Genomic DNA, 72,089 nt, shown 5'->3' with positions numbered 1-72,089 from the left:
CCAGTTTTGGCTTGGTGCGGGTTGGACCCGATTCAACCCGCATAAATTCGGGTTGAAAAAAATGGACTTGCATCTGCCCAAACTGTGGGCTGCCATTTGTGTGGGTGGATTAGTCGGTTTTGCGAGTGGGTACAAATTGGTTAGGCGAGTTACATTTTTATATGTAATTTTTTTATTGGGCTTATGTTTTTGGGCCCGTTTTTCTATACTTGTTTACTATTATTTAATAGTTCTCCATTAATTTTATATTCATCCAAAATGTGATAACAATAATAATAACTATAACTAAAATGACTTGTTCATAAACTTCATCCAAAACCGTAAAGAAATCAAATAAAAAAAAAAAGAAGAAAAGTTTGAAACCTCTAGTTTTGCTACTTAGGTTTACAATAAAAAAATATCTAATATAGGGTAATGAATAACATCCAATGGTGAAGATTTAAAAAAAAAAAAATTAACAATTTATGAAGTGCGTGTGATTTGCAAGTGGGTTGTGTAAATCCCGCGATCAACAAACTATACCAAAACTAGATCCACAACCTTAACCTGCGCAACCCTCAAAACTGCCCAAAAACATGCGGGTCATATAGAGTCGAGCGGTTTATTCGGGCCGGCTAACCCTATTTCCACCCCTAGTTCTATATATAGAAGATAAACAAGTACGGTTACAAAAATTCTTCACTAATAAAAATTTAAGATTGGGTATCGAGTAACCAGAAAGTTGTATTTGTATATAATTTCTTTTTTTTACCTATTTGGTCCACTCTATCAACTAATAATTCTAGTTGCTTATAAATGACTCAATGATGATTAAAGAATGCGTTTGATATTAGTTTTGCGTCATTTGAACACTTTGATGTTGTTATGAATTCTTAGCATCATGTAATATATATATACTAGCGTATGTCCGTGCCTGAAGACACGGTGTAAATAATGTTACGATTAAAATATAATTATATTCCCAACACTATTTAATAAATTATAAATTAACCCATAAACAATCTAAAATAACACTAAAAAGATAGATGAAACATGACATTCAAATTAACCTCTAATGAACATAAATCATCAAAACACCGTAATAAATCAACATAAATCAAAGTAATTCACAATAATAATAATAATAAATAAATTATTAAAAGAGCATCATTTGTTTTAATCATACCATTATTTTATGTAATAGAATTTAAATATGCCCTTCTACTAATTATTAAAAACAAATTTAAAAATATAAAAGGGAATATTTGATAATGTGTGTGTAGCATGGAGGAGATATTTGATTAAACCTTTTTTTCTTCTTCCAATGAAGTATGCATATGCTGCCAGTTTGAAATGTCATCATATGAAGCAAATAAAATAATTATTACAGACACAAATCATAAGACTTGAGCTTGATGATTTATGTTATGAGGTCTCTGAAATGCAGGTTGGGATTATACCTTGGTTGATATTATCTAACAGGGTCAGCAAAATAATTGGTCAAAAAGTTTTTCATTAGAAGGATTTGCTACTTGAAGATACACAAGTTGGAGAAAAAAAATTTGTCTTTTTTTTCTTCATCTTCCTATATTTACCAAAAAAGATTCCATGAGTAAGTTTTGGAGAGAAATTAAACTATTTGTCTAGAATTGTTCAAAACAGAAATTATAGTAAGAATTCAGATAGTGCATCAACGATAATAACTAAGGGCAATAAATACAAAAGTTATAATTCCAAGTTTGTTAAAATTGAAGAATAGAATAGATACAACTGATAATGTAACAAAAAAGATGACTCATACTTCCTACAATTTGCAGTGCAAAGCACAATTCAGACTTTACTAAAACATAATTTGAAGGGGGAAAAAAAACAAGTAAATAAACCAACTAAATAATCCAATCCATGTTCACATTCAGACTGGGATTGGCTTGAGAGTCAGTGTCGCTGCTAATTGTTTCTTCACCCAACTGAGGCTCAGTGATTTGCAGCAGATTCATCGTATACATTAATGCAAACAGAAGTTCATTGAGAGGCGAAAAAAATTGCAGACACATCTGATTAATATCACAGTTGTTCATGGCATTAAGAATAGTCTCCTCCAATGTTTCATTAAAATAAATAAAAACTAAAAGTGAGCTAAACATAGGATATCAGTATGACCATTCGACCAATTAATATGTGCTGAGCTAAATGGAGACATATAATCACTAGTTAAGAACTCCATAAGATCAAAAAAATATACATAAGAAAATTGAAAGATATATGAAAGAGAAGAAATACAAAAGAACATGACATATAATTTGTAGAGCATCCAAAACATAATTTGAAAAAAAGTAAACCGACTCTAACTGGATAATAAGAATAGCTTTAGCATAAGCGAAGAAAATTTTCTTATCATCTCACTAAACAATACCACGGCACCAACCACCTAATGACACATCCATTAAGCTTTTTTTTGTCATTTTTTCTTCCCCAACAATTCTCTTTTCACTTCAGTGGCAAAGCAACTAAACATGATACTTCAGAATATCATTATAGTACAAACAAAATAAAATAAAAAACTAAGGTTGATTCATGCTTATTATTTTGCTGAGAACGCAATTCTTTGTAATGTTTGGAAAAAATCTATATTCAGATTCTTTGTAAAAAAATCTATACAATCTATATCCAAATAAAATCTATACAATCTATATCCAATTTCTTTGTAAAAAATTATAGAATCTATTAAAAAATCTAAACAAATAAAATCTATACAATCTATGTACAATCTATAGATTGACAAAAATGAAAAGAGTGATCTTACCTGGAGAGCAGTAGTTTCGGGAGTTAGGGTATAGAAGAAGAAGAACAGGGCTGGAGAGCAGCAGAGGGAAAATCTGAAAAGAAATTGAAAATTAAGTTTAATTTGAACAGGGCAAGTGTCTTTATATGAAAAAAAAAAGAAAAAAAAAAACCATATTCATGGTTCATCATGGCATTGCCATTTTTGCTAGTGCATTGCAAACTGCAAACGCAGCAACACTACTATCATTGAGGAACCAAACACAGATACTCGAAAAAGCTTCATAGCTATTTTCGAGCACACAAGTTTCACAACATTTGCAGCATAAATGTTGCACTAAAATTCACTTCAGATGAAGCACTTTCTACATTTTTATTGGCTTATATGACCACAATTATCGTCTCTTTCAAAATTTTGAGAGCAAAATTTCGGGCTTTTTTTTATATAAAAAATATAAAAATATAAGTATATCCTTTTGTTAGCATTTGAGGAACACTTATCGTTTGACAGCAAAATTGAAGATTCAAGAAACACAACTACTATGTCATTATTTCCTACCCAATAGACAAAGATTCAAGAAGAAAAAACCAAGGGTAAATCAATCTAGTACATAGTCACCACATAAAATGAAAATAGTGATCTTACTTGGAGAGCAGCAGTTTCGGGAGCGAGGGTATAGAAGAAGAAGAATAGGGTTGGAGAGCAGCAAAGGGAAAATCTGAAAAGAAATTGAAAATTAAGTTTAATCTGAATAGGGCAAGTGTCTTTATGTGAAACACACAAAATTTATATGATACAAATGGAAGTGAAGCCGAAGAGAAGGAAACTATACCAAATAACACATTAATAACCAATACTTAATGCAATTGCGCATGAATAGCCTTACCTTGGAGTTGGTTGCAATAGCCTGTATATAGCCTGTATTAAGGTTGAGAATTAAATTTCTTCCAATCAGGGTTCAGAAAGGTATCGCGGTTCTTAACCGAAAACCCTAGCCTTCAGAAAGCGAGTGGGAGGGTTGCGAAAGGGGGGAGAGGGGGAAAGTCGGGGTTCAGAAAGGTATCGCGGTTCTTAATCGAGTGGGAGGGTAGAGGGAGACGGGGAGAGGCAGAGATCGGGTGGAGGGGGAGAGATAGCGAGCGGGGAGAAGCAGAGATCGGGTGGAGGGGGAGAGACAACAAGTTGGAGGGTGGGGGGAGAGGGGGAAAGGCAGAGATCGAGTGAGAGAGAATGAGAGAGGTAGCGTCTCTGCGAAAGGGGGGAGAGGCAGCGATTGGGAGGGTGGGGGGAGAGGCAGAGATCGGGTAGCGTCTCTGCGAAAGATAAAAAAGAGGAACAAAGAGGGAGATAGAGATAAAGAGGGAATAAGAGGAAACGTGCAACAGAGAGGAGATAAAGATAGAATGGAGGAGGAGACGTGGGTAGCTGGGAGAGAGCACCGAGTGTTTGGGTGGGAATTGAAGCAAAATCTCAGCCGTCGATGTGTATCACAATTGATTTGAGCCCTTAAAATAAAATGTATCTCTGATATATTTTACATATTTTCAAAATCCGTCCGGTTTTATTATATAGTTATATATATATTTCTTATTTTGTGCCATAAAGAATAGATGGTTACTATTGAAAACCCATAATTTGATTGGTTTCTCACTAAAAGTGCCGATGATGAAAAATGAAGAATTTCATATTTGTTAAAATAGAATCAATCCCTTGGCATCCATTACAAGTAGGGTTTAGTAATCATATATGGAATAAGGTGATTACATATATTTATGTCAGTTTGGTTTTACAATCATACCCAAAGGAATATGTTAAATTCAAAAAAGATTTTAAATATTGATTAGCCTTATGAGTATTGTCTTATCTATTTTTAAGTAGAGCCATGTGGATCTAGGATGTCGGTCATATGGCATGACTTTGAAGTGTCACGCTTCATAATATGGGTGGGCGCGGGTCGGTTGTGTTAATCATATTACTTAATTTTGATGATGTCTAAAATATTATTTGTAACAATTTGGATTTTTTTAATATACATATTATTTGACACAAAATATTATCTTTTTAAAAATATATATATTTGTTAAATATTATAATAAAAATATTTTTGAAAACTTTACTATTCACTTTTTGAAAATTTAGGCTGATCACTATTCACTTTTTGACAAAATTAAAATTAATTAAAATGATTGATTGGTTGTATTATCTTGACAAATATGATATTAATAAGTTGTCTTCTTTTGACAAAAGTGATATATCCAAATCTGTAATGGTAGAATATATTTAGTTTAAAATCTCTACAACATATACAACATTTTAAAGATGACATACATTTTCAGATCCATCATAAATATCATTTAAAGAGATTTTTCTGTATACAAATATTTGATTAGAACATTATATATATATATATATATATTGCATATAATATAAATAGAATACATCACGTGCGCTATTAAATTTTTTACATTACATTGATTATATCATATTATAATCAAACAAGAAGAAAAAGATGGAGTTATACATATATATGTGTATATATATATATATATATATATATATATTATAAACTAGATGGAGAAAATTATTTGTTTGTTTGAAAGTTGTGGACTTTGTATTAAATTGTCTACAAAAATGGTGGCTCCATGTTTGAAAAAACAAAAAGAAAAAATCAGTCTTATTTTTTATCTTTTGCTGACTATTCAAAATCAAGGAGTGTGCTTATGTAAGCGATGACATCGAGAGTGTGCTTATGTAAGCCATGACGTCAGGAGCGTGCTTATGTAAGCCATGACGTCAGCAAGGAGCATCCAACGGGTATATTTTTGTGTATAAATAGAAGTGTTGGATGTGGAGAAAAATCAAGAACTTGAAGAGAAAATATTTCTGTGAGCTCCAAAATTCTGAGTATTCTGCTCTTTCACTTTCAGATCTAATTCTAGCTTTTGATCTTACACTTTCATATCTACTCTTTGTGAGAGAATTATTGTAAAGAGGGTTTAAGTACTACTTATTCTTATTCCTTATTTTTGTGAGAGATTTCTGTAAGAGTAAGGCATTTATTGTTGAGTGAGGCTCAATAGATAAGAGTAAGTCCTGTGCCAAATCTACAAGATTGGTGGTGTATTTATTCAATTGATAGTAAAGAAATTCTCAAGGAGGTTCCTTGGGGAGTGGACGTAGGCCTGACGTGCCGAACCACTATAAATCGCAGTGTTTGATTTTCTCTCCCTATCTCTCTTACTTTTGTATTGATAATTATTATTCTGTTTGTTTTTATTAACTAAAATTCTGAATATTGTGTTAATTTTAATATTGTGAAATTTTTAATAACCCAATTCACCCCCCTCTTGGGTTGCCTATCTAGGATAACAATTGGTATCAGAGCCTAGACTCTAGTTTTTGTGACTTAACCATCTTAGAGTAGATCATGGCAACCCCTAATTATTCCTTACCCGAGGGACAAGCATCTAATAGGCCACCTCTATTTAGCGGCACAAATTTTAGCTGCACAAATTTTAGCTACTGGAAAACTAGGACGACCATACATATTCAATCTAATGATTATGAATGTTGGAAAATTATTTGTAATGGTCCAAAAATTCCTACCAAAACTATAGATGGACTTAGGGTACCAAAACCTGAAGATGAGTGGGATGAATCAGATACTAGAATGGCCCAAATTAATGTCAAAGCTACAAACATGTTGTACTGCGCCTTAGATGCCAACGAGTTCAATAGAATTTCCACATATAAAACCACTAAAGAAATTTGGGACAAGCTTATAGTGACTCATGAGGGAACCGAACAAGTTAAAGAATCTAGAGTCAGTTTGCTAGTCCATAATTATGAACTTTTTAAAATGAAGCCTGATGAAACTATTCCTCAAATGTTTACTCGTTTTACTGATATTATTAATGGTTTAACTTCTCTTGGCAAAATATATACTAATGCTGAAATTGTAAGAAAAGTGCTTAGGTCATTGCCAAAAAGTTGGGAGACAAAAGTCATTGCCATTACCGAAGCCAAGGATTTATCAAAGCTAAGTCTAGATGAGTTAATGAGATTTCTCTTAACTCATGAGCTCATGATGCAAGAAGGAAAGGAAGAGGAGGACAACAACAAGAAGAAAGGAATAGCCTTCAAATCCACCTCGAAACATCAAGAGAATAAGGAAGATGATTCAGATGAGGATGAGGAAATGGCATTCATCATTAGAAAGTTCCAAAGGTTTGTGACAAAGAAACAAGGCGTACGAAATTTTTTCAGAAAAGACTTCAACAACAGGGATTTTCAAAAAGGAGAAAATCACAAAAAATCTGAAGTAACCTGCTATGAATGCAACAAACCTGGATACTACAAATCATAATGTCCAGAACTTAAGAAAAAATTCAAGAAGGACAAGAAGAAAGCTATGATTGCAGCATGGGGAGAAGATAGTGATGAAAGCGACACAGAAACCGAAGTTTGCAAAAACGAGGTTGCTAACCTATGTTTAATGGCACTTGGAAATGAAAATGAGGTAAATGACGAATCCTTTACATTTGATGAATTATAATTAGCTTTTGATGAATTACATGCTGAATTTAAGAAACTTAGTTTGAAAAATAATTGTCAAAAGAAAGTAATTTCAAGTTTATCAGAAGAAAATAAATCATTGACTTCCAAGATAAATGTTTTAGAAAATGAAGCCATGAAAATGAAAAAGGAAAATGAGATTTTAACTCAAAAAGAGTTTTCAATTTCTGAAAAACATTTAGTTGTATTGCAAAAAGAAAACGAGTCTTTAAAAAATGAGCAAATTATTTTGAAAGAAAATATTGAAGACTTGAAAACTACTCTTTCAAAGTTCACTCAAGGTAGAGAGACTTTAGATAAAATTCTTAAAAATCAAAACCGTACTTTTGGTAGAGCCGGAATTGGATATAAACCTTTTTCAAAAGTAAAAACTGCCAAAAATGGTTTTGTATATGCATCTTCTAATCACTCTCATCTCACATGTCATTTTTGTGGAACAAAAGGTCATATTTCACCTTCATGTCCTATTAAAAGAAATCCTTTTGCTAAAATAAAAAAGATGTGGGTTCCTAAGGATATCTCAAGGGTGTCAAATTCTAACTTTTATGGACCCAAGAAAAAATGGGTACCAATAGAGAAATCAAATTTTTGTAGGTATGTTTCAAGACAAAATCCAATAACGATAGATGGTATCTCGACAGTGCATGTTCGAGGCACATGACTGGAAATAAAGCTATGTTCGCCACACTCCAACCAAATGATGGCGGATATGTGACTTTTGGCGACAATAGCAAGGGTAAAATCATTGGTGTAAGAAGTATTGGTAAAAATCCCTCTCCTATTATTGAAAATATTTTATTTGTTGAAGGTTTAAAACATAACTTGCTTAGTATTAGTCAATTATGTGATAAACGTTATAGAGTTATTTTTGAGAAAACTCATTGCACTATTGAAAATACCTTAGAAAATAAAACTTTATTTGTAGGTTATAGACATGAGAATGTATATGTGTTTGATTTACATGATTTATCTTCTCATTTTAACATTAAATGTTTATCTGCTATAAATGATAATGGTTGGCTTTGGCATAGAAGATTAGGACATGCTCATTTTGATTTAATTTCCAAGCTTTCAAAAAATGAGTTAGCCATAGGTTTACCGAAAATTATTTTTGAAAAAGATAAACTTTGTGATGCATGTCAATTTGGAAAACAAACTATAATTTCTTTTAAATCCAAAAATATCGTTTCAACTACTAGACCGCTTCAACTCTTGCATATTGATCTATTCGGACCATTTAGAACATTAAGTTTATGAGGAAAATCTTATGCCCTTGTTTGTGTTGATGATTATACTAGATATACATGGGTATTATTTTTAGCACACAAAAATGAAGTTTTTATAATTTCTCAAAACTTTGTAAAAGAATTCAAAATGAGAAAAATCTTAATATTTGTAGTATTAGAAGTGACCATGGTAGAGAATTTGAAAATGATAATTTTATTAAGTTTTGTGATGACTTAGGAATAGATCATAATTTCTCAGCCCCTAGGACTCCTCAACAAAACAGTGTGGTTGAAAGAAAAAATAGAACTCTTGAAGAAATGGCTCGTACTATGCTTTGTGAAAATAATTTGCTTAAATATTTTTGGGCGGAAGCTGTAAACACTGCATGCTATGTTATAAACCGTGCCATGATTAAACCTATTCTTAAGAAAACTCCTTACGAACTTTGGAAAGGTAGAAAACCTAATATTAGTCACTTGCGTGCTTTTGGTTGTAAATGCTTTGTATTAAATAACAATAAAGATAATTTAGGAAAATTTGATGCTAAATCGGATGAAGCTATATTTCTTGGTTATTCTATGTCTAGTAAAACTTATAGAGTATTCAATAAAAAAACTCTACTTGTTGAAGAATCTGTGCATGTTGTTTTTGATGAATCTAACGATATTATTTCCAAGAATCTTTTAAGTAATGATATTGTAGAAAATCAACCAAGTATGGAGAGCATTTACAAAAAGGAAAATGAAGAAAATCCATTACGCGAACATGACGAAGAAATGACAATGGAGAAACTTCAAGAAATATATGTTCTTTCAGAAAATGACTCAAATCTACCAAAAGAATGGAAGTATGCTCATGGCCACCCCAAAGACCTTATCATAGGTGATGCGGCGGAAGGTATAAAAACTCGTTCATCTGTTAGAAATATTTGCGGTAACTTAGCATTTGTTTCAAAAATTGAACCAAAATCATTTTTAGAAGCTGAAAATGATGAAAACTGAATTTTAGCAATGCAAGAAGAATTAAATCAATTTGAAAGAAATGAAGTCTGGTTTTTGACCCCTCGACCTAAGGATCATCCTGTTATTGGTACAAAATGGGTTTTTCGAAATAAAATGGACGAATCTGGAGTTGTTACTAGAAATAAAGCTAGATTAGTAGCTCAAGGCTATAATCAAGAAGAGGGAATTGATTTTGATGAAACTTTTGCACTAGTTGCTAGACTTGAAGCTATTAGAATGTTACTTGCTTTTGTATGTTTTAAAGATTTTAAATTATATCAAATGGATGTTAAAAGTGCTTTTTTAAATGGGTATATTTCGGAGGAAGTCTATGTTGAACAACCTCCCGGTTTTGAAAATCATAAATACCCAGATCATGTTTTCAAACTTTCAAAAGCCTTATATGGCTTGAAACAAGCTCCTAGAGCATGGTATGAAAGATTGAGTAATTTTCTACTTGACAAAGGTTTTTGTAGAGGAAAAATTGATACAACACTTTTTATAAAAATCAAAAAGAAATATATGCTAATTGTTCAAATTTATGTTGATGATATCATTTTTTGTGCTACTAATGAAAATCTGTGCAAAGAGTTTGCTAAAGACATGCAGGGTGAGTTTGAAATGAGTATGATGGGGGAATTAAATTACTTCCTTGGTCTACAAATTAAACAAACTAATGATGGAATCCATTTAAATCAAACGAAATATATCAAAGATCTACTCAAAAGGTTTGAAATAGAATCATCAAAGCTTGCAACAACTCCAATGAGCGCATCGATAAAAATCGACAAAGATGAGCAAGGTAAACCTATAGATGAAAAGAAATATCGAGGTATGATTGGTTCTTTACTTTATCTTACTGCAAGTAGGCCCGACATAATGTTTAGTGTTTGTATGTGTGCACGTTTTCAATCCGCACCGAAAGAGTCACACATCACCGCAGTCAAATGCATTTTCAGATATCTTGTCGGCACTCAAAATTTGGGATTATGGTATCCTAAGGGAACCACCTTTGAACTTTTTGGTTACTCAGATGCCGACTTTGCGGGATGTAGACTTGACCGAAAAAGCACTAGTGGCACTTGTCATTTTCTTGGACACTCACTCACTTCTTGGTTTTGCAAAAAACAAAACTCAATGGCTCTGTCAACTACTGAAGCAGAATACATTGCCACCGCTGGGTGTTGTGCACAATTGCTTTGGATGAAACAACAACTTCAAGATTTTGGACTTCACTATGATCATATTCCAATAAAATGTGACAACACAAGTGCCATTAACCTTTAAAAAAATCCTATTCAACACTCACGCACTAAACACATTGAGATAAGGCATCATTTCTAAGAGATCATGTACTCAAAGGTGACATTGAACTCGAATTTGTGCCTACAAATTGTCAATTAGCTGACATATTTACCAAACCTCTAAATAAAGAACAATTTTGTTCTATTAGAACAGAACTTGGTATGATGAATACTCCAATATAATGTTTATATTAAAAAATAATTTTTTAATAATTAAATAAAATAAATATTGTAATAATAATTATTATTATAAAAAATAATAACCATAATAATAGTATACATATATTTATATATATAATTTTTCTCTCTCTCTCTCTCCCGTTCCGTCTCTATCTCTCACTCACTCTCTCCCTACTCTCTCTTTTTCTCTTTCTCTTGGTCTCTCGCTTTCCCCTTCTTCCTCACATCCTCAGCCGACTCCATCTCCATGCTCACCATCGTCTACAACCATCTTCACCACCCACAAAATCATCCATCACATTCATCTCTACCATCATCCACCCAAATCCCTCACCAATCCGCCGAACTCCATCACTTCTCCACCCGAAAATCCGCATCACCATCTTTACCGATTCATCAAGTTCTATCACCGATCCATCAAGATCCGTGACTAATCCATCAAGATCCATTGCCGATCTACACAAATTCGTCACCGATCTATCCAATCGTCTCAATTTCTTCCGTTCATCAAGGTTATCACCGATCAACATGTTAAAATTTTTGTTGCACTGTGTTATATTTTTTTACTTGTTGTATGTGCTCCAAATTCTCTTGGATTTAATAATGGTTGCTTCTATCTTGTCTGAAGAAATTGTTTTTATTTTTATTTTCTCCTTTTATGCTAGTGCACTTTGTGTAATTGTTTATAGCCAGATCTTAATGGCCCTTGGTATTATAGATTGGTAATTTGTTTCTTCAAATTTATGTAATTTTTAGTGCATTAATTCAGGGGGAGACTCATATATTTTGAGATTAACAATAATTATAAATATATATATATATATATCTATATATATAAAAAAAGGGGCATGTGTGTATTCTGTGCATAATTTTAGGAGGAGTATCAATAAATTTTTTTTTCTTATCTGCCATACTCCTTATTTGCACCAACAAACAAATTTGTTTTTTTTTTGTGCAAAGACAGAATTTAAAAAAAAAATTAATTAATTAATTAATTAATAATAAAAATAAATAAATAAATAAGGAAGAAATGCTCGAAATTTTATTTCAGAAAAAGAAAATATTACTCGATTACATGTAAATTTTCAGAAGGCTTCACAAATTTTTTCTTTTTCACTTCTCTCAACAACTTTTCATGAGCCTCTTTTACATGTCTCTCTCTATTTTCGATTTCTGTGAGTCTTGGCATTATCACTGTTACATAATAATGCACTGCATTCTCCAATTGTGTATTTTTCCTTTTTAGCTCTTTCTTCTCCTTACACATATTCACTACTTGTTGTTTTAACAAGCACACCTCATCTCTCCATTGCTGATTTTCTTGTACTCTTGCTTGTAATCGTCGCGCCATATTGGAAACTGCAGTCATGGCCTGTGTACTAAGAGCCATAGTGTTATTAATAGCATCGAAATCATTTTGATTGCCAATACCACTAGAACCCTCATTTACAGGCATAGCATGTGCCTGCGTCACTGGTATTCTCTCATTTGCCTGCATTACAGGCACCTCATGCAGGTCGGACTCATTGATAGACAAGGTAAGGAATGACATGATTACAAAAGAAGCTAAAACAAATTTTTCTCTCAAACACTTGATGATTTCGTATCCTTGCCTTTGATCTGTGTCACTTTTTATACACTCTATTGATCCATTACTCGATGCATATCTGCTATATCTGCTATATCTGCTCAAATATTTTGTTTGTCAATATTTCCTACGCTCGAGATGTTCCAAAATCCCCATAATGATTCCGACAAGACAGACAACCCATTATTTTATTTTTGGCCACTCAGATTATTGTATCAAATGTGCTTGTTTCTTATCTTCATCTTTATTTTGATGATGTCAAAGGGGGAGAAAAAATATGATTTTGAAAATTATATGTGATTTTGAAAATTATATGTTGCAGGGTTATCAAATATTTTGTCAATTTTATTTTGTGTCAAATCCATACAAATATTCCCATCATCAAAAAGGGGGAGATTGTTAATCATATTATTTAATTTTGATGATATCTAAAATATTATTTGTAACAATTTGAATTTTTTTAATATACATATTATTTGACACAAAATATTATCTTTTTAAAAATATATATATTTGTTAAATATTATAATAAAAATATTTTTGAAAACTTTACTATTCACTTTTTGAAAATTTTGGCTGATCACTATTCACTTTTTGACAAAATTAAAATTGATTAAAATGATTGATTGGTTGTATTATCTTGGCAAATATGATATTAATAAGTTGTCTTCTTTTGACAAAAGTGATACATCCAAATGTGCAATGGTAGAATATATTTAGTTTAAAATCTCTACAACATATACAATATTTTAAAGATGACATACATTTTCAGATCCATCATAAATATCATTTAAAGAGATTTTTCTGTATACAAATATTTGATTAGAACATTATATATATTGCATATAATATAAATAGAATACATTACGTGCGCTATTAAATTTTTTACATTACATTGATTATATCATATTATAATCAAACAAGAAGAAAAAGATTGAGTTATATATATATATATATGTATATATATATATTATAAACTAGATGGAGAAAATTATTTGTTTGTTTGAAAGTTGTGAACTTTGTATTAAATTGTCTACAAAAATGGTGGCTCCATGTTTGAAAAAACAAAAAGAAAAAATCAGTCTTATTTTTTATCTTTTGCTGACTATTCAAAATCAAGGAGTGTGCTTATGTAAGCGATGACATCAGGAGTGTGCTTATGTAAGCCATGACATCAGGAGTGTGCTTATGTAAGCCATGACATCAGGAACGTGCTTATGTAAGCCATGACGTCAGGAGCGTGCTTATGTAAGCCATGACGTCAGCAAGGAGCGTCCAACGGGTATATTTTTGTGTATAAATAGAAGTGTTGGATGTGGAGAAAAATCAAGAACTTGAAGAGAAAATATTTCTGTGAGCTCCAAAATTCTGAGTATTCTGCTCTTTCGCTTTCAGATCTAAGTCTAGCTTTTGATCTTACATTTTCATATCTACTCTTTGTGAGAGAATTATTGTAAAGAGGGTTTAAGTACTAGTTATTCTTATTCCTTATTTTTGTGAGAGATTTCTGTAAGAGTAAGGCATTTATTGTTGAGTGAGGCTCAATAGATAAGAGTAAGTCCTGTGCCAAATCCACAAGATTGGTGGTGTATTTATTCAATTGATAGTAAAGAAATTCTCAAGGAGGTTCCTTGGGGAGTGGACGTAGGCCTAACGTGCCGAACCACTATAAATCGCAGTGTTTGATTTTCTCTCCCTATCTCTCTTACTTTTATATTGATAATTATTATTCTGTTTGTTTTTATTAACTAAAATTCTGAATATTGTGTTAATTTTAATATTGTGAAATTTTTAATAACTCAATTCACCCCCCCTTTGGGTTGCCTATCTGGGATAACAAGTTGCGACCACGGAACCTTCAATCCGCCATCCGTCCGCCAGATTGGTGGATTGAAGAAAATCAATCCGCATCTGTCCGCCAATCCGGCAGATGTGGATTGAGCGGATTGACGGTTTAGCGGATGGATGCGAATCGGTTTGGCGATTTAAAATTTTATAAATGTTCAACATAATTCAACTTGTACACTTCCTCAAAAAAAAAAAAAAAAAGTATTACAGTCAATGACTTAAAAAAAATATTACAATCACCGCATACCTCATCCAAAACAAGAAAGTTTGAAACTTTAGAATATCACAATCATTGCATGCCTCATTCACATACTACAATCACAGTATGCTTCATCCACATAAAGTATTACAATCTGTGGTTGTTAAAATATAAAAACAATTCAAACAACCAAAACGATGAACATGGCAGTAGTAGAGATTGTATGTCTCTGTATTATTACATCTATATCTGTTTTTTAAAACAAAAACTAACCAGTACATATCATATTTTCTATTTATTATTTTTAGAGATAGATTTAAAAACAAAAAAATATAGATAAATAATACGTTTATTTTTTTCAATTCAAAAAAGATATTTAAGTTGAAAACTTTTTTTCAACAGAATATTTAAACTCTTTTTTAATTGAAAACACAAATTGAATATTTAAGCAAACTGAAAACATAAAGTTCTATAAATTATTAGGGGTGCTCGCGGTTTAGCGATTCAGTTGCGGCCAAATGAATCTCAAATCCGCCATCCGTCTGCCAGATTGACAGATTTGAGAAAATCAATCCGCAATCGTCTGCTCGTCATCATGCATCCGTCCAAAATGCGGCGGATCGGTTCAGTTCGGCCGGTTTTGACGAATCGGTATATCCGCTACTCACCCCTACTTCATAATAGTAGCAAGAAAATATTGGCCAAGGTCGCAACATTGGCCAACCCTCTTTTGAAGTGTCACATTTCATACTACATAGCAAGAAGATATTGGTCAAGGTGATAACATTGGCTAAACCTCAATCAAGTATGACTCCTAATTAATTGATTCTGAAGTAGAGATTTAACTCTTAAATTGGGTTACGACTCATTAGGAGATTTATCCCAACCCAATTTGGGGAAGATTCTATACCAGTTAGGAAAGTCAAGTTTAAGTTAAAGAGGACTCCAAATGAGAAAAAAAAAAAAAAAAACTAAAATTTAACGGCAATTTGCGCTTGCCCCAAGTTCAATTTGTTAAGATCAGCCTTGGACATACATTATAACCTCTTTAAATTGATACTCAATAAATTAATAATTTCTTTTAAATAATAAAATTGTCGAGACCAACATGCTAAATTAATAATCTTCATAAAATTATAAGATAATACATTTCAAATATTTCCTTCGTATTTTATATACCCCAAATATTTTATAAATTAATATTTAGCTAAAAAGTATATAATACATTTCATCTGTCATAGTTCTTTTTCTTGACACTTTTGAATTGAGAAACTATTTTTGCTATTTTTGAACTAAAGATACCAAATAATAAGGGATTGTGTTGGGTTAAATAATATCTGATTTGATTCAATTCATTATGCATTTGTTTTAAATAAGTTGAATATATTTGATCTTTATGCTAATTATAATTCAATAAACTTTTAATTGGTTAAATATATAGATATATCTTATAATACTTTAAATCTTAATTTGGTCACTTGATGTGATTAGCAAGTTCATCAAACCTTAATATGAGAATAAATATAATATGTTCATTGATAAATTGATAACTTCCTAAATTAATAGAATTTAGATGGTCTCAAGACTACTAATTTAAAGAGGTTATACTGTATAAAGTTTGGGTTGTAAGTTAAGCGCTTAGGCAAAGACAACTTTTAGTACAAACTTGGGCTAGGACTAAGTAGGCTCTCAACCTACTAAGCCCATTCAAGTTGTACCTTCATTTTTAACTCTGAGAATCGACATCTATGCAAGTTTTATAATAGAGTGTCAAATATATGCATACCATAAGGTGGACAAACATCCATTCAATTTGTCAAAATTGAATAGCCTGAATCAATCCGCCCGTAAAGGACAATTTCAATAGATGTAGATGCATTTTTTCTAACATCGTTGAGAAAATGAAGTTAGGTTTTTTTTTTATGTTAATTTTTTTTTATTTAATAATTATATTTACTATTTATGAAATATGAAAATTTACTCTTTATTTTTATTATAAAAAATGAACAATAAAAAAAATTGAGCGCAAAATAATAAAAATTACTAGAAAATAGTTAGAAAAAAGGTCCAAAATAATAAAGTCCAAGTTGCTAAACCAATCCACTCATCGACTTAGAAATGACAACGGGCGGGACCAGGACTGGGTATCACATTTCCTGTCATTGATCCCCGATGGTGGAAATTTCCCCTTCTCCGGTCCCGATCCTCGACGGGGAACCTATCACCGCCCCTAGCCCCTAATGAGGATCGGGTTTCCCCGATCTCAAAAATTCGTCAGATCTGAGGAACAACAACAACATATTTAATATATATAAATATGGATAAATTTAACAAAAACAACAGATTTAACAACAACAATAATAACAAATTTAACAACAATAACAGATTTTATATTTAACAGATTTAACAGATATATTCAGCTCCAGATCTGATGATTATCAACAACGACACACCCATACACTAGATTTAAAATATATATTCAATAGATCTAATAGATTTGAGCTCAAATGTAAAAAAAGAGAGAGAGAGAGTAGAAATGATGAAACCCAGCATATATATTCGACAAATTCAACAAATTCAATAATAGAAATGGCAAAACCCTAGCATACACCAGATTCAACAAATCTAACATATATATTCGAAACTCTAGCCTTAGATAGAAATGACAATGGGTCCGAAGAATGACTCCTAAACTCGGATCTGATCACCAGTGACCAGAACTTCCAGGTCTAAAGAACAAAAGCAAAAAACAAAGAGAAAGAGAAAAAGAAGAGAGAGAGAGAGAGAGAGAGAGAGAGAGAGAAAGAGAAAGAGAGAAAGAGTATCATTTGAAAATTGACGGCGATGGAGCATGAGTAATAGCCATAAGAGAGGCAATTCGCTGTAAGAGATGATGTTGAGCCGGTAAGGGAGTTTGGAGAAGGGAGACGACAGTGGTAAGAAATGAGCAACCGAGCGACGGCGACAGTAGTCGTGTGATGTGAGCAGAGAGAGAATACGATGTGTGTGTGTGTCTCAGTGTCTCTGTGTGAACCCCTAACCCTAGAATAAGAAAAAGAAAGAAAGAAAACACACACACACACACACACATATATATATATATATATATATATTCAGGGGTACAATGGTAATTTCATATCGAGAAATCGGGTACGGGACTAGGGGCGGGCCGTGTCCCGGGTTGTGGAACATATCACCGTCTTCAATCTGAAAATGGTTAGGGATTCATTTTTGAATACCATCTCCAGTCCATCAGGAATAATTTTAGGGAAAAAACAGTTTTAATCAAAATTGGAGAGTCATGTCCCTGTTGGGTTGGTTTCAAATTTCTATTCTTATATTCACTAACTAAACAGATTGATGTAAATTAATTTTTTTAATTTTCATAAATTCAAAAGGACGATAAATAAGAGGTCATTCGATCGAATCCAACTGGCAATATCACCGTAGTAAACAAAACAGGGGTAATATAATATTTATTAATAATTGAGGGGCGTTGATGTAAAATAAACCCCCCCAGGAATGGCAACTGGGCGGGGCGGGGCCGGGGATCACCCTCACTGTCCCCCGATCCCCGACGGGGAGCCTATCACCACCCCCGTCCCCGTCCCCAATGGGGATCGGGTTTCCCCGACCCTGATAATTCCCCGGCTAAAATTAAAAAAAAAAAAAAATCAGTCCATACAGATCTGAGCTGTGAAATCAGTCAATAAAAATAAAAAATAAAAATCAGTCCTTCAAAATAATCTATGAAATCAGTCCATATATTTACACACTCATCAACAACAACAACATCATCAACAGATCTGTGAGAGCATAAAAAAAAAAATCAGCCCATACAGATCTGAGCTGTGAAATCAATCTATAAAAATAAAAAATAAAAACTCTAATACATGATTCTCTTCAACTTCATCTTCATCAGATCTGGGTCAGGGAAACCCGACAGAAGCAACGGCATGGAGGACGACGACGATCGAAGGGAGGCACAGAGATCAGTGTGAAGCAGATCGGAGGGAGGGAGAGAGATCGGCGTGAGATCGGAGGGAGGGAGGGAAAGAGATCGGCGTGAGGCAGATTGCGGGAGGCAGTGATGGACATCGGGGAGAGGCAGTGAGGTCTCGGAAGGAGGGAGATCGGCGTGAGGGAGTGATGGAGGAGATGAGAGGGAGGGAGATGAGAGGGAGGGACATCGGATGAGGGGGGGAAGGTTTGAGAGAGAGAGAGAGAGAGTGTGTGACTAAACTCAGTCCATACAGAATAGGTTTACGTATTAGGAAACATATATGTATAGCGAGGGGTGTAACTGTAATTTCAGTTCGGGACAAACGGGGACATGGACGGGGCGGGGGTCGGGCCGGGGCTGGGAAAGGTATCACCGTCCCCGGCCCGAAAATGATCAGGTATTTATTTTTTAATACCATCCCTGACCCGTGGAGAATTTTTTTCAAGAAAAAACCGTCATATTCGAGATCGAGAGATCGAGTCCCAGTCGGGCTGATTTTAAATTGCCATCCCTATCCCCCTTCCCCCAAAGAAAAAAGAAAAAAACCGGGCCGGGCGTGTCAGTATTTTGGAGTGTGGGTGTCGGGTTCGGCGTTTCTATGTCCTGAAGCGTGAAACCAAAACCAAAGCTGAAAAGGGGACGCAAAGGAAGAGCTCAATACATTGCCCTAAAAACCACAATCGAAGTCGTAGAGCATTGCGATTGCGAATGCGAATGAATGCGAAGCAGACATAGGTCACCCGCTTGTGAAGTCCTTGTCTTCGTGCTTCAATCGACTCACTGGTAAGTCCTAATCTTACCAAGCTTTTTGCTGAACCGATGCCTTAGACGACCTCGCTTCGCCCAGAACTGTTGACTTTTGGTAGTTCTAAACGGTTGAGTAACTAGTATTTTTCAACTGGTTTTGTGCCTAAATTTGCTCCTCTTGGGAGTTTTAGATTTTTAGGATTGATTCAGTAAATGGGTTTTGTGTTTTTTTTTTCTTCTGCATTTTATTTATGGATGGGTGCTTAACATTTAAAATGAGGTTTTGTAGTCACTGTTAATTGTTTTTCTATAATTTATTCAAATATGATATAGAGGGTTGCAAAATTTAGTACATATTGATGAATGCGGTGTGTGAATTTTGATAGATTATCCAATTATAAGTTGGGTTTTGTTTAATTTAACTCTCCACATTGTTTTAATTGCTGAGCCTTTTTCCTCATTACTTGTTAAAAGCTTTGACCTAAGATTAGTGAATGCATTAAATAAAGGTAACTCACAACATTTTCCAATGTCCCTGGCTTTTTTTTTTTCTAAATTCTCTCGGTGTGTCTTCTGAAATCCAGCTATTATGTCTGTGTTGTAATGGATGAAGACTGTATGGCAGATGCTGAATGAGCGTTTAGTGGTTTTAGCAAGAACAGCCCATGCATAAGGCAATTAAGTCCATTGCAAAGTGGCATTGAAACTATGAAGCTAAATGTTTAGCAATATATGTAAGGGATAACTCAATCTGTGGGCTCCACAAATAAGGGATCCTAAATAAGAAGTGAAACTAAATGTTTAGCAATATATGTAATTGTAAATTTTGATTTTTATTTGGGCATGACTTTCTGGTTTTATATATTATTTGCTGTCAATTAAGTTAGTAAGTTTACAATGAAATGGTCTAAATCTAATTACACGGTATCTCCCTTGAGGTTTCTAACAATATAGAGGCCTTATCCGAGATTTATGAAATCACACTACCTCATTACTTCTTCTGACAACATATACCGACCTCCGTTCCGTTAGTTAACCCTTATAATATGAATAGAAAATGCTGATGGTAGCATTTGAAAATTTGAAAGTGCCAATTTGACCCTTGATTGTGTCAACGGAATAAACTCATGGTCAAACAAGATCTTGTGGCCTCTTTCTCAGAAATCAACACCAAGAAAATTATCAAACAATTGATGTGAATCTTGCACCAAACAAATTATTGACTAGACTTTCAAGAAGAGCATTCAACGAGAGAGCATATGGAGCAGTGGCACTATATATGTTAGTGGTGATTTGGTTCAAATGGGGGTTGAAATGGAAGCAAAAATTGTGACATAATGATGACTAGGCTCTCTGCATTTTGTAGCAATGGGGATTTGTAGAAGCTCTTATGGTTTGTGCCACATATAACCATTTATAAATAATGGCATTTTAATATTTCCTAGCCTAAACACAATAACTACTGTAAGTTGGCTTGTGTTGGGGACATAGTGATGGATTGGCAATTTGGCATGGGGGTTTGATTTGTGGTAAGGTTGAGTCATAGTGGATGGTTATGAAAGTTGGTGTAATTGAAGGTAGAGGAGGACTATTGCAAAGAGAAATAGAGAAAAATAGAGAGAGAGAGATAGAGAGAAGAGGAAGGAGTTGGCAATGAGGGTATGACATATGGTGGCCTTGGGTTCATTTGGCGGTGGCCAAATCAAGGGTGACAGTGGGCTAAGTTTAATGTCGTTTGTCAGGTTAGGAATTTTATATTGGCAATTTGGCATGTAATTTTTAGAAACCTTAGGGGTGGTTTCCATATTTGTTAAAGACCTAAAGTGAGGTTCGTGTAAACAAATCAATTAAAATGTCTTTTTTTTTTTTGGGCAAAAATATTGAGGAGATGGATTTACAAATGCTTGAGACGATATGGGTGGGTCTTCAAATGGTGTTGAAGATAGGGTATTGGTGGGTGGAAGCACTAAGGTTCCTCATTTAGTTGTTTTGGAGAAGTTTTCTTTCGTCCCCAAGTTTGCTTGGTGGTGGTCCTTCATTGTTCTTCTATGATGTCCTTGGGGGTTGATTGCTTTGGGACAAATGATAGCTCCAGTGAAGATGTGTCTAAGGAAAGAGGTAAAGAGTTGTGCCTTTGCTAGGAAGGTGTGATTTGACCCTACTGTTATTCTTTTGGATTGGAGAGTTTTGAGGTGCAATCAAAAGGTTCGGACTAGGAATGGGTTGCTTGCGATGATGATTACGGAAGTAGGTGGTTGGTGTTTGACCCTAATGGTGGTTGGGTTGGGATGCTGGAAGGTGTTACTGCTCGGAGTGATCTCTTTGCCTTGTTGGACTATCCTCCTGTGGGGAGATGAGACCAGAGACAAATTTTGATGTTGCAAACTTGTTTACTAATGAGCCGGTGCAACTTGCAGAAGTGTTTAAATGGGTGCCTAACTGAAAGGATGTGAACAAATTTTTGGGAGTGTCTTTTGAAAGTTATGAGGAGGTTATGAGGCTGTTCAAAGCAATTGAGGGTAAGAGGGGTGCTGGTGCTTTTCAAAAGAGTTTAGAAGAGGGGTAACCCAAAGAGGAGATCAGAAAGGAAGTTGAGGAATTCGTAATGCTCCAATCAATTATGAGAGGCGTAGGGAGTGAAGTAGTGAAGTGCTTGTATTAAAGTGAATGGATCTTTTTTATTGTTAAAATGAGAATTAAGATTATCAATTGGGATGCGAGGGGGTTGAATGCAGAGTGGTTGAAATCATCGTTTAGAGATTCTTCAATGGATTCAGGTAACATTTCTTCTTTACCATCATTGTCTCTTTGGTTCTCTTTGATTGTCTCTTCGCTAGTGGTTCTTCTTTTTCAATCTGGTTATTCCTTTCATCCCTTGTTCCATCCTTCGGATTTTCTTATTATTTCTTTAATGTGCCCTTTCAACTTTTTTCTATTGAACCCTTTACATTTTCCATCTTCATCTTCATCCTCATCCCTTGTTATTGTTGATTTCTCATTTTCTTGTGTTTTGAAGTTTCTATTCTACATTCCATTTTGTCCTTCTGCATCTCTTCGTGTCGATCCATCTCTGCATTTTTTGAGTCTTACAGTGATACCCATTATTCCAACAATGACTTCTTATAAGAATGGAGCAACATATTTCAAGATTGAGCAGAAAATATTTATCGTACAAGTTAATGAGGTTTCAAGGGGTGAGATGATATCCATAGCTGAATGAAATAGAAGTAACAACTATGGTCAAAGTGGATCTTGGTACTGCGTATTGGGTGATTCATGTGCTAAAGGAGGTTGTTAAGTTGTTCCATGAGTTTTATTTATTTATTTATAAATATGGGTAGAGAGGTATTCCAACTGCAATGGGGTATTTTATTAGTTTTCTATGTGGATTGGTTGCCGGCAAAAAGCCCACATTATTGTTCTGGCTGGTTGTCAGCTTCAAGGATGGAGTAAGATGGGTGATTCTATCACCATGTGCTTACAAACCTATTCTCTTCAACAGTGGTAAGGATGCTAAGAAGTGGGGAGGAGTGGAGGCTACACAGTCTTCAAAAAAGCAAAAAAACACGAGAGAACATAGCATTATCATTTCCGAATTGCTACTGCAACATTTACGAAATGTTTCTGTTTCTCTGCTAGTTGAAACAAAACATGAATTTTGTTTTTTTGATCCTTGAAAGCATTAGGGAGGGGAGTTTGTATCTCGGAGGAAAAAGTGGTGCAGGAACTAGAAGTAAGACCAAATGGTATGTGGACGGGACAGGAGGGCAGTTCTGTAATTTAATTTTGAGGATAGTTGAACACTAGAGGCAATATTGGATGACTCCATAGGAGAGTGATGTGGCCCATAGAAACGAGATCATGGGTGTGAATAGTGCCAACCTTAGAGGAATTTTTATAGCTAAGCTTTTGAGCATTTTATTTTTGTGCCCTTTTTGCATCTGTTGTTGAAGCATTCACATTCAAATCACTGGAATCAATTTTGTTTTTGCAAGTGTTATCAATTTTTCATTCACAAACTTCATAATTTATTTGTGCTGTGTAATCATACTATATTTAGGTATTATAGTCACTGCATGGATATACGACAAATTTAAATGGTTTTTTAAGAATTATTATTGTTATTTGTTCCAGCGCATGAATTTGCTTTATTTTAAAACTGTCATTGATTCTTTCACTAAAATTATTAAGTTCTAATATCTTATTGTGGACAACATGCTTCCACTATTAGTGTTTTGCTTGACCTATTTGTTGTGCATCTGCTAACGAGGTTGGGCAGTTAATATGTTTATTCTTGATTTCATTTGCAGAAATTATTGCTTGAAATCTTAAGATATTTAGAAGGCCTGTTTTGTAATATTGTGACTTAAATAAGAGATGGAGAATAATGACGGGGTAGTGGATGATGTTGAGAGTGCTTCTAGTGATTCTTTTATTGACGACTCAGATGATGACGGACCTTCAGTATCTGCAGAAGATGATGGATTGCATCTTGAGGCAAGTCAATATTGACCCTTTTATTTGTCACAAGATTTTCTAAATTTTTTACATTAAGGATGATATGATAGTTTGGTGTTCTGATGTTTCTTTTTTATGCTTTTTGTTATTGTTTTTCTTGAAATCTGTTAAGCGTTCATCATAGTTATTTTCATCCTCCATTTTTCTTAATGCAGGCATCCTTAACCGAGGAAGAAATAAATGAGCTAATTGCTGAACTGTTGGAAGTTGAGAGCAAGGTATAATTTTCTTTGCTTGTTTTTCTTGTTCAGTTAGTTTTATTTCCTTCTATTTCTACTTTTATTTTTTGGCTCTCTCTCATTCTCAATTTTAGGCTGCAGAGGCTCAAGAATCACTCGAAGATGAGTCACTAGCAAAAGTGGAGGTTGAAGTTCGGCAAGAATTGGCGCAGTCTCTTCAGGAAGATGATGTTAGTTGACTGCCCTTGTACCTATGAAATCTCTTCTAGAATGCTTTGTTCTTGTCCTTTACTGATGTTCTTTTGTGTGTTACACAGCTTGAGAGGGCTGTTGCTGATGAAATGGCAACTTTCAGAGAAGAGTGGGAAGCTGTGCTTGATGAGCTTGAGAAAGAGAGCGCGCAATTGTTGGTCTGCTTCTTTCTTCAATTTTTGAAATTAATATACTGGTGGCTGTTTTGTCTTTTATACCATTGCATTGATTATGAGCCCATTAATGTTGTAGTTTTAATAGTTAATGGATATCATGTTAATTTCAATAATTGTTGGACATGAGTAGTAGTCATAATCTATGGTTCATAAATTGGGTCAAGTAATGTTATTTAGTCCAAGAGTTACCAAATATTCTTAATTTCTAAATTAGAGTTCTAGTCGTAAGAAAAGTCTAGCAGTTTATAAATAGGCATGCAATATTTTATTATTTTTATTATTACCTTTTTCTTTTCAAGATGAAGTTGCTATTATGAGAATCTGAGATTATGTTTGTGTTAATTTGCCTACACCTTACAAGGTGAAACACCACTTTACATTTCTTCTTCTTCTTTAACCCAAGTACTGCTCTCAGGCTAATGTTCACAAGAAACACAACCCTAAAAATTTTCACTCTTTGACCTAAAACCCTATTTAATCATACATACCCAATCAGCCGTAATTGAATCTCCTATGTATTGGCTTTAAACACCAAACAACTTATTGTTTAGACCGTTAGTAGCCTGTGTTATGAAAATCCGGTAAGCTGGCCACTTTTAAAATCTTACCAAGTAGAAACCTTTTCCTCCCCTCTTAGAACACTAACCCTAGAATTTTTTCATAACCAATACCCCCAATTTCTATTACAGGCAACAATACTCCTAGTTTCCTAAAGCTGTTGTGCATTAGTTTGGTAATAAAAGCTTAAGGATTCTAATTGTTTGTTGAATTTGAAATCATTGGAGGTGTAAGTAATAATGAGTTGCAATTCCTTATCAAAAGAAGTAGTAATGAGTTGCAAACTGAACTCTATAGTTTCTAAGAAAATGTACATGCTAAGATAGATAGTGTTGACTCGAGACTAAGAGGCTTTGATTTGAGAATGGGTTCGTTGGGGAACACCATTCAATCCTTAAAAGTTTCTATTGATTGTTTTCTTTAACAACAATAAGGTTGTGCAATAGGGCAACAAAAGAATGAAACTGTTGTGGTAATTGAAGAAATTCTAAAGGAGCAAGATAAACATATTGCCAGTGTCAAGGATATTAAGGAATTGAAAACTAAAATTGACGTTGTAACTAAAGAAGGCATGAAAGAACATTATGATCATGATTCTAAAGCCCAAGAAGTCAAAGAAAAGAGTGAGAATGCAATCGAACTTTGTACTCTTTACAAATAAAAGGATGTTTACCACTGTCCCCATCTAAACATTGATTTTATCATTTTTATAAATAAATTTAAGGACAAATTTCACTTTAACCCCTTGTGGTTTGGCTACGTGCACATAATCCCTTGTCATTTGAAAGTAAGCACATAAACCCCTTGTGATTTGTGACTAAAGTGCAACGTTAAGACTGTTGAAAGTCTTGAGCAAAAAGACTAAACTACCCTTGTACATAAGTAATCTCGTTGTGCAAACCATGGACATTTTTGTCATTTTTTGGAAGGCAAAGCCACTTTAACCTCTTATGTTTTACTTCATGTGTGGAAATGAACATTTACCCCCTTATTGTTGGACCTTTCACGTTTGCTATTAACTTGGATGGAATGCCTGACGGTGCATTTTAGTCCATAAAGCGTATTTTCCAAAATGACAGGGCAGGTAAACTGCACATAGAGGAAACCACAAGGGGGTAAAGTGAAATTTGCCATAAATTTAATGGAGTGCAATGAGTGATGAAATTGTTGACATTTTAATATTTTCATTGTTGTTTCAAAAAGATTAATTTGAATGAATGCAAGTTTGAGATTGTAGAGTCCTCACACTTCAACATTACTAAGGAATTTAGTCTTGGATGGTTTTAGGAGTCAAAATCTTTGGGATTGTGTGATGCTATTCAAAGCATGATACCTAAAGGAATCAAGCTTTGAATTTTTTTTGGATCAACAACAAAGGGAATATTAATAGTAAGGGAAAAAAGTACAACAGAGTGGTGGAGAAGAAGTCTGCCAAAATAAACAAAGAAATGAAAAGAGCATAAACTCATTGAGATTAAAAGCTAAAAATTACACATTGCTCATCAATCTCTAGAAAAAAAAAAAAAAAAAAAAGCGGGATCCCCTTAAAAGGTTTTGAAACCAAAGCCCAAGAAGAGGACAAATGGCACACTCTATCCCATAAAGAATCAATGTCCTCAAATTTGTCTTAAAAAAACCTTGCATTGTGCTGCAATCAAATAACCCAAAGAAGTGAAAAAAGAAGACACAGCCTCTCAAAGCCTTTACTTGTTGGTACCGAACCAGATATTTCACCCTTTCTATGCCCTTTAAACCCTACTTTATAAGCCCTGATTCTTTCTTCTTTTAATCATTCAAGTCTTCTGCCCAAAGAAGCAAACAACCACTGTCGCTGCTCACAGGGAAGAACAGCACCTGAACTGCTGTTTTTCTCCATTTAAATTGGCCCCCAAACCAATATTGGTTCTGCCCATCTTTACTAATTCTTAGAGCTCCACAATTTTCCCTACCTTTCAGCCCTAAAAACTAGATATAATCAGTCCTAACAAATCCCTCCACTGCTGTCCCTAACTAATTTTACATCGAAGTGTGTAGGAGGGTCTCTTCACTCATCCTGCACATCAGTTCCCTTGACTAGATTACTTGGTTTATGCAGTTACCTATTTTGATGTTCATGTATATGCCATCCAAGCTTATCTTTTCTTCATTTGGACCAATTTGCTAATGGAATTAGATTTGAAACATCTCCTCTTCCCCTGGCTTACAGCTCTTTTCTGAACATCACTCATGTTGCAAGAAAGCCTGCCTATTTTTGATTTGGAGCTTGTATTTACTCTACTCTTTTAATTATTTAGCAATAAAGTCAAGTTGCATCGTTGTATGTGATTATAAGCCAATAGTATTGCAAATACAAGCTGCTGGACTTGATGCCTATTTTTAAAATCAATTTTACTTGCATTTCTGATGATTCTCCCCTTCTTTTATAGTTCATTTTTACTTGCGTAGCATTTCATCTGTGTGCTTCTTGAACCAGGAACAACTTGAAGGCGCTGGTGTTGAACTCCCTAGCCTCTATAAGTGGATTGAAAGTCAAGCTCCTAACGGTTGCTCCACTGAAGCATGGAAAAGAAGGACCCACTGGGTAGGATCTCAGGTTACCAGTGATGTGACTGAATTTGTGTCGGATGCTGAAAAGTATCTTCAGACACACAGGCCTGTCAGAAGGTATATTATTCTGCCTTTTCGGTATTAGAGATTCTGCAGGGCAAAGGTTGATTTCATATGATGGATCTACTTGTGGGACAGGCGACATGGCAAAGTATTAGAGGAGGGTGCTGGTGGTTATTTGGGAAACAAACTTTCTGTCGATGAGAGAAAGGAAGCTATAATGGAAAATTCTGATGTGGATTGGTGCTCTTTCAACAAAATAGTTTCTGGTCATACATCTGAGCAGAGTACTTCATTTGGCAGCAAGCATTGGGCTTCTGTTTACTTGGCCAGTACTCCTCAGCAAGCGGCAGAATTGGGGCTCAAATTTCCTGGAGTTGATGAGGTGAGGTATATGGGTGTGATTGCTGTTTTTAATAGTTTATGACATAACAGCTTGGATGCTTTTATCACAAGCACTTTTGACTTTGTTAATTTTGTATCTGGTATTAATTGTTAATGATTTGTTTAACACATTTTGATTCACATTAGAGCTGGGTTTTACCTTGTTAGATTTTATCAATTCAAGTTTTGTAAATTGTTAATTATTTCCGAGAAACATACTACAATATGCCAAGTACAAAACAATTGCACTTAGGCAATTTGCCTCCTGTAATTCCAATTGTTAGACAAGTGCGGATCAAAATTACATTTCAGTTAGCTTGGAAACAGAAAATTTTTGCAAACATTTATGAAACATAATGGAGTGAGTGGCTTAATCATACTTGTTTTATCTTCTCTTTTCTAATTTCTCAGATTCTCTAATACATTTAAGATTTTTCTTTATTCTCAAATAATTTATTTTGAAAAAAGAGGCAAATAGAAATGACATTGCTGAATATTCTTAATGTGTCAAAACAACTCAATGTTTCAAGTGTTCAGTGTGTGCTGGTAGGTTTTGGTGGAAATATTGGAATTTAGGTATTGCACTAATTTTTCATTTTAGTTTCATAGGAAATGGAAAACTTTTGGCCGTTTTGATGGACATGAAACAGAATTTTGTTCCTTGTAGGCAATTTCATTTTATAATTTTTTTTTTAAATAGTGATTTGTAGGGGCACACAATGCCATATGAGTCATAATAGCATAGCAATTGTTTATTTGTTCCACAAGCAGGAAATTTATTGTCATTTTACCCCCTTTTAAGGTGTTTTTTTCCTTTTGTTTTCTTAAATAGTTGTGAATGACATTTTTATTGGTTACATTGGGTTGCACATTCTCAGTGTCTTTGGAGGGTGTTGTGTCAAAGGAAAAGGATTGTATTTGATCATCTCATTCTTATGTTTTCTTAAATAGTTGTGAATGACATTTTTATTGGTTACATTGGGTTGCACATTCTCAGTTTCTTTGGAGGGTGTTGTGTCAGAGGAAAAGGATCGTATTTGCTCAATTCATTCAATTCTCATAGGAAGGTTGGTTTTCATGTACAAGAAAGAGTAATGTCAAAGAAGCGAACATTGGGAATTGGCATGATTTCTAAGTGTGGCCTATCAAAACCTTGCACAGTCAGGTTTTGGTAGCATTTATGGTTATTGAGTTTAGTATGTGAGTTTTCTACAGGTTTCTTTTGCTCAGGAGTAAAGGATATGCTGGACATGTGCTAAGTTATGGTCCTTGGGTCGTAGTGTCATGCTGGTGCTGGAAACTGTTGATTAGTAGCCAATTTGGTACAAAATGTAGTTAGTTAATTTCAAGGTGCTAAAGTGAAGCATTCAGTTATCAAGAATAGTGAAGCATGCAGCCTTTCAACATGGATTAAAAAATGTAGTTGCAGGCTTAATGGGTTCATGAGGCTTCTTTCTCTGCCTTATTGGGTTGTTAATGAAATGATTTCGTGAAGGTATTCTGGAGTTTCTGTTGAATAAAATCATTAAGGTCCACTTATTCTTTCTTTGTTGCTTTAATTCCAAAGTGGATGGCATTGTGAGCACAAAATACTTTACTCCAATCAATTTAGGATGTATGAAAATCTTTACCTAGATTCTTAGATTGGGGGAAGTTCTTCAAGATACTAATTCTTTTGTGTCGGACAACCTTTCTTGATGGAAGACAAATTTTGAACTCAGTTACTAATGCTAATAAGGCTATAGAGGAGTGTAAGAAACGCACTAATGTACAACTGTTTTTTTTAAATATATTGTATAAGGCTTTGGGTTATTTCTAAAGTGTCTATGGCTTTTCCATCTCATGATGAGAAAGGGTTTTGACTTGAGATTGGGGCTTCAAATTATTGTCCTCCTTGAGAAATGGTTTTTCATCTTTAGGTCACCTTTACCTTTCTCTTATTGCATACTTAAATTGAACTTCTTTGTTTTTGTAAGAAATTTTGAGAGAGAGAGAGAGAGAGAGAGAGAGAGAGATATGTTATGTTATCTCCTAATTCTACTATTTTTTTTTTTTTGATATTATTTATAACCAGTTGTCCGGATCATCTTCTGTGCACCTCGACTAATTCCAGGGCTTTGAAGTTAATGACCGGGCAAACCTCTAGTGGCCCCTTGGATTGACTCGAAGAAGGGACTCTTAGAGCTTGATATACATTGTTAATCCTGTTCCTTAATAGCTTAAGCCTTTGAGACAATTGGTGATCTAACATAGTCAATTTAGTCTTGTCAAGAAATGGCATGTGTAAGGCTCAGATGAGATGCCAAGACAACATGGCCAGCTAGCTTGTACTTCATACGACCAAAACTTTTTAGAACCCGAATTGATGATTGAAGCAATGAAATTCAACATTTCATATTGGTTTAAACTATTTTTGTTCTTTCCAACATTGTACTTGTCTTTTAATTCTTGATTTGAATTTCCAATATTGGTCAACTGTTCTCCATAATTTTTTTTTTCTTTCATGGTCAGGTGGAGGAGATTGATGACATTGATGGCGATTCTAGTGATCCTTTTGTTGCAGACGCTATAGCAAATGAAAGAGAAGCAGAGAAAAATTTTAGGAAGGTTTGTTACTGTTATTCCTTATGATGATTATATATTTTCTTTCAACCGTTCTTTAAGTTGATCATGTAAAACAGAGAAGCCTTTGTTGATTTTCCTATAATATATAATTGATTTAGGTCTTTTAATTGTCCTTTAAATTGCTTATACCGCATTAATAATGTTCTATATGAGGAAATCATATATTCTATTCAATTCTCATGAAGAGAGGGGGAAGATGGAAGATTTATTTTGGTGTGGACTATGTTGTCAAGAACTTCAAGGATCTAAACCATGAGATATGACAGCATATCACACGAAATAATGTTTCTGGTATTTGATGTCAGGATAACAAATAGATGTGTGGGGGGTCAATTCAAACAGGTTGTTGCGTATTTACATGCTGGTTTTGGTTAAACTTATGAGAGGGTACCACATTGTTTAATGGGTTTCGTAGGGGTATGGACTGGAAAGAGGTTTTATGGGCTCTTTGAATTGGGTCTTTATACATGGTATGTTGAGCCCACAGATTGAGCCCAGTTCTGGTAAGAATTGCTCGAGTAAGGCTAGTAATGCTTAAGGTATAAGACCAGGAATGATTGATGTTTTTGTGGTTAGAGGGCTAACTGCTTAGATGTGGTTAGAAGCGAAAGCAACATAGGTGTGGGACATTTAGGTTTGGTAGCAAATGGGAGTGGTTTGGGTTAGGATAGTAGAGGTGGAAGTCTAGTTTTCATATTATTAAAGTAGACCTAAAATTAATTAGATGAGCTTACTTAAGGTGCCCTGCTGCTGTTAAAGGCTGAGGGAATGTGGGAAGGAATTGATACAAGAGGTGCTGGGATTGAGGTGAAACAAGTGAAACAGCAACCTCAGGGGGTCTCAAGTTTGTGTTGGAAACTGAAATGTTGATACTAGGGTAGGCCAATGAACTGTTCCTTGGGCTTCTACTATTGTCAAGGCCCTAACCCTATCGGCCCCATTATTAAAATCCTTGTTTAAATTCAATTTAGAATTAATTTGCAACCTAACCTGATTCACACCAAGAGGTTGAAAATTAAATTTTTTAATCACACTAACCAACTTATTAATGAGTTGGCCTGTTTGAGTGATCTGTGATCTTCTTACCTTCTGTGTGACCAAAATTTCTGTTTGTCCCTACCTAAATTTTGCTACATCAGCCATTCCTAGGCCTCCTATCTTCTTCAACTTTCGAATGATTGTATGAATTTCCTGTGCTACATTCTCTGCAACTCCAGTTCACATCAACTGCTTTTCCTCAATGGTTGCATAATCTCCTTTAGCCTTCCTTGAACTTCTTTCTGTCTGCCAAAATGTTGACAGTAGCCAGAATAAACCCTGACTCGACCCCTGACCTCAATTCAAGCCTCAAAACAAATTTTCGAATTCATTGTTTCTGAGTTCAACTTCCACCAAACAACCACATGCCTCTCCAACTTTACTAGACACCTCACATCTCAAATACACCACAATTTAGCCTTCATAAGATACTATAACTTCATCTCAAATACAACACACTGGCTCCCATTTTTCTATCAACACCATAACATGTCCCCCCTAAAGAAACTTAGTTCTTTATGTCCAAGACCAGAAGCTGGAACATCATTTCTTGCCATAGTCGCAATTTTGTTTGTAGTCACGACTGTTTTCATAGTCAACAAGGTTGAAATTTCCAGGAAAAAAGCTTTAATTTGAGAGGGTGATCCTCATTCTCACCAGTTTTTCTGGTCTTTGGTCTCATTTTGGTTTCTTTAGTTTACTTTTTAACTTCTTACAGCCTATTCAATTCAACAGCGCCATTGCTTCAGGTTCTATAGCATGCTCAGTCATGCAAGATAAGCTGAAATTGCACCAAGCTGGCAACAAGGTCAATCAAAATTGACTTTAATGCTTTTACCTGGAGTTCACAGCTTGGGTTACATCAGGAGCCTGAAGTTTACACCCACAAATGGTCATGGGAACACTAATGAAGTAAGCATTGAGAGTAGCTTACATAACTTCACAACTAACTAAGCTTCTGGCCAAAGGACATGCAAGATTTGTGATCAATGAGGATACATGTTCTTTAAATTTTGATGAAGATGAATACCAGCAAATAACCAAATTGATGGTAGAAGAATTCTGAAGTGTGGAGCAAACTTTTCAAAGGCGAATGCATAACGCAAGGCATTTTACCCCTTTTGAGGTGAGGATAAATATCGTTTGAATTTTGACAAAGATGAATACCAACAAACCACCAAATTGATGGTAGAGGAATTCTGAATTGTGCGGAGTCTGGAGATTAAATTCTTAGATCTCTACTAATTTTATTGTTTACTTTCAAATTGGTTGCAATTTGCATTTGATTTATTAGAAATAGGTTGTTGAGAGTGATAACAAGTTAACATAAATATCTCCAGTTCCAGTTACTAGCAGAGACTGAAATTTGGGGAAGGGATGGTAGGAAGGAGAGAAAATGGTTATTGTAGGGAATTAACGATATGTCCCTTTTTGAAAGAGGGAATTTATCATCCATGGAAAAAAATAATTTAGTGGCAGGAAGGAAAGGCGTGTTACTCTGTTTTGTCATTATCCCCTATATATTACCACAAGGGTGTTATCTGAAGGACAAAAATGAAAAGATATGATTCCTCTCTCTCTCCTCTCAGTTGTCTTTGGAAAGGAAGTGACTTGGATGGAAATTTTCTCCATCATATCTTTTCCTGTCTTGTTCCTTTTGAATAAACAATGGAAACTTTCTCCATTTCCTCCCGTCATTTTTCTGTCCCACTGTTTTGTCCTACCAATTGAAGCACAAGCAATGTGATGAATGGTCATACATTAATCTCTCTCTCTCTCTCTCTCTCTCTCTCTCTCTCTCCTAAGAATTGATGTAAGTTCATGAGTGGGACGTTCATTGTATGTGCATACTTCTCATTTCTATGTGCTGATGATGAAATGTTTGCTGAGTGGTGAATCATTTGGATTGCATGATGTAGTAAGTAATCCAAGTATTTTGTGAGTGTGTGTTTGTTTACTATCACTTTAGTTACTAAATTTGCTGCGAGTATACATGTGCAGTATATTTTCTCTGATAATTGATAAGGTATACACTTGACAGGTCAAAGAGGAAGATGACGCAAATATTGATAGGAAGCTTCAGCTTCGTTTGAAACGTAGGAGACACAGAAACAGACACAAACAGGTATAGTGTTTGTGCTTTTGTAAAACAGTTTGCTCCAGTCCTGGAGAGAGATTCTATTCTTTCTCTTACTTACACACTTGTCTTTTTCATTCTAATTTTCTTTTTAAGTTATTTAGAAATCTCTCTCTCTCTCTCTCGCACACACACACGCGCGCTTCAATAACCTCTAAGTATTATTTGTTTTTGTTTTCTTATCTATTCTCTCTCTTAAGTGTTATTAGTTATTAATTCTCTCGTGACATACACCTATCCCTTGCTTTTTATGTTTTCACTTAACGGAATTGATTCTCTTGTAAGTGGAATTGAGAAAGAAAACATTAATTAATCTTTCTAAATTTAAGAAAATTGTTGTTGCTTTTTGAAAATTCAATTTAGTTTCACGTGTGACAATGGCATTGTTTTGCTGATTGTTTAAAAAAATTCTTTTACAGGCTATTGTTGTAAATTTTTGATGATAATATTCTTGTTTAGAATTGGTTAATTGAAGCCAAGTTTGAGGATTTGGGGGTTTTTTTGGGCTAAAAATTGGTATTTGGCATCTTTTTGGGTTTTGGTGTCTCCTCCGTTTAAGGGGATTATGTTATGTGATATTTTAATTAGGGTACTTTTGTACTTTGAACATTATGGAGTATAAATACATGTAATAAGGGAGAGAATCCTAATTTTGGGTGCTCTCTCATTCACCGTGTACTGTGTTAATTTCTTTTTTCTTTTCTTCTTTTTTTTTTTGGGTGGATAAATCTTTTCTTCTTCTCTTCTATTGATTCATTCATTCTAACTTGGTACTAGAGCCTATTGATTGTCCACAGTTTGTTTAGTGTGTGGGATCCTTGCCCTTGAATTTTTGTTGATAGTATTTTTTTATTTTATTTATGTGTGTTAAAGTAAGCTTCTATTTTCTTAGCAATAAATTTCTTCAAATACCATAACTTTGTATTAAAAATTTGCTTATTTATTCAAAATATTTAGAAGCTACGTTAAATGGATTCAGGTTTAATGTGTAATACCTCAGGAGTAATTTCCTAAGATCTTTTATCTTTTTCGTATAATAAAAATGTTAAGAATTTGATATCTTACATATGTGCTGTTGGGGGATCTTATGCCCCTTTTTTTAACCCCTTGTAGACTGTTGTACTGGGGCTATGCCTTTTTTACAAAGTTTGTTACTTAATCAAAAAGGAAACAATTAGATGTTGGTCAATTATTAGTTCATTAAGTGTAGTGTGAAGTTTTCTCCTTCCATAGCGAACAATTTTTTTAATCTGTCTCAATGTTGAGGAGCCCTCTTTTTTAATTAAATCACATTTGTTTAAAAAAAATTTAGGTTCACTTACAATAATTTACGTAGATCTAATTAATTGTTTGTTGGATGATACAAATAATTATTTGAACTTAATTTACTTTGCATTACAACTTTCTAAATGTGTGCACACCATTGTTGTCAAATTGTGAATCGTTTTGCTAAAATAGTGAATCATAAGATTCACTTTGTTTGACATAATATATTACTTTTTATAATATATCAAAAAAAATATATATATATATATATAACTTTTTATATGTATATACATATAAAAATATACCGCGTTTACAATGAAATTAATATCAATATAACTAAATTGTAAATATGTATATATATGTAAATTTACGTTTATCAATATAATTAATTTCTCTATTTTATTTTGCAAACAAATAGAACTGAATTGTAGTGGCTCATAGCGAATTGTATTGAATCGCAAAGTGTCATAGTAAAACGCAATTGAATCGTAAGATTCACTCAATTTAAGATTTAACAACATGAATCGAACCATTTTTGTTGAAACTTGTATCAATCGTATGAATTGAATTGTGAATTGTAAGATTCTAACAACCATGACATGCACAGGCATGCCTTCTTGATGTTTTGTGGAGTTAATAAACAAAGAAACCTAGTTGACTGGATGGTGTAATTTATGTCAATCCAGAAAGACTAGTTCCTTTGCAAGTAGTTGTTGTTCTACACAATTTAATAAATATCCATGTATTGATGTATCTGTACAAGACACTCCTAAGAAGGCGCTGTGTCTATATTTCACCGTTCCTGATACATGTAGGATACGAGTCCAAACATGTCCAGTTATTATTATTTTATTTTATTATCAACTCGACATGCTGCGAACACTTGGAGGGGGCCTGTTTCCATTGCTTATACTCGCACAAGACACATTGCACGTTTGATAAAATATAAATTGGGTTCTAATGATTAAAATTATTGTGTGAATGTAATAATTAGTAATCCCTCCTCTTTAGGCTTTTTAGTTTCAGGAATTCTAAGGCCTAAATTTCTAATTTGTTTATAAACAATACTTTCTAAAATAGATATTAGGAATTTTTTTGTTCACACTTTTTTTTTGTAATATATAGATTGTGGAAAATAATTTCTTACTATTTTACATAAAAAGTATAATAATTTTTTTCTATTTTATATAAAATAATTTTTTTCTATTTTATATAATAAAATTTAAGTATTTGTAATGTAAAAAAATGAAGAAATTGTTATGATTTTCATTTATATATATGAAGACATTTATTTGTTCTGTGTCGTGTAATGTCCTAGCTCTGTTTAAATATTGGTCTGTCTGTATTGTGTTGTATTTGTGTCTTGTCACTTGTGTCCTCATCTGTGCTTCTTTAAGTGTTCATCTTCTTTTCAAATCTTTGAAAGTACCTGCTTAAAGTGTGGTATAAACCAAGTTATCCTAGCAGTCTCACTCCAGAATTTGTTGAGCATCAGATTCTCTCGATTGTTTGACTTGGAGATATCCTTCATTAACCTTTGAACATAACTTGGTGACTCTTAAATAGATGTAGATATGTTTCTCAATATTGATTTTTTCTTTTGTTTTTGTTATTTAATCAGGAGGATATTCAGAGAGATAAGCTGATGGAAGACAATTCAGATGGTTTGACAACTGATGGGGGTAGTGAAGGCGTAATTGACAATAATAGGAATGATATGACATCTCAGAATTTAAAGCCAGATGTAGATGAAAACATTGAAATTTCTGATGATATTGACAAGAGAAAGCCAATTAGTAATGGTAGTTCTTTCGTGTTTTCTGAGTCTGCTTTGCCTGATCTAACTGAACCCAGGGGCTCCAAGCGTTCACATGACAGTGAGGAACTAGGCACTGATAGTAAGAAGACTTGCACAGTTATTATTGATAGTGATGATGAAGCGCATATTATGGGGGATAAATCTACTATTTGCATTGAGACCGTATTGGATGATCAATCTCATTTGCAAGAAGGATATGCAGATGATTCTCTCTGTGCTGGTTCTACTCATTCAAAGAGTTCGACTGAGAATTTTCACTGCACTGCTTGTGATAAAGTGGCTGTTGAAGTACAAACACATCCACTTTTGAAAGTAATTGTCTGCAGGGATTGCAAATGTTTAATTGAAGAAAAGATGCGTATAAAGGTATGAACTGTAGTCACAGTTGTACATATCAGCGACCTGATTCATTAACTGTAGCAATTATACAAGTACTTGGCTTGGCTGATAAAAATGCTAACTGGAAGATTATTGATCATAGTTAGTTACCGAAATAATTACAGCATGGACTTTAATGACATATAATCGATCCAATTCTAATACACTGGTTTAATGAAATGAAGTTTTCAAAAAATGAGTCTCTACTTCAACTATTGTTCTATTTGTGGGGAATGATTATTTATTTATTTTAATGTTTCACTATGTGTTGTTCATATGAGAAATAACTGTCTGGATTTGGTGGAATGTGCAATACGTTTACAGCTTCTGATTTGCAACAATGGAAAATGATATTTTTCTTAGGCTTATTGTCATGTTAATGAACCATTTCATTTGGTTCTGAAATTTTCTGTGGAATGTCTTGATTGATGATTGTTTGTAGTGTTTCATGTTATACCTTGTACTGATGTAATTTGCTGTGGCAGGATCCTGATTGCTTGGAGTGCTATTGTGGATGGTGTGGAGGAAACACGGACTTAGTGAGTTGCACGTCATGTAAAGTGTTATTCTGTAACACGTGTGTGAAGAGGAATTTAGGTGAAGAATGCTTGTTAAAAGCCCAGGTCTCTGGTTGGCAATGTTGTTGTTGCTCTCCAAATATCCTGCAGCTGTTGACTCTACGGTTAGAGAAAGCCATTGGATCTGGAGCTCCGATAGTGTCTAGCTCTGACAGTGATTCAGATAATTCTGATGCAGATATCACTGTTGCTATCAGGTAGTTAATTATTTGCTCCTTATTAAAAACAGTTGGTTGGTAGTTGTACTTAATTGTGTGCAATTTATGACAATTCTGTGCCTCATTATTTAGACACTAATTTTCCGTTTTAAGTCTCTTCTTCTCTGAGCCTAATTTTAATATTAAAAGTTAATTGAGGGTTTGCTTTTTTGGGCTAATCATGTTGCAATGCCAAAGAAAATCACATAAGACCTCATGAGAGGCTGTGTTCTCAAAGTCTAGGAGGCATACCAGGTCCACACTCCATGCTTTGATGTCCTTCTTATGTGCTCGACATGGAATTCGTACATAAACCAAGAAAATTGCTTCTACTAACTCAATTGACTCCTCACTATAACATATCCACTTGATATCTTTTTTTTTTTTTTTTTTTTTTGTGTGCCTGTTATATGGCTAACATAGTATATTTTATGTTTGTGGTGTTGTTTTACAATGTTGAGAGTCCTTGTTGAACATTATTTGATGCCAGTTTATGTTTCTTTAACGTCCTGAGTTTTCAACTGGTCACATTTTCTCTGTTTCATTAGAGTTTACCTTAAGAGGTGAATTTGTAAGGCCTCACTGTCACATTTTTTAGAATCACAACTATTTTGATTCGATCTATTTGTTTCATACTTGTATTCTCCTTTAAGCACTTCAAGAACTTTATTTTTCAGTTTGAGGGACTTGGGTGCAAAGTCCAATCTTTTACAATTGACCTTCTATTTGTTCCAACTAGTTAGCTCCTATCTCAAAAGAATCTCTAAAGATTGATTCCTTTTGTATCAGCTCCAAAAGAAAACGGAAAAAGAATATCCGGAGAATCATTGACGATGCTGAATTAGGGGAAGAGACTAAAAGGAAAATTGCAATTGAAAAGGTATTTTCTATCAAATTGCATCACTTTTTTTTAAACAATTTTTCTTGGTACCAGATTATCTATAAGTTTCCCTATTTTATAGGAACGCCAAGAACACCTCAAGTCTCTGGAAGCACAGTTTTCTAGCAAGGCTGTGTTTACGAGTTCTGTGAACTTCAGTGGCAATTTACCTGAAGGTTGTAGTGCTGAAGTGCTGGGTGACGCTCTTACGGGTTATATAGTGAATGTTGTGAGGGACAAAGGTGAAGAGGCTGTGAGGATTCCTCCAAGTATCTCGGGCAAACTAAAATCCCATCAGGTTCTTCTTTTATACTTGCATATGTATTCGCTCTTTTATTTTGCATAATTGTTTCTTAATTTGGTTTTCTTATCCGTTATTTGGGAACCTGTTAAATTGAAAGATTCTTCATGATTAATGGGTAGTGTATACCTTATACTTGATAATTAGGCAATACTCGAAAAATATCCCTCTATTTTGTGTACTTTTTTCTCCCCTAACTATCTTTGTTTATTATAAAATGAGAGAAGTATTACAAGTTCTTATTTTCTCTTGTTGATTCATTGGATGTTACTACTTGTCCAACTCACTTATTGCCTTGTCTATCCTTAAATGTTATGCATGAAGGGCTTGTGCAAAGCCTCCTAATCCACACCGAATATTCGGGCCCTGAACATGTGGTCAAGCTCAATTAGTGTCTCTTGAATGCTGTCAGGTTCACATGAACTGATTTGTCTTTCCAGCTCTAGTTTTATCCATGTACTGGGTTCGAGATGATGGTTCTTTGGGCCAATTTTGGAAGTTTTTGTTCTTCAAAGATCTTTTGAGACTGGCACTGTCTTCTTGGTTTTGAAGATCATGGGTTAACATTTAAAAGAATATTAAATACTCCGAAAGACAGTAGTTCGAGATAATTAAGAACCATATGCTGGTACATATAATTTATCCATAGGCTACTTGTATTTTATTTTTTTGTGGTTGCAGTAACAGAGGTGAAAGAGTAGTGCTGTTATATGTGGAATATTTAATGGCTTGTTGGATGGTATTCTTTTGGGAGAAAATAGTGTCTAGAATATGTCATATGTCATTAGAGGGATGTTTCACCTAGCAATTGTTTTTTTGACTTTCCTGTTTGACATAATACACTGATTTTTCCTATATCGCAGTGTAAGAAATATTGATAGAGAGAAAGAGAATAAATTGTATTATTGATTGATATATTGATATGATATTGATATATGCTGTCTATTACAAATGGTTCCTTATATAGATGTAGGTGTAGGTGTAGGTGTAGTGGGTTAGGTTTAGTGGAGTAGGTGAGGTGGTGTAGGTGTAGTGGGTTAGGTTTAGTGGAGTAGGTGAGGTGGTAGTGGTGGTAGGTTTATTGATAAATTTTAACAGCCCCCCGCAAACTCAAGGAGGATAGAAACTAACCAACTTGAGTTTGGAGAGAGGAACAAAACAAGAAAATACATAAAAATAAAAAAAGGATAGGAGACACTGTATGGTCGTGTCAGACCATTGGTGAAGACACTGGATGGTGGTGTCATAACGTTGTAGAGGACACTATATGGGGGTGTCAGACCGATGTAGAAGACAGTTTATGGGGTCATGTCGGACCGTTGTAGAAGACAGTTTATGGGGTCATGTCGGACCGTTGTAGCAGACAATGTTGTGACAGTTGTTGTGACAGTTTACGGAGTCTTGCTAGACCCTTGTAGAAACTAACCGGAATCAATGTCGGGACAGTTTACAAAGTCTTGTCGGACCTTTGTAGAAACTAACCGGAATCAATGTCGGGACAGTTTACAGAGTCTTGTCGGACCCTTGTAGAAACTAACCGGAATCTATGTCGGGACAGTTTACAGAGTCTTGTCGGACCCTTGTAGAAACTAACCGGAATCTATGTCGGGACAGTTTACAGAGTCTTGTCGGACCCATAAAGGAGCTAACCGGAATCAATGTCGGGACAGTTTACAGAGTCGTGTCGGAACCCTAAAAAGTCGTACCCTCAAAAGGTGTGCCCATTTTTGTCAAAAGGCGTGTCCAATTCATCAAAAGACGAGCCATCAAAAGGCGCGCCAGACACGCGGCGATGCACGTGATCGACAATGCGCGTGTCGGCCGCTTCGTCAGTGTCGATATAAACCATTGCGGAGGCTGTGGAAACCAGTCTGAAACTCTCTGAACATTGTCATTCTGAAACACTCGGTAAAGACTTTGTATCCAACCCTTCTCTGAAACATTTGAACAATGGCCTCTTCTTCCCGTTCAGCTACCCAGAATAAGGCATCTTCATCCCGTGGTCTACTCACTCTCTTTCCCGACCTCAATGAGTCAACAAGAGAGATAACTGGTGCGGTGGCACTGGAACCTCAACCAAGCGCCCCGGAGTTTGCTCCGTTGAACTTTCCGATGCGGTCTGTGGAGCAAAGAATGGCAGTACAGTCGGATGTGGAGGCCAATCAGTATACTTTGAAGTCATGTGTAGAAACCATGACGGCGGTCACAAACTTGTCGAATCGGCTGCAGAGTAGGACAAATGAGGTGCAGCATTTAAACGCCCAACTGGCTCTGCTCCAACGCATGTATAAGGATGCGCGAGCAGAGATAAGTGTGCTGAAAGCAGAAAATAAGGAGCTGAAGCGGAAGGCCACCGTTATGTTCCGATTTGGAGGGCCGCCATATGCTGCAGTGGAGGAGCAGGGAGTAGTGATCATGCCCAGTGGAGTGGGAAACATGGAGGCAACACCTGCAAGGGCCGCCCAGGACGGAGGCAAGAAGAAAAGACCGGCGGCAGAGTAGAGAAGAAAAAAAAAGCCCACCTGTGAATGTGGTTGTTTGTTTGTATTTTATTTATTTATTTATTTATTTATTTATTTATTTATTTATTTATTTATTTAAATTTTTTTTTTGGGTGTAAAATTGTGATCGGGGTTGATCCCGGAGATGAATAAAATATGGTTTGGTGTGCAAAGCTAGATGGTATGAATGGAATTGGAAAAAGATTAAAAATAATGTGAAAGAAAAATAAAGAAAGAAATAATAAAAATATATTTGAAATGGAGAAAATAAATAAAAATAATGGAGTTTGAAATCAAAGGGAGGAGAGAGGATGATGTTTTTTTTTTTTTTTTTTTTTTTTTTTTTTTTAATATATAATAAAAAGAGATATATAGATATATATATATATAAAATAAAGAAAGTGGGGAACAAAGAGTGCACCAATTAAGCTTTAGAATAAAAAAAAAAAGTTTGGACGGTGGATGCAAAGTGAGGAGAGAGAGTGGGTGTAAAGTGTTTGGTGGTAAAGTAAAGGGAATCATGGAAATGATGAAAGTGGGTTTAGTGGATAGAAAAACTCCCAGTGGAGATGGGTTTTCAGTCCAAGCCTCCTTATGATGTGATCAAGGAATGAGAGTGGTGTCACGGGGTTCATCCTCCATTGTAGTGTTGACAACACCAATAGCTCCATTCTCTGTATAGTTTTGGCCTCAAACACGTACTTTGTGTCCTCCACTTGGAGGTCCAAGAGGAGAGGGACTTGGGTTTCTTCAACATTTGCAGCCAAAGAGAGACAGGTGGCAGCTGCAAGTGGGATCATCCATGGCTTATCTCTCTGAAAATGGAGGCTAGAAAGAAACCTATCTAGATAATTAATGGCAAGAATTGCAGTGAGAGCTGTGAACCCATAATGAGCATTGACTTTCAACATCCATTCCACAGCCTCCATGCGAGCCACAGAGATTGCAGAGTCTGCGGTGCCATTGTTGTCATCAAGGTTGAGTGCAAATCCATTATTCTTCAGAATTTCAGCCACAGTGACCACTCTTGCAATTGCCATTCCAAGAGCAGACAGCTCAACCTCATTATATTGCTGCATATACCTCTTAGCGAGGTTGACATAGAAGAAGAGGGGTTTCTTGGTGTTGGAGACCTGGATGCGGTTCCTCTTGTGAGATTCAGAGATCCGGACATTGACTGTTGATATGAGGGATGAACCTAAAGCACGACCTGTTCCAAAAGCAAAGATTGAAATAATGCTGGGAAAGAGAGAGAGAAGCTCTTCATCTTCCCAAAACAGGTCATGTTCCAATACCAGCAGATGGAAAAGAGAGAGATTATTATCACTTTCTCTCTCCTCTCCTAAGCTCTCTATTCCTACAACAACTTCCTCACAGTACAGAGAATCTTCTAATAGAAAAGAATGGTTTTGCTGGTGTTGAAAAACTCCAGCGGGCAGCGAAGGCATGGTTGCCGGCCGGCTGCCCGCCGGAAAGAAAGGAATATAGGCCTAAATCTTATAGCTCTGATACCATGTAAGAAATATTGATAGAGAGAAAGAGAATAAATTGTATTATTGATTGATATATTGATATGATATTGATATATGCTGTCTATTACAAATGGTTCCTTATATAGATGTAGGTGTAGGTGTAGGTGTAGGTGTAGTGGGTTAGGTTTAGTGGAGTAGGTGAGGTGGTGTAGGTGTAGTGGGTTAGGTTTAGTGGAGTAGGTGAGGTGGTAGTGGTGAACAATAAGTGCTTCCTGAGTAATCATTTGCCTTTAACCTCGGATGTTTTGTCTGTTCCTTGTGTTTCTATTTTCTGATAAATTCTAGACTGGTGTGTGCTAGTTAAAAAAATGACTGTTGGATGCTTTATTTTGGGTTTGCTCATTTTTGGTTCACCATATTGCAATATATATTTTTTTGAGTCAGGGACTGTTGATTTAAATGTTGCTTTGCTACTTGATGACAAGGCTGAATTGTATCTATACAATGATAGAAGAGTAAAAATGAGAAGGAAACATATGCCCTCTCATAACCAGTATATTTGATTTAAACAAGATGTAGGGAGAGAAATATATTTGATCATGTCTGACCTTCTTAATTCTTGTATTTTTCAATTGAACTAAAAGCTATGGTCTCCCTCAACTTCTGCATTCATCGTTATTGTGCATGTTCAATGTGGCACCCTTGGTGGAGTGGAATGGGAAAGCAATACTCTTTTAGCCGACCCTAATTTGCGTGACTAGGCTTTGTTCAGTTGAGTTGTACATGTTTAACTTGGCAAATGCATAATTTAATGTTGGACTCCACTAATCCTTCAGCAAAAGAGTGTGCAACTTCATTTATGAGGTTTAGAAAAGGTGTGCAGATCTGTTTTTTAGCTTCTCATGGATGAAGTGTTTACTGACTTTTATGCATGTGCTTCTTCATGCTGAAGTCAGTTCCTTACACTTAATGCTGTTGGTATTGTTTCTTTTTCTCTTCTTTGTTGTTGAAAACAGAAAAAAACCGGAATGTGATTCAGAAAACTTGTTTGACTTTGTTTTCGAAAACTGTTTGGGGAATTTTTTAGAGAATATCCCTTTTAGGAAACACTATAAATTGGTTTTTGAATTTTCAAAAACTGTGTTTGCTCAAAAATGGTTGGTGTTTCTGAACATTTCAATATTTTTGTTTTTGAAAAACACAAAAAATGAGAACTATAAAAATGATACCAAACATGGCTTATCTTCTCTGTGTTGACTTCTTTTCCTGCGGGGGGATCGCTTTGTAATTTTGCTTTGTCCTTCATATTCTGTTTGCTGATGCACATATTTCTCTGTTTCTACATTGTCCCTCCCTTTTCCAGTTGAATCTCTGTTTACCATTTGTCACGATAAGAACATTGTGCATTCATAGTGAGAGGGGGAAGGGTTAAAGATTTGTCTGGTGTGAGATATCACATTGTTCATCAAACCCTAGATGTTTTCAGAGTAAAGGATCATCAAGAAGGGTGTTCTAGCGTATTGTACATACTTATCCAAGCCTTGTATGGCTCAATCATTGACAATGTTTCCATAAAGGAAATGGAGCAGGCTACTGAAAAAAGTTATTGCTAATGATAAAATGAATGTTTTAGCATTTTTATTTTACCTAACTTTGGGTTTGCTACTCTCATTTGTATTTATCCTGAGATGAAAGAAAAGATGGACAATTCGTCTTATAGAGTTTACACAATGATTATATATATGTATATATTATTCTTGTGATAGGGTCTTTTTTTTTTTTTTTTTTGGGTCAAAAGTATATCGAAATTGCTTTTCTCCTTTCCCGGCAACCTGCTACTTATGTTTCTCAGTGGTGCTTTTGGTAAAAGGTAGAGGACGATTTTATGAAATTACAGAGACCTCGTTACAAATTACATTGCTCCATCTTTTCTTGAACCCTGTTTTGTTTATCCCCGAAATTTGTTAAAGCATCCAAACCTATAGAAGAGACAAATTCTTTGGTTTTATTCCTGCTGGATGGACTTGGAACATTCAGTTCAATTTCTGCTCACAAATTTTGTACATAGCTTACAGGGCACATCAATTGCTCAACACTAGTTCAAAGCATCTACTTTTTCTCACTCACTAGCGAAAAAAGGGGTAAATGACAGAAAATCCTGCTTAGAGATTGCAACTATAGTCATGGTTGTGTTGGCTGCTAGTGTTGGATAATGAATGCTTCGTTCCTTGAATCTTTTGGTAGTTGTATCCTTTCCGTAGTCTCTGAGAATTGAATGCGTTTTAAGGCTTATGTCTGACACCTTAAGCATCACTGTTTGTATTTAGCAAAATTTTGTGTATTCCTTGATTGTAAGTTGCTTGGTCTTCATGTTTAAAATTCTAACTTGATGTTTGTCAACCAAGTCAAAGTTTTACTTTTCCTTTTCTGTGATTTTGGCTTCAATTCCACTGTATCTGGCTAGTTATGCATCTTAAATAGGGTTCTATTTAGTTAGGCTAGTCTGAATTTATTTTTATATTTTTTTGAGCAACAACAAAATTTTATTAAAAAATAAAAGTGAAAGAGGACAAGGAGTCCTCGTACAAAGAGAGAGAAAGGGAAAGAACAAAACAAAAACACAAAACTCATAGCCGTAGGGAAGGCAAACAACAGTCCAATCCCTAGAGATCAAGAACAAAGGGACTACTTTAAAAGTAGGGGATACAAATGCCCAAAATGACGCCAAATATTCCACCCTATCCCACAAAGCCTCTGCACTTGCTTCCTTGCCATCAAAGATTCTAGCATTTCTCTCCAACCATATGGCCCAAAAAATAGCAAAAACAATGTTTGTCCACATTGTTTTGGCTCTCTTGGTTCTCCCAAACCCTATAAACTGAATAAGAAGCATTTGAATGCAGTCTCGCAAAGCAACCCACTGCTCATCACATAAGCCGAACAGCCGCTGCCATAATACACAAGCCACCGGGCAGTGAAGAAATAGATGATCCGCTACCTCCAAGTTCCTCTTGCACCTCACACACCATTGAGGGCAAAGAGAGTGATTAGGTCTTCTCCTTTGCTCCCTTCCCTATCCCAGGCGATATCATCTCGTTTGATTTTGGATGTTAGGGTACATTGTTTATGTTCAAGCTGCCTGACTTTAAGTTCTGCTAATGTGGGATCCTGTATCCCCTTCTGAAATTTAGGTTTGAATTTGTTTAGAAAACAAAACTCTTTTGTCAGGGGTTGATATACGTTGTTGGGCCTATTATGAAAGATTTTAAGCTTTTGGGCTGACTATTGTTTATAATGATAATTATGGTATTAGACTTTTGGTTCTAGAAGATCCTTGTTTCATGTCTCTCTGTGTTTGTTCCTTCATTGTGTGCTAAAAAGAAGGGAAAAAAAACAAAGAGAAGATTTTGGAGCAACTAGTTGTATTTTTAAAATGCTGTTAGCAACTTCAGTTCAGTTTCTCTGTGTGTGTGTGTGTATATATATATCCTTGCAGAGTCTGGCTGTGATGGCAAGAGTTATTTTGTTAATTTCCTTTTATATTCTTGGAGTATTATTTTTTTATTTTTTCCTGTCATCTGTTTTTATCCGTTGAATTTTAGTGGGATGCTTATCCTGCTTGTTACTGCAGATTTCCGGGATACGATTTATGTGGGAGAATATCATCCAGTCAATTACAAAAGTGAAGGCTGGGGATAAAGGTCTTGGTTGTATTCTGGCTCATACCATGGGCCTTGGTAAAACTTTTCAGGTATCTTTCTTTGCCATCACGACTCACTGTTTCAGTGCTATTTAACTTTTATGGATTTTGTCAGTAAAAAATCAATATTCTTATAAGAAAAATAAAGTTTGTATAATGGGAATTTTGTTATGTTCTACTGTAATAAATATGTTTTCTATCTTATCCTAAGCACCAACACTTTTAAGAAGGTGGCGTGTTCGTATTCGTGTTCGACATGTGTCGGATACCAAGACTCTTCGGACACTTTCCAACACTTGTTGGACACTTCCAACATGTGTTGGGCATACAATCAAACATTTCCTATTATTCTTTTTAAATTTTGTTAAGCTCGGACACATCCTGGACACTTGGGCATGTGTCCATCACTTATGCTGTGTTTGGTTGGGGGACTTGGGAAGAGATTTAGAAAGGAAAAGGGAAAGGGAAAGGGAAAGGGAAAAGGTAGTTGAAATGTGAATAAACTATGCCTACATTTCACTTAGTTTCACACACCTTTTTCCTTTCCTTTTCCCATTCCTAATCTCTTTCCAAATCTCCCAACCAAACAAAACGTTAAGAAATAGATGAAACACGTTACAAGTTTGAACAAAATAACTTAGGATCTTAGGTGAAGACACAAGCAATGTATATTTGTACCTGTAATCCATTATATTTAAAATTTTAATTTATCAAAAAAAAAAAAATTATAGAAATTCATGGTATGTTATATATTTTTGTTAATTTTGAATGAAATATTTATATATATGACATATAATAAATACATAAAATCATATATTTTGTGTCTCCCACTTGCCGTATCTTGTATTTTTTTAAAATTGTCATGTCAGTGTGTTGTGTCAAGTGTCCATGTTTGTGCTTATCAAGCCTTATCCGTCTTTAATGCCAATGCTTATTTATTTATTTATTTAAAGGTAGAGAGGCAAGACATGTATATGTGTATATATTGACATGTATAATGTGAGGGGTGGTAATCGTTGTGAGCTTCAGATACTTGAAATGTAACTTGACTACCTTATTATTCAGATTGCTCCCTACAATCTGAATGCAGTATCAATTGAACTGTTACATTATGTAGCTGCTTTTCTCTTGGAGGTTTCTGACTAGTAATTAGTAGTTCTTCATTTCTCTCCTGCAACCTTTCCTTCATAAAATGTCAAAGCTTACTCTTTTTATAGTTTCCTTTTGTTTCCTAATTCTTTAAATCCTGGGATTATGTAATATCAGACACTATCTGGTAAAAAATTTAATTTGTTGGTTTAGTTTGGGATTTGGGAATGATTTCTGGCATTTTTGGCTAGCTTTAGTCAGCTGATGAATGATTTTGCCTGAGCTGTCAAATTGTATTTACAGGTCATAGCTTTCTTGTATGCTGCCATGAGAAGTGTGGACCTAGGATTAAGAACTGCGCTAATTGTGACGCCAGTGAGTGTCCTGCACAACTGGAGGCAAGAGTTCATGAAGTGGAGACCAACAGAGTTGAAGCCTCTTCGTGTCTTCATGCTGGAAGATGTTTCAAGGTTTGATTTTATATCGTTTTAGTTATTCATTCATAGTTTGGTTATCATACAAAAGGTTTTGAATTCTGATGAATTGAATAACCATCACTTGGTAGGATCCTGCGGTTGTTCATTCGACCATTAAGCTTTCATCTACAGTTTACACGATGTAGATGTGTTGGTTCATATTTAGGTAGATCATAGGATCCAATCTACATTCTGCCAATGTAGATATGTTGGATACATGAGTGGATGGCGAATATTTAGGTGGATCAGCATATCGAATGTTTGTTTAGTTCGGGCACCTTGTCAAATATTTGTGATTAAATTGTATCTGTTGACTACTTTCCTGTTTTGTGTGAATTTGGATTATCATCCTTAGCTAGCTGCATGTGTAATATATTTATCAAGTGGAGGAGGATTATTAGGGGTTAAAACTTAGATGGTACATTTTCATTATCGGAAAGGTATTTTGTAGTTGTGCCAGTACCACTGTAAGTGGCAATGACATTGAGATGAGGTGTCATTTAAATCTCTTGTACTTTATTTTCATCTTCTTCTTGTTCTTCAATAGTTCAAGTAGTAATTTAAATACTAAACTTTACTTATTTTACTTTGAAGTTGATCTTTCAACTTGAGGTTGTTGATCTCATTTTGCTAGGGAGAGGAGAACTGATTTGCTTGCCAAGTGGAGGGCTAAGGGTGGTGTCTTCTTGATTGGTTATGCTACTTTTCGAAATCTGTCCCTTGGAAAACATGTGAAGGATCGACAGATAGCCAGAGAAATTTGTTATGCCCTTCAGGTGATTGTCATTGTCTGTCAAAATTGTTTTCATTGCTACAACGTTGGAAATTCATTTACTTCACCATAGTTCATTTTGATTAATGTGCCAATTAATTTTAGGTGAATGACTCCAAATCCAAGTTAAGGCCATCGAGAAAATCATAAACTCACTCATTCTCCACCATCTGCTGAAACATTGTTGCATCCTTAGAACAAACACTTGAAAACTCTGGTAATAGTCAAGCTCATGCCACAAGCTGTTCAACTCAGCATAATACTTGCTGAGAGACTTTCTTTTGATCCAAACCACAATTCTTCTTTCTCAATTCATAATTCGGTTCTTCTATGCCCTTCCGAGAGCAAGTCTGAGTGCCTACTGACCATATATCTTATATGTTGTGTCCAATAATAGAAAGTACGATTGAGAGTTGGTCGAATGGAATTGATCAACCAAGTCCTTACCAAAGCATTCCCTGAGCACCACTGACTACAAGCTGGTCCATTTTCAAGCAGCTCATTGAGTTCCCTTGTAATATACCCAGTTAACCTACTTGTAATGATGGCCAAACTGCAAGAGTGTGACCAAATCAAATAGTTGGTGCCATCCAATTTAGTCGGACTAATGTGAAGAGTTGGGCTATAAACAAGAGTCCTAATGTGATTCAACCCAATCTCTTCGCCGCATTACTACCTTCAGCATGTCCACAGGATGAATAGCACAAAGTAGCCAACAAAAAATTGATTTAACGGCCTATGAATGCAAAAACACTCAATGAATCTAAACTTTGGTAGTAATTACTCAACCAAGAATGTTCAGTTGTGTAAAATCAGCCCAAAAAACACATCAACGGTAAAAAAGACCTTCAGAAGAACATTGTTGCAGTATGTGAGAACCAGCCACACTTTTTTTGCCAAAAAACCATGCAAACTAGACAAAAACAAATGTTGGGTAGCACACTCCTAGAGTGTTGGTTGCCCCCATAGATTAAGTTGCGTTCATCCATCTGAATCAAACCATGCCCCTGATCGACAATTTCTGGAAGGAAAAAAAAAAAACCCCCCTTTTAACTGAAGATCATTGAAAACTTGAAAGATCATTAACCAAAAAAAAGAAAAAGAGAAAATAAAAAGAATACTCACACCCTCTAGTCAAATACATTGGTAATTATTTTATTTTAATGACATTAACACGATAAAGAGAAGAACAGTGATCTTGATACTTCAACTTACAGATAATGTTCTGATGCTATGTTTTTTTTGTTTTTGTTTTTGAGAGATGGGAGAAGATAGAGATACCATAAATGACTAATGCAAGAGGACCAAAAATTAGGGTTTGCTCCCATGAACACACATATTAATATTAGAGCAATCGAAAGTACATAAATACCCCCAGGCTACTAATAACTAAACAAGGCATAAGCGCACAACATAACAGTTTCTATTCTCGTGTTCATCACTGCAGTCAAACCTTGATTTCGTGCATTTATCTATGACTATAGCTTTCCTCCATTGACATTTGCTTTTCCTTCAGGATGGACCTGATATACTAGTTTGTGATGAGGCCCATATGATCAAGAATACCAGGGCTGATACAACCCAAGCCTTGAAACAAGTAAAATGTCAAAGAAGGATTGCACTAACTGGATCACCCCTTCAGAACAACCTCATGGAATATTATTGTGTAAGATTATATGCAAGCTATAATTTTTGGCAAATCATCTCACATGCCTATTCACTTTCATGATTTTCTCGAGTTTTTATCTGGAACAGATGGTTGATTTTGTAAGAGAAGGATTTCTTGGCAGCAGCCATGAATTTAGAAACCGGCAAGACTTCTTCACTAACTTTGTCCTGATGCTGTTTTCTTGTTTGTTTATTTTAATGTTCCTTGATCATCGTTTTATTCACATGCAGCTTCCAAAATCCCATAGAGAATGGGCAACATACCAATTCTACATCTGAGGATGTGAAAATTATGAACCAAAGATCTCATATCCTCTATGAACAGTTGAAAGGATTTGTCCAGAGAATGGATATGAGTGTGGTAAAGAAGGATTTGCCCCCTAAAACAGTCTTCGTAATAGCTGTAAAGCTTTCTTCCTTGCAAAGGAAGTTGTACAAGAGATTCCTTGATGTCCATGGGTTCACAAAAGACAAGGTTTCTGGTGAAACGATACGAAAGAGAAGCTTTTTTGCTGGCTACCAGGCTTTAGCTCAGGTATATTACTTGCTAACATGCTTATCATGATTCTGACAGATGTACTCTCTTGCAATATGTATGGTGCCCTTGTGAAATGTAATTCTTGTTGTGATGAAAATTTTTGTGTGATTCCTTTGTGTCTTTTGAAACTCACAGAGAGTGAAAGCGGTAGCTATACAAATCATTCAAAGAGATGGGATTTACTTTTTAAAGGGAGTGAGATTGGGGTAATAGTTTTAAGAAGTGCGAGTTCTCAAGAGAAGCTCGTACTCACTTTTTTCTGTGCATCTTCTTTTGTTTCTTGATATACCTTTCTTTCCCTACATGGTTTAGTAGGGGTGAAATCGGTGCGGTTCACCCGGTTTTTTCGTAGTTTTTGAACCGAACCGAAGTAATCTGTTTTATTTTTTTTGAAATCGAACAGACCGCAATGCACCTACAAAGTGAACCAAACCGTTTTATGCGGTTTCAGTGCGGTGCTATGGTTTTGGGCCTCACATTTTAGGCCTATTTTTATCCATTACAAAAATGAATTTGGGCCTTGGAAACTCAAGTCCAACAACACGTAAGCATAATTTTTACTTATGCTTGCTTTATCGAATTAAATTAGGCTTTATTTACCCCAAAAAAAAAAAAAATTGAATTGGGCATTGAAATCCTTGTCTAGTAAGAGCTAGAGAATTAAAAGATAAAAATACATCTGACAAGCATCAAACATATCCAACAAACCAAACATACCAAAATTTATCAAAATATATCCAGCAACTATTTTTCTGTTCAAAACAAATAGGAACCATATATCAAGCAAGTTTTTTTTGTGTGTTCAAAACTAAATAAGAACCATATATCCTATTCAAACCCCTCCCCCCCCCCCCCAAAAAAAAAAAAAAAAGAAAAAGAAAAAAGAATCATATATCCATAACCAAATATTACAAACTATTACTATTAAAAAACTGAAAATAAAATATAGATAGAGTATGCATTTTCCAACCAACCAAGAAAAAGAGGTCCTACCAAAATAAATAAATAAAATTATTGTCATCATAATTGAATTTAACATAAAAAAAATCTAAATGAATTATGCAACTTTTACCTGTCTAACTATTAATACTCAATCTCAAAAATCAAAAATTGAAATGTGCAGAAATTTGACATATTTTCCAACCAACAAAACAAAAGAAGTCCTACAAAAACAATAAAAATATTCTCATAAGAGTTGAATTTAACATAAATTAAAAAAAAAAAGTTAGATCAAATATTCAACTTGTTACCATTGCTTTCTAACATCAATCAATGATGTTGACATTTTTGCTGCTTGATCCTTTCATAAGCACTAAAAAAAATGAAAGAAGCAAAACATAAGAAATTTCAGTGTTAAACATATAACTCTCATAAAATAAATATAAAAGAGAGAAAATAAGAAATATTTATTGATCAAGGAATGTACCTGACTCAATCTCCTCCGGTTCATAATTTTTTTTTTTTTCATTTGCATGTTAAGAGTAGTGTGTCAAAAATAATGTCAAACATTATTATCTTTTTATAGATCCAAAACACCATCAAAATCAAGTGATTCACAAACATTAAAACCCTTTTCAAAACATCATAAATATTACACATATTATATATATATATATATATATATAAACATTGTCAAAAACAGGGTTTACTTTGACACAAAAGTCAATCTACACTAGGGCCTTTTGATAAGTGTTTAAAAAAAATTAGGGATTTGTGTCATAAATAGGGTGTTTTTAATATATAAAAAAAAGAGGGTTTGTTCAAAAAGTAAAACAATAAAAAATAAGGTTTTCAAAATAAAAAATTAGGGATGAAATTTACCTGGTACCAAGACTTTGCTTCAAGATTCTGAGTAATGGATGATAGTGGTGGTGAATTTGAGAGGGCCTTGGTAAAAAACCCTAATTGATTTCTCATCCTTAGTAAAAAAACCTTAGTTTGTTTGAATTTTGAAGTGGAAGAAGACGAAGAGTAAGAGACAAACAGAAAGAATCAGTGAAAGAGAAGCCAAAGAGTGTTTCAACTTTTTGTTTTCACCCTGGGAACTTGGAAGGCCAAAAATGCTATCCTTATGTTATATATATATTATTGAGTGGACTGCTAGGATTAAAACACGTGGATGGCTAAGATGAGAGTCTGGTGCGGTGCGGTGTAAATTCACATAAACCAACCCGAAAATCGAAAATTTTGAAAATTTGTATCGACCGACTGAATTACAAAAAATGAACAAACCATAAATCGGCGGTTCGGTGGGGTCGGTCGGTTCGGTTTCAGTGACTATTCTTTCACCCCTATGGTTTAGAAAGAAATTATGTTTAAAGAAAATTTATAGAACACATATCAAACATCAACAATTCAGCATAGATCTAGCCACCGTCGTAAAGTTGAGAGACTGGCTTTTAATAATCCTTGGAAACTAACGCAACAAGACTCTAGTCTCAAGATTATTTAACTTTAGTTTTCTTTTTAATTGTTAAATTAGTGTTAGTTTTTGTTAATTTTGGTTGTTTATAGATGTAATATTTATGTGCGTATTAAATAAAAATAAAGTTTTTTGGTCTTATCCCCACCATATTCATGTTTTGATATTATTGAACCATTAACTAATATTTGCATTACTCTAAATTGAAAATAGATATTTTTTTATGGATGCACCAAGTTGTACCTTTACCATATTTTTTTAGATTTTACCGTATTAATGTACTCATACCTTACCAATACCCATACATGTGCTTCATAGCTATGATTCCTTCATGCGATGTTGAGTTGGATAACTTAGAGGAATCAAAAACAATTGAGTGGGTCTCCTTTGAATTGTGATTCACGCCTATTTGAGATTTTATTAAAAAAAATTTAACTCACAAAAAGGTGGACAAGATCAATGGTATAGAAGAGAAGCTTTCCCTTTCTACTATAAGGGTATATGTCTGAGCTAATAACAAATTGAAGAAATGGTTAGGAAGTTAAAGGAGTTGACTGTTGATAAAAAAGGAAGATATGTGTTGATTGTTCTAGCACAAAGTTGTTAATTCTATACTAGTGGGCATACCAATTTTGTGAATGGTATGGTGCATACCAATACCAGTGCATTTCGTCGTGCCGTTTTAGATAGGGCAAATTTCACATAACCCCCTTGTGATTTGGTTCATGTGCAGATCAACACATAACTCCCTTGTGATTTGTTGTCTAAAACACACCATTAGGCTTTTCATCCAATTGACAGGATTTGAGTGCCACACAACTATGTGAAGAGTAAGCCATTTTTTAATTGTAAATCACCCATCTTCAAATTTACAAAAAGGGAAAAAAGAAAACAAAAGAGATTCATTTCTTTTTCTTCTCCTTTCTCAACTCAAAACCTTTCAACAATGATCGCATACAAAACCCAACTTGACACCCACTATTCCCTCTTAGACACATAGCCACTCAGTACCTATATTATACAGCATCCATCCTCTGTTACGCCCACTGCTGGTCATCCACCTCACCACCCAGCCCTAACCATCTTCTACTTTCACAACAAGCCCACCAGAAAACTTTAATAAACTAGTACACCATCGCCACCACAACGGCACCGATAGCACCCATAGCATCAACACAACCCTTACAACACCTCTACTCCCTCTTAGTTGAACCCACAACAGCTCACCAACCAACCCTCTTTTTTTCTCCTGCTTACGGCTAATACCTGGTAGCCCTTGTCCTTCATTGGCATCCACCACCTCATGGCCTTCTCTCTTCTTCGTAGCATACCACACACCACACACCACCCTCAACCCTCATTTCTCCTTTCTCTCCTTCCCCTCACACCACCACCCATTGCACAATCACTTTGCCACTCAATTCTTGTCAAAGAAGGATTTACAAGAGAACAATCCAAATGAATGAATAGTCCACATTCTCCTGTCGATAGCTTCAGATCTGAAAGAAGACAATATAGAAGCCAATTCAATAGCCTCATGATCATTAAGATGTCTGAAAAAAATTGAAATTCAATGAGATGCGGTTCATATTAGAAGATGTCATAGAAGTGATAAAGACATTATGAGAGCAAGATAGACAATACAAACAAGGGAACAAAAGTTCAAATGAAACTTCACCCCTTCTATACATTCTCCCAAAATTAGATATTCTCCCCCATTTCCCACAATTAAATGAGTAAATCAAGAAAATTCAAGAAAGCCTTGAGAGTTGAATTTTTATAGATTGATAGTTCTTCCAATTAACCACATGAGAGTCTCAACCTTTGGCCTTAATCCCATACTTACTACTAATTTCTTAGAGAAAAAATGCGAAATCAGTTGCTCTCAAAATTAATCTCCATAACCGTTTTCCAATGAAGGAAATATTCTTAACTACAATATTTCCCAAAGCAAAATCTCCTTTATTCTTTGTAAGTGAAACCACATCCCAACTGATATAATGATATTTTTTTCCTTCGTTATTTTTTCAGTCCTACTTGCCTTCTCGCAAAAAATCCCTTGTTATTTTTTCAGTCGTACTTGCCATACTCATTGGAGTTCTAAACAAGGATAACTAGTAAAAGGCACACTTGATGAATCAATCATGGTTGTCATTTTTGGGGGGGATATGATTAATAATTGATGATATTTTATATTTATGGAAAATGTAACTACATGCATATATCCATTCACATATATTATGTTTTCATAATTGGCGTTGGAATTGGCACTTTTTTATTTGTACTATTTCTTAAATTGTTTTTGCTATTTTTGCTACATGTGGTTTTTTTTGAAAATGTGAATTTTTCATTGCAGATATGGAACCATCCGGGGATTTTGCAACTGATGAAAGACGAGAAAGATTATGTGAAACGTGGAGATGTGGTTGAGAATTTTCTTGCAGATGATAGCTCTAGTGATGAGAACATAGATTGTAACATGATTACAGGAGGTACCCGCTGTTTGTGTAGTTTTTACTTACATTTTGAAATGCTTTACTTACAAAAACTATTTATGAATACTTTAGTCTGCTAGATATTATACTTATGGGTTTCACTTTGTGGAATCATGTTAGAAATGGTTCAACCGTTGCAGTTTACTGTTTTCTTTCCTTTTCTATTTTCTCCTCCTCTTCTGGTTCTCTTACATGTTCAATCCAAATCAATTGGGGAATCTCTCAAAAGCTTATGTAAATGCTATTAACTACTAGACCACAAATTGGTTGTGTTGTATTATTGCTTACATAGCAATGAACAACTATTTTATAGTAAGTTTCCTTATTTTTATTATAGTTCCTGTATGTTGTTTTTTAGATTGTATGGCATAAATGTTGAACCAAAACAAGTTTGCTTTTGTATGACTACTCTGCTAGTTGGTTCAGACAATTTTATTGTGATATTTTGACTACATTAGATATGAAGATGGCTTTAATAGACATGGATGCAGATAAATGCCTTGGTTGTGTCTTCAAGATTTAATTCATTTTCTTCTAAAATTTCTGAACATGTGGGAAAATTCTACTGGCATTTGCCAAATATGTAGTGTGTTTTGGAGAGCATGATATGCATCGTGGGGCCTCCCTCCCAATAGCTTAAACTTTTAGAACTAGTGGTGATCTAACATGGTATCGGAGCTCAAGTTGGGGAAGGCCTTAGGTTAAAGTATCTATTTGTGTTTGTTCTCATTTGCATTATGTTTCTCTCTATGTATGGATGTTTACATCTCCACATGCTGGACATTACTGTACATGAGGGAGAATGGTGATCTAACAATATGCACATTGGAACTCAGAGTTTTGTTTTTTTGTTTTCTTTTTGTTCCTAGTTTTAACATATTTTGTCACATAATTGTTAAATTGGCATGTACATGGACCATTTATAAAAAGTTAGTTTGTAAGATAAAGTTGAGTTTTGATTGTTAGAGTTTGAGTATGATTTGGTATGCATTTGTAAAACATTTTTGTATGTTTGTTACAATGTATAACACATAAAAGTTCATTTTTTTGTTGTGTTCTTTCCATTCTGGCACTTCATGCAAGATATAGAAGCCTTGAAACTAGACAAGCTCATAGAAGCCTTAAAAATCATATTTGACATTGATTTAACATGCAAGAACACCCTATATTAGAAATATGGGAGGAGAGTAACAAATATATCATTTACACAAGCTTAATTATTTGGAAGCAATTTTGGTAATTTGATTGGACTAACAAGTATGGCCTTGCAATATAGGTGTATTGTGGTAGCCTAAGTAGCACCAACCAAAGCTCAAGGGGTTGGCCTGGTGGTCAAGGCTTGGGACTTGGGGGTGTGCCCCTTCTAAGGTCTTGGGTTCGAAATCTCCAAGGTGCAAACAACTTCTTGGGGCTAGTTCATACAGAGCTTTGCCTTGGCTTTAAATGCGGCTCCTGTTGGTGGACAGTGTGATTGGTCCCCAGATTAGTCGGTACATTGGGCCGTGGGCCGGATACCAAGTTATCAAAAAAAGTAGCACAAACTTGTACATAGGACACATGCATGACAGGAAAAAAAACTGTATGCAAATTGGGAAATGTTAATGATATATATTCTTTCATTGTCTGATGTAAGTAGATATTAGTCATTATGATGCATAGTATAAGAAGCTCAAGGAAGGCTAAATTCAAAGAAGCAATGATATTTGGACATTGGCATGATTTGATAGAGAAACTGATAGGAATTTTATATAATTATGTTTCTAGTATTATTAGAGTATTATTTTATGATTATTTTTATATTTTGTAAGATTTTTAGGTCAAGAGTATTTTGGTAATTTTATATTTACTAACATGGGCTGTATGTGTCGCCCATAGATCGTCTTGTGGGTCAAATTATTTAATTAGTCTTTGTTTTTGTTTCTTATTTAGTCTTAAATTAGTTTTAGAAATTAAAGATATTTTAGTAGTTTCTTTTTTGGTTCTAGTTGATTTAGGAAGTCTCCTAGTCTTATATAAAGCCTTGTAATGCTTATAATTGGGAGAATTGATATTTTATAAAAAGTTGAGAGTTTTGGAGTTTCTTTATAGATTGTGTGATGCAATCAAACCTTAGGTGTGATGCCTATGGATTCTAGGTGTGATGCCTAGCTAGACCTATCTTCTTCTCTTCTTCTTTTCTTTCTTCTTCTTTTCTGTTTTAGTTTGCTATTCACGAATTACTGTTCACAGCCTCGTAACAGCCCCTAAACAGTGCTAAACTCCCATCTTTTCATGCTTAAACTCTTACCTATTTAGTACCCTAAACAAATCCTACTTGTCCCCTATATTCTTATTGCAATTGCAGCAATAAAATCCAATTAAAATCAGACCCAAAAGCCTAGATTTGCTGCTGTCCCAAATTGTTCTGCATCACATTATCTATGCAATGGCTGATAGTTGGCTTGTTTTGGTTAGGATTGACAAAAGACATGCCACACATTCATCCTTGTACACACGATATGGTGCTTTTGAAATATCCAAACATATTTGTAGGTGCGTTAGCTTGGCTTAGACTTTGATGTGGTCGAATGTGGAAAACTTTTTTGGTTTCCTAATTTTGTAACTTAATCTCTTTTTTCTTGTTCTTGATTGAGCTTTTTTCCTTGCATGAGATTGTTCATCATTTTAATTCGCTGTAGAATATTTTGTTGTTCCTTTCATATCTACTAATGCATTGTGTAATGAGTTCACCCCCATGCTTTTTGCAGAGAATCCAAAGAACAAGAACGGGTTTCTGCAGAGAAAAAATGATAGTTCCTTTTTTAATCAGGTTTGGAAAAATTTGCTCGTGCACTTTTATTTTCCCACCCCACATGGGGACTTTTTCTTTTCAATGTTTCAGATATATTTGGTGAAACTCTGTTAGCTTGGTCTGTGCTTCAATAAGTTCAACATCTATCAGATGCTTTAGTTTGTTGCATTAACCTTTTCATGTTTATCAAGTGTATATTGATGATACATTGATCTCATCATTTCCCTCTTTCCAGGATTGGTGGAATGATCTTCTTCGGGAAAATAACTACAAAGATGTTGACAACAGTGGCAAAATGGTTTTGCTGCTTGATATACTTACTATGAGCTCTGCTGTGGGTGATAAAGCATTGGTTTTTAGCCAGAGTTTGTCAACTTTAGATTTGATAGAACTTTATCTTTCAAAATTAACTCGACATGGGAAAAAAGGGAAATGTTGGAAACGAGGAAAAGACTGGTATAGGTGCGTTATTCCACTCGAACCTTTGAGAAATGGTGCATGTTGAATAAAAATCATAATACATTTACTTGGTCATTTTGAATAAGAGTTAAAATTGGAAGTCCTCGTCTTGGTTTTTTTATTTTGGAGTTTGCTGGTTGTCTTGGTCCGCTAGCTTTTATATTTTCCCTGCTATCACATAGCAAAAGGATGGTATGTTCTCGTTATTCCTAATTGAACTTCCCCGTGCCTTTCTTCATATTTCTTTCATATATGTGTTGCTGCTTATTCTAAATGATTTGTTCTACATTTGAGTTTTAAATGACATCATTGTGTAATCTCAGTTTTTTAGAAGTTCAGCATTGGTGTTTCAACTGTAGTACCGACAAAATATTAACATGGCCCTACTTGAAAGTTATTCTGTCGTTGCAATTTCAAGTGTTTAATTTCAACGTAACCTGTTATTACGAGGGAAATTAGGGCTCTATTTGTTTCAGCAAATATAAGGACATGATAGATAGGTTTTGGTGTATCATGCTGTGTTTGGATGCATCAAGCCCCGGATAAGCGTCCAAATCGAAACTGTGGTGATACACTATCACCTATATTTGGGATACAACTATTGAGAGTTCTGAAGAGCCAACCAGTATTACTGTATAAATTACCCCTAACACATGTAGTTTATTAATACAATAGAAGAGATAATACATGGACTAAACTAGCAAAAATATCCAAATAATTCTTAAGACTCCCCCTCTATCTGGGAAGTATATATCATACAATCCCAGTGTGTTACATAGCAAATCCAATTGAGGGTGCTCAGATATTTGGTAAAAATTTCAGCACGTTGAGCTCCAATAGACACATAATGAGTAGCAATCACACTACTCTCTTTCTTGAGCACGATGACAATGTACTTCAATATGTTAGTCCTCCCATGGAATATGGAATTAGAAATAATGTGAATTGTATCTTGGTTATCACAATACATTATCATAGGTAACTTCACATTAGTTGCTTTTTCTTCAAGATGATTCACCCACATAAAGCTCACATGAGGGTCATGGCCCTATGTTATTCTTCTGCACTAGATCTTGCAACAACTATTTGCTTCTTACTCTTCCAAGTTACTAGATTCCCTCCGAGGAATGTACAATAGCCATTAATGGATCTCCTGTCTGATGGAGCCCATGCCCAATCCAAATTTGTGAAGGCCTCAACGTGTAAATGACAATTAGAGGTATTAATCTGATGGGGCCCATGCCCCTCTTTTTATTTATGAGAAAATCTAAGGGGATATTAATCTAATATAACCATTTTTTTATTTTTTATTTTTAAATTGTTAAGATGAGCTATCCTCAACCTCTTGCATTGCAAAGCTTGTCTATAATGTTTTACCTCTGCAAAGCTTTATTATGCAAGGGCAAACATTAGGCCAATATGAAATGTATGTTTGATGAGAAAATATTAATTATCGGCATGTTCACCCTACTTGTGGACACGGCACTTATGTTAGATACTTTCACTTTAACTAGTTCTCACTGAAGTGATGACAAAAAGTACGGATGATCTATTTATTTATGAAGATGAAACTATTTCCATGAACCACTTATCCTGTAACTCAATAGCCATTTTGTATTCTGATTTATGACTAATATAGTCAAATATGTCCTAGTTGTGATTTTCTTGGAATTAGTTATCTTCAAGGCTGTGAATTTTGTCCTTGAGTTTGGACGAAAAGATATATAGATCTTATTTCTTTTGCTGGGTCAACTGAACAACAGGCTAGATGGAAGAACAGAGGGTTCTGAAAGGCAAAAACTGGTTGAGAGGTTTAATGAGCCCTCAAATAAAAGGGTGAAATGCACTCTTATATCAACTAGAGCTGGATCTCTGGGTATCAATCTTTATGCTGCCAACCGTGTAATTATTGTCGATGGTTCTTGGAATCCAACATATGATCTTCAGGCTATATATCGGGTTTGGAGGTGCATTTACTGGAACATTTGTTCTAATTGAGAACCAAGCATCCTTTTAAGCATGGTTGTCTATAATGAAATCCATTCCTCCATTGTAGGTATGGCCAAATGAAGCCTGTGTTTGCTTACCGATTGATGGCTCATGGAACAATGGAAGAAAAGATTTACAAGCGTCAGGTAATGCCAAAACAAAATTCTGGCTTTGATTTCTGTATTTTAAATGAAATTTGATGGTGAAGAGAATGGTTCAAACAGGTGACAAAAGAGGGGCTTGCAGCGAGGGTAGTCGACAGACAGCAAATACACAGAACAATTTCTAAAGAAGAGATGTTACATCTCTTTGATTTTGGTGATGATGAAAATCCTGATTCTTTGCCTGGCCTTGTAGAAGAGAATGGACACGCAACCAAACAAAGTTTGACTGGCCAAGTTGGAAGTTTTCTAAAGCAGAAAATGCCTCTTCCTCATGGAAGTTTTTCTTCTGACAAGTTAATGGAGAGTTTATTGGGCAGACATTACCCAAGGTAGATTCTGTTTTACTTCTGTGACATTTGTGAATTTTGAATTATTCTGTTTGCTCTCTTCCTCTCTGGTAATGTTAATTCTAGGCATAAAGCATCTTTATTCAATTTGCGAGACCACTATGTCTAGTAATTTGAAATGGCCTGTGATCTTTGGGGTTTTAAACATGCTAGACCACTGTCTGCACTTGTTCCTCTTTTAAAGCATCTTGGCATAAACTCTATCTATCTGGCCATGTTCCTCTTTTTAATATGCTAGACCACTATCTGAACTCTCTTACATTGTAATTGTTTTCATAGCATTTGATTGCATTGCCATTGGTTTCTAAATCGGTATATTATTGATCTATAAACTTCTTTCATCTAAATTGTTGTGCACTGTTCCCCCCTATTATTTGGTTACTTTCATTTTTTAAATGAATTACATTTGAACAGCCAGTATAATTTCAATGCAAAAACCTCCTGATATAGAAATTTTCTGAAGCCCTTCATGTTTGGAAGTATACAAATTTATAATGAACTGTAAATTTTCTTATGCTGTGACTGACTGTTGTATAGTTTTGTTGTCTCATCTAATGGAGCTTGCTGATGCCTCAAAAGCTGTCTTTTTCAGGGAAAATTGAACAAACCAACTGTTTCATCATAAATACGGACTTTAGGTTCTGTTTGTATTTATAAATTTGAAATACATGGATTTGTCGTCAATCAATCTAAGAACATAGCTTAAATTTAGATTTAATAGTTTCAACTATAGATTCCAAGGTTGCATTAAATAGCTTTATCATAATGGATCTGAAATAACCATATAAAAGTAGTTATTTGAAATCGATCTCGTTCTAGTTACAAGGATCCTAGCAAAATACATGTTTTATTTTGCTATCTCGACTTATCTTCTTCTATAGTTTTTCTATCCATCTATAATAATTAATTTTTCAATATTTTTATAAAATTCAACTTGAAACTCATCCATCCAAACAGATCTGTAGTGACTGATACTTAAAACTGGAACGTTCTCTTGATTATTGTACAATATATATGACAAGTAAAATGTTATATTACTCCAGTAACTAAATAAACTGTTTTGCGTTCAGATGGATTGCAAATTACCACGAGCATGAGACCCTTCTGCAAGAGAATGAAGAGGAGAAGCTATCAAAAGAGGAACAAGACATGGCGTGGGAAGTATACAGGAGAAGTCTAGAATGGGAGGAAGTGCAGCGAGTCCCACTTGACGAATCTGCATTCGAGCTCAAGCCAGCAGTTCCAAATATACCCCCTCCCGTTCCAGACAGCAGTAAAACCACACAACCACCTAAGGGCAGTTTGAGAAATCGTTTGGTGCAACGTAAATGCACGAATCTATCACACTTGTTAACGCTCAGGAGTCAGGGCACGAAAGTCGGTTGCTGTACTGTATGTGGGGAATGTGCTCAGGAGATAAGCTGGGAAGAGTTGAATAGAGAAGGCAAATCGGTAAGGTGAAGTGGTCGGTTGTCCGAGAACAATGCAATCAATTTTGTTGATGTTTGTTGTAATGTGATCGGACCCTTTTTTTGTAAAGGGGCTGTTGTAAGTAAAAGTTACTATGAACAAACTATACATTCTTTTTGACGGGTATAAGTTGTAAAAAAACTCCCATGTTCTTACTTGAATTGTATCTTTGCTATAGGTTCACACTTTTGTGTTCGGTGTCCGTAGTTGTAAAAGTCCTGCTTATAGGAGTTGTGTCTTGTAAATTTTAAGAATTTAAATTTTCCATATTTTAATGATATGGTATGGAAAGAAATATTCAGCATCATTTATTTAATTTTTTGCATTTAAACGATATAATATGTTAGCTCTTGTATATGATATGGCCGCGGTGGCTTGATTTCTCTCTTTTGCTTGTTGGATCTTGGGTTTATGAAGAAAAAGGAAAATGAAAAATAAACAAATTTATTTTATTTCATTTGATTTAGAGTGCATTGTTCCTAGTGAAGCTCTAGAGTTGCACTCTGTAGTTAATGGCTACTATGCGTGAACAACTAGTCAAGATTAGTTAATGTCAAGTACGATTCATCAGCATAACAGCGATTTCTTAATCCTATGCCATATTACTAATTCAAAGTGTGGTTGACTGAGGCAACTGTGATTAATTATGCTTAGGTTATAATCATAACTAGCAAGTGTTAGTGACATTGATCACAAAAGTGTCACAATTAATTGTCTTGGTCTCAATTGTTTGTGACATTGATTCATCACCATTTTGTCTTGGTCTCAATTTATGCTTAGGTTATAATCATAACTAGCAAGTGTTTGTGACACCTCCTCCTTGGATGCTTTTCCTAAAACTTTGGTGTAATCATCTTGTTTCTTTTGTTTTGATATGTATTTATCATGTGTGTAGTTTGGTAAAATTGAACTAAACATCATGAATGAGTTTGTTGTGCTCATTTTTATTGGAGGAGAACCCTAATTTGAAGGGTTTGTGGATAACTATGATGTTAGCCCTTCGATTGGAAACCCCCATGGTTTGACTGTAAATGGATTCGATTCGGATCGGATCTGTTAAAATCCAAATTCAATCTGAATCCGTTTATCTCATATTTGATTATAGATCACTTGAATCCAAAAATTTTGGATCTCCTATTCAATAATCTGATCTGATTTGATTAGTGTTTTTTTTTTTTTTTTTTTTGAGCTACAATTTTATATAATTTGATTTTTTTTTTTGGGTGTCAATTTGTATTTTTTTTTTTCATTCAAATTAAGAATAAAAAAATTGGATCGGGGTTATCAAATCAGATTTTTGTATATCTGATCCGTTTAATAATTGGATTAAATGAATTCGAATTACCAAACTGGATATTTTATACGAATTTGGATTATCAGATCAGATTTGGATTATACTCAAATTAAATCCAAACCATTGACAGTTCTACTCTGAGCCTTAGATTTTAGCCTTGGACATGAAATTTGACGGCAAAGAGTCAGGCATAACTTATCATTAAATATTGAAAAAGATGGATGAAATGTAATTTTTCAATTTCTATATGCACTATAAGATTTTCTTAAAAATTTCATAGTCAGAAATTCAATGCTTTGATATTTTATTTACGACGCCAAATTTTATTTTATGTCCAACAAACCTCAAAAGGAAATTTTTCCGAGGCCAAAGTGAATGGATGAAACAAAGCCATGGCACAGTTTTTATATCTCCATGTTGCAATGCATTTCTAATTATAAAATTATATTTTAAGATTTATGTCTCTCGAAAATCTTCATATGCTCTAAATGACTAGAAATATATTGAGATAAAGAAACAATCTATTCTTAAAAAAAAAAATTACGAAACGATGAAATTTAAGAAGAAATTATCCAAAAGCATGTTTATTAATATTGAGATTCCTAAAAAAAATTTATAATTTGATTCACAATAATATGACAAGATACGTGTTAACTTTGTATTTATTACATGTTTAATGATATAGAGGTCAACTCTCCCCCCATGTCATTATAAGTGAATTTATGAGTTTAAAATTGTAAAGTTCTAACACTTCTCTCTCAAAAGACTCTTGTAAATTGAATGGTACGAATCATCAAATTAGATTCCATGATACCCAACAAAATGATTCAGTTGACCAAGCTATACATGCCAATTTGCCCCACCTCACATCCCCAACTTGTAGTTTTTCTTGCTTCGACAAGAAACATGACACCACAAACCTTACTCCATTTCTATGTATATATTTAATTTAATTTATCAAGTATAATATAATTAAAATATCAAATATATAAATTTATCTCATTTTCGCATCTATATCTCTTATTTTTAATTTTTCTTAATTTTTCAACTGTCGTCACTCACATGTCATTATATTTTTCTCATTTTTCTCAAGAAAAACTCGCACTTATTTTTTTCTAAGAATCTTCTTTTGTTTCTTGCTATACCTTTGTTCAAGAGCAAGGCAAACTCATCCTCTAGCCACCTCAATAAAAGAAACTCCAAATCCAAATCCAAAAACAAAAATCGAAAATATTTAGATAAGTTATAAATAGAAAGAAGTGGTTAAATTGAGACCAAGACAAAATTAATTACAAATTGTCACAAACAATAGAATTTTCTAAATGAGGCTTCACAATTATCTCTTCCAATTTCTCAATGTTGATTTTCATGGTATCCTCTCATCGTCCTCTTCGCGGACGATAAGAAGTACCCATTGCCTCCACCACCACGACCGCCACAATGGCTTCATCTAATTACCACCAGCACCACCACCACCCTTTGAAGCTCTTAGAAATCAGCGTCCTCTCAGCCCAACACCTCGCACCCGTGTCCAAACTCTTACGAACCTACGCCGTGGCATGGGTTGACCCTGACCAAAAATTAACCACCAAAGTGGACCACCACGGCCACACCAACCCCACCTGGAACTACCGCTTCGTGTTCCGTGTCAACGACGATTTTCTCAACTCTGCTGCTTCCGCCATCACCATTGAAATCTACAATGTCTCGTGGTTGCGAGACATCCCCATTGGCACCGTCACTGCCCTCATCACCGACATCCTCCCTCCCTCGCTCCGATCCCAAAAAAACTCCACCATCCGATTAGTCCCCCTCCAGATCCGCCGCCCCTCTGGCAGCTTCCACGGCGTTCTCAACCTTGGTGTCAACCTCATCGACTGCACCCGTCGCAGCATGCCTCTCGATAGCCAACTCAGCCCTGCCACCACCATTCAAATCGACGTGAAAGAAGATAAAAATAAAGAGAACATTAATATGCAACCAAATGATGCCAAGATGAAAAAGTTGTGGCGGTCACGGAGCGAGCGCAGCATTATGACTGCGTCGGTAAAAGGGGAATATTCAGGTTCGAAAGGTGTATCGGATGAGAGTCGTTTGAGTTTTGGAAAGCGTTCGAGGTCTAAGGCCACGACGCGGTCGAGTGCTTCGTATATGAGGCCTATACCTTCAGAGGTGGCAGCGTTTATGGCGAAAGGGTTGTATTCGGATGTGGGGAGCTCTATATTCGAGAACTGGACGGTGGTGGGTGATAACAATGAGAATTCATCGTCAAAACACAAGGTGGCAATGTGGAAGAAGAAAAATGATGACGGCGATCAATATGATCGTCGTCATCATTCGAATTTGAAGAAGAAGAAGAAGAATTCGAAATCCATTGCAGAAGGATTGCTTTCTTGCTTTGGGATTACTTGCGGGTATGAGTGCAACATCATGTGTGGGACTTCTAAAAACAAGAACAAGAGCAAGAACAAGAACATGAACATGTTTGGTGTGAATCGTTCTTCTGAAAACATACATTTGTTACACAGGTGAATTCATGGAGGAGGATGTGGGAAGTGAGCACAATGGGTTGTTTGGAACTTTTTACCAATACAAAAACTAATCATAGAATTCAACACAAAAAATAAATTTACAAAAAAAAAATTATCCATCTATATATATTTTGTTTAATTTTTTTTATATTTTTGATTGACTGATTTCTGTATTTTTGGAACTTAGAATTATGGGTTAGATCATGATCTGCAAATAATATACATATATTTTGGAACTTAGGTTTTGGGGGATTAAATCATGATCAAAAGTGTGAGTTTGGGAGTATGTAGGGGGAGGGATTGATATGGTGGTGTAAGGTAAGTCTCTAGGTTGTTGTTGTTGTTGTACACATTTTTTTTTTTTCTTTCTAATGAGTGGTCTTTTTGTATAATCATTTTGCCCTTTTGCTCCTTTCCTGATTCTGTTTAGAAATTATTATCATTCATTTTGCCTTTACCTATTTCAATCATTTGTTTAAAGAATAAAAATTCACCTTATATCACTCACCAACAATAAATTTATATGTGGAGTGTAAATCTTGCCACATATACATGGGACAGTAATTATTTTCTTAATATTAAATGGTGATATCAATAACCTAATATTACAGTTACTTTAGTTTTTAATATATAATTATGTATTTTTTATAATTTTTTTATGTGAAGACAAGACGACTCATAATTATAAAAATAATTCTACAATATTCATTCACCAAATTAGGGATGACAATGGATAACCTACCCTGTGGGTATTCATGGAGACCCAACCCAAATACATGGGTTTTCCCCTCTTTTTCTTATCCATTGGGTAGGGTAGGTGATATTTTTTAAATATCCACAGGGGATGGGTTGGGGATGGGTACCCACTAATTTCCCCATATGTTTTTTTTTTTTTTAAGATTCACAACTAAAACTAAATATACATTCAATCTTTTTTCTCTTATTTATTTATTTATTTTTTCAGGTTCACAACCATTTTTTTTTTTTTTTTTTTTTTTTTTAAGATCCACAACCAAAGCTAAATATACCTCCAATCTTTTTTTATTTTATTTTTAAGGTTCACAACCATTTTTTTTTAATTTTTAAGATTCACAACAAAAGCTAAATATATATTTAGTTTTTTCCTTTTTTTAATTTTTTTTAAGGTTCACAACCATTTTTTTTTTTTTAAAGATTCACAACCAAAGCTAAATATATATTTAATTTTTTTTTTCTTTTTTTTTTAAATTTTTTTTTAAGGTTCACAACCATTTTTTTTTTTTTTTTAAGATTCACAACCAAAGCTATACATTCAATCTTATTTTATTTTATTTGGCTCAACAATAAAATTAAATACACATTAATTAACATTGTCACATTATTCTTGTCAAATTTTATGCATATCTAGAATTTTTTAAATTTATTTAAAAAAAATTAAGGACATTGTCTAGTGTAGGTTTCGGTTTGCTTTTCTATGTTATTTTATTTTGTTGTGTATTGTAATTTTCAGAATGGTTTGCTTGTTCTGAAATTTCAATTAACGAGTATGAATCTATTTGTTTTATGTTATCACACAATTTATACAACATATATATATATATATATATATATATATGAATGTATTTGAAAATAAGGAAATTGTAGAGAATCAAAACAAGCATGAGTTGTGATTGGTTAGAAATGATGGGTACATAGATTTATTTGCTAGAAAAACAAAAAGGGGATACAAAGTCATACTAAATAATTTTTTTTAAATTAAAAGAATTTTTCTTAGTTATGAACAGATTTAACTGAAATCAGCTTGTTTCCCAATGTTATGCTTCATTTATTTAGATAGAAAATATTTTTTAATGAAAAATATTTTTTATAAAAAAAATTCAAAATATATTTTTTTATATTTGGTGGTGGTGGTGATGGAACGAAGGTGAAGGTCGAAATTGTTACATAGTGGTGAGGTGATGGCGGCAGTGATGATGGTAGTGGCTATGGTGATGATAGTGTGACAGTGAAAGTGAGAATAGTGGTGATGGTGTTGTGAAATTAGTAAAAATTTAATTGAAAAAACATTTTTTGTTTTTTAAAAGTAACAAACAACAAAATTCGTGGGGGACTAAAGGAAGAAGATAGAGGATGGATTGGGTGTGGTAATGCATAGATATCTTAAAATGAGTTGTTCAGATTTGTTAAAGGTATAATTAGATTTTGGATAAATTAAAATGAATTGTTCAAATTTGCTAAGAGAAAGATGGTTTAATGTCTAAATTGTCCGTGGCTAACAATTCCTTGTTTATGCCCTGATGCAATTTAATATGAGTCTTATAACACTTTCTTCAAACAAACTTTTTGATTTTCTCAAAATTATATTTTTGATTATTATAAAACAAACTTTTTAATTAATTAATTAATGTGTATTTGATTTTGTGGTTGAACCAAATAAAATAAAATAAGATTGAATGTATATTTAGCTTTTGTTGTGAACCTTAAAAAAATAAAAAATAAAATAAAAAAATAAGTTGTTAACATTAAATAAAAAAAGGAGTTTTCTTAAGTGTGCAAGTGCACACCATGTGCCACTTACACAAAAAGTGTAAGTGTAAGGTGTAAGTATAAGTATAAGGTGTAAGTGTAAGGTGTAAGGTGTAAGTGGGTTGCACATGGTGTGCAACCTCAAAAAAGGTGTAAGTGTAAGGTTTAATTTTTTACAAAAGGTGTAAGTGTAAGGTGTAAGTGTAAGGTATAAGGTGTAAGGTGTAAGTTGCACACCATAACCAAACCCTAAAAAAAAAGACAAAAGAAAAACAAGAAGGTTGTTAACATTAAATATATTAAAAAAGAAAGAAAAAAGATTGAAGGTATATTTAACTTTTGTTGTGAACCTTAAATAAAAAATAAAATAAAATAAAAATTGTTAACATTAAATATATTAAAAAAAAAAAAGATTGAAGGTATATTTAACTTTTGTTGTGAACCTTAAAAAAATAAATAAATAAATAAAAAATAAATAAATAAATAAAAATTGTTAACATTAAATATATTAAAAAAGAAAGAAAAAAGATTGAAGGTATATTTAACTTTTGTTGTGAACCTTAAAAAAAAATAAAAAATAAAAAATAAAAAAAATAAAAAAAAAATTGTTAACATTAAATATATTTTTTTTTAAAAAAAAGATTGAAGGTATATTTAGTTTTTGTTGTGAACCTTTAAAAAAAAAAAAGTGGTTGTTAACATTAAATATAAAAAATAAAAATGGGGATTAAAGTGGGTTGGGGAAAATCCATACCTATTAAAAAATGGGGAGGGTGGTACCCATGGGGAATGGAGAATGGGGAATGGGAAAAATTTATTATAGGGGAATGGGAATGGGGAATTAATATCCACCCCATTGCCCCCCATTGCCATTCCTACATCAAACAATCAAATTAAATTAATAATCATTTGGTACCATTATGAAAAATTAGTTAATAATTTTAAAAATAAATTATTTACGTTTTTTAACATAATTTTCTGATATTATTAGTCATAAATTTATTTTTAACTTGCCAAAAGTACCGTCCAAGTTTGCTGTTTGGTGGGCCCGCTTTGCTTATGTAAGATTTCCACGTCAGCTTCTGGTAAAAGTGTGAGTGCATTACGTTTGTAGACTTATGATTGCTAAATGATCATATTATTGTTAAAAGAAAAATGCTTGGGAGCACTAATTAGTGCTCCCACTAATTATGTGGCAGTGGGTCTCGCCATTAATGATGTGATGTTTTGGTCTTGGAGTTGTGTTTTTTTTTTTTTTTTTTTACTTTTTTAATGCATTAGTGCTATTAGTGGTGATGTTTTTAGTGGGATGAATCATTGTTGTTGTTAAAATAACAACAATGTTAAGATGGATATATTTATGAGGCAATTAGATATCAGTGGAAACAGAAAAAAAAATATATATATATATATATATTTATAAAAAAAGTAATAATTATTAATAATTAAAATTATAAATTATAAAAAAAATTGTAAATAAATTTTCTATTTCCACTGATATTTAGATTGTGTTTGGTTTAATTTTGGAATTGTGATTCTTTTTTTGGAGTTGTGATTTGAGTGTGAAATTATGAGTTGAGTTTTGAAAAGAGAAAATTTGTTTGATTATGAGTTTTGAAGGGTGTTTTTGAATTTTGAAAACAGCGGATTGGGTTTACCTGGTCGTCCACCCGAACATCCTCCCAGTCATCTGACCGATTGACTAGAATAGTGACTTTTTTTTTGGGTTGCAATTGCAACCTGTTATTTGAAAAAAAAAAAAATTTTGTTTTAAATTTGTTTTAAATATAAAAATTATTTTTTATAGATTTTTTATAAAAATAATTTAACAATTCCATCACTAATAATCTTCAACACTATATCATTAAAAGAGTTTTGAATTGAATTTTGTGTTGTGCGCTTGGTTATGAGTTTTGAAATTAATTTTTAAATTGAGTTTTGTGTAATTTTGAATTGTGTTTGGTTATAAATTTTGAAAAGTATGCCTTTGCAATCATAATTCCAAAGGCAAACCAAATAGAGTTTTAATTTTTCTTTCTATTTATTTATCATTTTTTAATATTTTATGTGTCACCATTAT

General features: G+C 34.3%; 2 protein-coding genes across 2 annotated transcripts; one reads left to right on the top strand and one right to left on the bottom strand.

Annotated features, from left to right (window-relative positions):
* The first annotated feature begins 19,255 nt into the window (after positions 1 to 19,255).
* Positions 19,256 to 63,995, top strand: ATRX (P-loop containing nucleoside triphosphate hydrolases superfamily protein). The gene is made up of 26 exons (XM_028246286.2): positions 19,256 to 19,469; positions 23,744 to 23,930; positions 24,107 to 24,169; positions 24,265 to 24,360; positions 24,448 to 24,540; positions 27,590 to 27,780; positions 27,862 to 28,108; positions 30,619 to 30,714; positions 33,812 to 33,895; positions 36,795 to 37,358; positions 37,856 to 38,145; positions 38,935 to 39,025; positions 39,108 to 39,323; positions 46,931 to 47,050; positions 48,392 to 48,558; positions 49,199 to 49,340; positions 50,853 to 51,002; positions 51,092 to 51,147; positions 51,236 to 51,539; positions 56,321 to 56,456; positions 59,207 to 59,268; positions 59,486 to 59,712; positions 61,473 to 61,676; positions 61,766 to 61,844; positions 61,923 to 62,191; positions 63,280 to 63,995. The coding sequence occupies exons 2-26, from the start codon at positions 23,811 to 23,813 to the stop codon at positions 63,668 to 63,670; spliced, it is 4,458 nt and encodes a 1,485-aa protein (XP_028102087.2). The 5' UTR covers positions 19,256 to 19,469; positions 23,744 to 23,810; the 3' UTR covers positions 63,671 to 63,995.
* Positions 42,151 to 43,396, bottom strand: LOC145797105 (uncharacterized). The gene has a single exon (XM_082883397.1). The coding sequence runs from the start codon at positions 43,273 to 43,275 to the stop codon at positions 42,346 to 42,348; it is 930 nt and encodes a 309-aa protein (XP_082739523.1). The 5' UTR covers positions 43,276 to 43,396; the 3' UTR covers positions 42,151 to 42,345.
* Positions 63,996 to 72,089: the final 8,094 nt, after the last annotated feature.

This window comes from Camellia sinensis, chromosome 8, assembly GCF_055761805.1.
Source record: "Camellia sinensis isolate YWXY chromosome 8, ASM5576180v1, whole genome shotgun sequence".
In the NCBI taxonomy this organism is placed as follows: domain Eukaryota; kingdom Viridiplantae; phylum Streptophyta; class Magnoliopsida; order Ericales; family Theaceae; genus Camellia; species Camellia sinensis.
Note: the sequence above shows the minus strand (reverse complement) of the source record. Positions and strands in the feature narration are given on the sequence as shown.

Bases quoted from the DNA above. Each gene is read 5' to 3' on its own strand.
- ATRX (XM_028246286.2), top strand. From the start codon at position 23,811: ATGGAGAATAATGACGGGGTAGTGGATGATGTTGAGAGTGCTTCTAGT. The intron at 47,051-48,391 runs GTATCTTTCTTT...TTGTATTTACAG, and splicing joins GCCTTGGTAAAACTTTTCAG to GTCATAGCTTTCTTGTATGC. The intron at 59,269-59,485 runs GTTTGGAAAAAT...CCCTCTTTCCAG, and splicing joins ATAGTTCCTTTTTTAATCAG to GATTGGTGGAATGATCTTCT.
- LOC145797105 (XM_082883397.1), bottom strand. From the start codon at position 43,275: ATGCCTTCGCTGCCCGCTGGAGTTTTTCAACACCAGCAAAACCATTCT.